At 32.1% G+C, this 72,089-nt stretch overlaps 2 protein-coding genes across 2 annotated transcripts; one reads left to right on the top strand and one right to left on the bottom strand.

Annotated features, from left to right (window-relative positions):
• Positions 1-16,584: 16,584 nt before the first annotated feature.
• Positions 16,585-24,684, bottom strand: LOC147074494 (uncharacterized). The gene is made up of 5 exons (XM_085943868.1): positions 24,539-24,684; positions 22,830-22,965; positions 21,902-21,982; positions 18,488-18,588; positions 16,585-17,467 (listed from the first exon to the last, which is right to left on the bottom strand). The coding sequence occupies exons 2-5, from the start codon at positions 22,887-22,889 to the stop codon at positions 17,230-17,232; spliced, it is 480 nt and encodes a 159-aa protein (XP_085799994.1). The 5' UTR covers positions 22,890-22,965; positions 24,539-24,684; the 3' UTR covers positions 16,585-17,229.
• Positions 24,685-39,954: 15,270 nt separating this feature from the next.
• LOC147074493 (dynein axonemal intermediate chain 1) lies at positions 39,955-70,471 on the top strand. The gene is made up of 15 exons (XM_085943819.1): positions 39,955-40,435; positions 40,944-41,066; positions 44,876-45,080; positions 45,316-45,432; positions 45,828-46,045; positions 50,547-50,678; positions 52,308-52,440; positions 58,480-58,647; positions 59,131-59,274; positions 60,281-60,390; positions 61,574-61,751; positions 63,676-63,904; positions 65,652-65,751; positions 66,147-66,280; positions 68,117-70,471. Exons 1-15 carry the CDS (start codon positions 40,400-40,402, stop codon positions 68,295-68,297), a joined length of 2,208 nt encoding a protein of 735 aa, XP_085799945.1. The 5' UTR covers positions 39,955-40,399; the 3' UTR covers positions 68,298-70,471.
• The last annotated feature ends 1,618 nt before the right edge of the window (positions 70,472-72,089 follow it).

The raw sequence follows: 72,089 nt of genomic DNA, 5'->3' as shown, positions 1-72,089 counted from the left end.
ATATCTCTTGGCGGGTCTTGGCCTCCTTTAAAAATTTCCTCCACTCTAGACGATCCAGCGCCGACACTCTACAGTTGCTTTGTCCGAGTATTCTTAAATCTCCTGTAGCGCGGTCCAGTCATCTCAACTTCGGCCGTCCTGCGGGTCTATTCCATACACAAGGCGACTATCGACCGCTAAAGTGATAAATTGATAGTATGTATTACATATTTGTATTTAGGTATTATATTGCTACAATAAGTTAGCCGTCTAAACAGTCAAAATTGTCTATCTCGCTCGAAATCGAACTGTCTTCAAAATTTATAATACGGAATGCGCATATGAATCATTCTACGAGTATCTACAATCAAAAATCTTTACCTTGAAATTATACGACGTTTTTACTTTTTAAATTTATTGATACGATTTTTAGACCGTTTTCAAAATAAAATATAATTATTTCACCGATATTTTTACCTCTCAATTGTTTCATCATTTTTTTTTGTTATAGCTAACATCCCGTGATATCTCTCTAGCGCCGCGTGTCTTGAATACAGCCCACACGACCCTCAAAAGTCTCTTCCTTTTATTAAAAACTCGATTGACTCAAGCACGCAACTTTTGCCTACAGCTTGAACACTCCGGATAACACATCAAACACTGGCGGAGAATTTTGCATATTTATGAAATGTTTTGCGACTTATTTACGAGAAATATTTTTCTATTTTCATCATATTGTTAACTGTCAATGCTTGCTGGAAAGATATTGTATTAAATAAAATAAAACTTATAATAATATTTATTCCACATAATTTAATAAAGAACAGTACCAGTTGCATCTGCTTACCGTGCCATTCACAACTGATGACAAGGTCCTATTCTGATATTCTGCTATTCTGTCATGAATTGGAAAAATCCTGAAACCAGTCCTGCTGTTTGTTAAATTATGCGTAATAAATAATCCCCACTATGACTGAGCGGCTAGCACGTCGGTTTATAATTTTGTGGGTCCCAAGTTCGAATCCTGGGTCTGGAAAATACACATATTGTTTTTCAATGTGTGTTTGGAGTTTGGAGAGTATGGACCTAATAGGCTGAGCAAGTGGCAAACATCCATTTTTCGTAAAAACAAAAATCTGTCAATACAAACCTCCACCCTGTGGAAGCCCATAATAATCTTCTTAGCCTCGGATATGGTAAAAAAAACTATTTTAGTGTTATATCGTTTACCTTTTATAAAATGTGTTATTTCAGATAGAAGACGGCCGTAGGCCTGCGGGAGACCGTAAAATGTTTCAGTAAAACGACTAATATTGAATTATGAATATATTTTATAATTAATGTGTCTACATTTAAACTCAAGAAGAATTATTGATCAATATTAAATCAGATACTTCGACTATATTGATTTGTTATTTAAAAATATGCAACCACATCCCTGTCATTAAATTGTTTTTGTAATCTTCACGAATACTACATTTTTATCACGTTTTTCTCAGCTCGTATTCTTGTTTGTCCGGTGGTTGTTTATCCAGTACAAATCTTGCAATCAATTTTAACTAACTTCCCAACTAGCTAGACATTTAAAACTTTTAAAATATATCAGAACACGATGCCAATGCATTCTTTTAATACTTTTAGCCATCTTTAAATAGAATTGTATTCATTTTCAGTTAATTTTGTTTTGTAGGAAAAGTTATATCGGAAGAAATCCGTAATCCAATCCACTAAATTTGGTTTCTAAGAGGGTGGTCTTAGCAACTAAATTATTAATATATACGTGCGTTACTATGGAAATCAAATTGACATTTCAGTATTCTATATTTGTTTGCAAAATAGCAAAAAAATGATTTGTTGACAAATGCCTTATTTGTCCTAAATTATTAATACATAGAACTGTCAAGTTTATATGATTCAACAGAAAATTTAAAAACGTTGTACCTATACAAAAAGTTCTTTTTATCTTGTAATTATTCTTATATTATTTTGTTTGTGATACATACTGTAATATATATAATTATGTGTGTGTGTGTGTGTGTGTGTGTGTGTGTGTGTGTGTGTGTGTGTGTGTGTGTGTGTGTGTGTGTGTGTGTGTGTGTGTAATATGTATAGAATCAATCAAATAAAGCTTTTGATAACTAAATTTTTCAAAAAAATCTTCATCGTGATTGCCAGAGAATTATTTTTTTCAGATTTTGGAGGGCACTATATGAAAAAGTTTGGAAAGCACTGAGATAGACCAATTTCAAAATTCACACCACTAACTTCTTCTTCCAATTAGTTATTTTTCACTACTAAATAAGCGATGTTCTCGGACAGTTCCGTTAAACTCAACGATCCCAACATTGGAGATAAAGAAAGTCCGCGACGTCTTTCACTTAGCCACTTCAGCGAGTCGGGATCTGTCCACGTCCCGCGGGCAATATGGCTAAATAAACCGACTAGGTATGCATCTTACACAAAACGCTGAGAGCCTGTTACAACACCTTATGTTTCTTCTTCTTTGTCTTATCCTCAGTCAGATACGGAAGCCACGCGTTACTTTTAATATCTGTCACTCGCCAGACTCATTACGTTTGCCCAGGTGATATCAGCATTCCGTAATTCCGCCGTATACACCCAATGGATGGTGAAATTTTGACATCAACTACGAATTTGAAAAATTCAACAGCTTTCTTTGCTCTTCTAACCAAAAAAAACTAAGAAATTTAAGGAACTTCATTCAGAATCAAAATCAAAAGCTTTTTTTAACGCCAATAGCAAAACTAAAATTTAACCCTAAAAAAACAGAAACTTCTTTCACAATTAAAATTGATGTTTTTTTAGCTATTTTTGTACGCCTCATTTTTTTAAACGAAGATTTTTTTTAAATTCTGTTAGCCTTGTAACAATTTCTCAAATTTTCGATAATATCATTGATGATTTCTTGAGAAATAAGAATTAACGAAATTTAAAAAAAATATCTTAAGATTTGTGATTGATTTTTTTTTGATTATTTCTCAAAAATACTTGAGGCAGGAGACACATCTGAATCAGGGCGGGGTAGGGTTTCTTATCGTTGATTTTTACGTCAATGCGAGACGAATCGTCAACAAAGCCCGCCAATTATATTTTGAATGCCCCCGATAAACTTGCCGATTAGAAGCAAAATAGACTTAATATGTGTTAAGTATATAAAAATTCAAATTTTATATGAAATATTTCTTCTGGTTATTACGTGTTAAATCTGTTTACCGCGGTTTTTTTTTTTGCGAACCTCAGGACGCGCCATTGTGGCAGCAACGTGTACGATGACCCTTGTGTTTGACGAAAATCCCCTTCAAAAAAACGCGCGCCTTCCTTCAGTGGCTTATTTCTGAAACACTCACTTCAAAATCGTCCCAGTATTGCGATAATATCGATTGAATTTAAAGTAAAGGTGCTCCTCAAATCCCCCATTCCTTTATCAGTGATATCCGATGTAGTATTTGGGCATTTTCGCCAAAGTTTGTACATTGCGTTTTTGGCATGTCCCATGACTTTGATTGATTTTTTCATAGTTATTATATTATAAAATGTTGGAAAGTTATGTACTTTTAACATGCAAATTTATTAATTTACTCTATTCAATCAGTTAAATACAACTATCTGACCTGTATATATTTTTAATTGATTATTTAGATCGAAAGGTAGTGCGTTTTTACCATGTCCCACCCATAAATTCAAATAAACAAAGTCTGATTTCGTCATTAATTTTGAGTGTGTAAAATTAAATTCGTAGTGTTTTCAACAGCTTACATTATATATTTTTGGAAAATATATAGTTTTTTCGTAAATTTGTACCAATATTGAAAAAAAATCACGTTTAAAGTGTGTCCCAGGATATTTGAAAAAGTGGAATTCCACATTCCGTTACCACGATTTTAGCATGAAGGCGAAAAATTTTCACTATAAATATGTTTTTTTTTAATGTAGCAACATTTTTGTATAACACTGATCGCCATGTACACTTTAAATTGTTGGTGTGTGTCGGTATCGCTATCGGAACAGGTTGCTTTCTGGGTTGGTCATTTAAGAAGTTCCACTACTGTTACCACGATTTATAAGGTAAGAAAACACATATTTCTATTTCACATACTACACATATGGAGCTTATCTTTCATACTACAGATATAATAAAACATATCGCAGGTTTAACAATAAAACTAAGCTAAATTTTGGCTTCAAACACTTCTGAAACAGAATCCGTTACTTCCACTCCAAAACTATATTGGTGGTAACGTATATGTGGAATGTAAAAGTAACGAAATGGCATGCATAAAGTTGGGTTTACAGTGTGTGTTTAGTTCTTCATAGATTATAAAAAAAATTATTTTGTCTGTTCGTATGAAAAACAAAAATATTTTCATTAAAAAATATAAAAAATAACCTGACTATAATATAATAATATAATAAAGATTAAAAAAGTATGTGATATGTCTGAATACGCAAAAATAGCGCACATAAAAGTATGGAGATAAAAAAAAACAACAGAAGGAAAAGAAAAAACACCAGACTGAAATAATTGCGAGACAGGCACTGGCTCTGTCATACTCTTTCTGTTATACGCCACCAAAATTTTAAAACTTCTCCATACATTTTAGGCATAGAAATTTATAAAAATGTATGAAAAAGTATTTTTTTGTCACGTTTAACAGAAATGTGTACTCGATTAGATTTAATACCTAGAACTGTAGGTATTCACGAAATGTCAGAAAAGTACGTCTTGATTACAATCAACCTGTATAGCTACATTTTATGTTGATGAATACAATTAAATTTCAAGACAACATAAAGTCGAACTTGGTTATTACGAGGAAGATGGGACCGACTGAATTTGCTTGTTATAAGCGTTACTCGTTATATCAGAGAATAGGTATTTTTAAATGAGCATGTCACATTACACAAAAAGCCGAAAATAAAAAATTTGGAAACCATCGTAAAAATCCCCGAAACGAGCATGGCATTCATAAACTACAAAAGAAGTTGTTTATTGTAATTAACGCTGGTAGGTACCTACGGACTTCACAAACCTTGGATTTTTCAACCATATGCGTGGATACTTTTTTATTATTGTCGGTGAAACACCAATAAGGTAGGTACTTAGACACTTTACTAGTGTCATAAACGTAATCCGACCCCGGCGGCATCCTGTCCAATCGGATTTTATTGCTTAGGGTCGAAATGTTTTAAAACGGTCGACACATTAACAGTATTTTAGCTCGGTATATCCGATAAGTTGCTCGTTATAACAGTGAAAGAATTAAATGTATGGCGAAAATCATAAACCAATTGTCAACAAATGTTTCGTTATTACATCCGAGATCTCGCTATGTCAGAGATCGTAATAACCGAGTTTGACTATAATTATTTTCGTAAAAGTTATATACTCCGTGCCGCGCTAGGAACTCGCGTCTGAATCCCTTGCTGATTTTTTTTTTCATATATTGTTAATTTGCTTAAAAATATTTTTTATCTGAGTTACAAATAATATAAATGCCAAATAAAGTTATGGTAATGTATAGTGTGTCAAAATTATTACCTACCTTATTTTACAAGTATTGTGAAATTTATTATAAAATATGTCTATTTTAGTGATTAAGTTTGATTTGTTTTGTTATTTTGACGCACGTTGAATATTTATCTGTCTATCAAAAAATTCAAATAAATTTCATAAAACACAAATTTGTTTTTATGGTAACATGTAACTTAAGCTTTACAAATTACACTCCGTTACCATTTCGTTCCATTCCGAAAATGTCCCCAAAAAAGTTGAACGTTAACTATTTTTCATTTGATTATTAAATAACGAAACTTATTTATTTTTCCAATAAAATTTAGTAAAAGTGATTATTGTCTTTAAAAAAATAGCAGAACGAACATTGATTGGTTTTTTCAAATACTAAAGGAAAAATGCTCTGCCATTATAGACATAGGGTAACGGAGGGGAACGAAATGTGCCCAAGAATTAAAATTCAATAATATTTTTTGACTATTTGTAGTTTTATTTTGAAGTGTATGGTTTTTTTAATCTAATAGAGCTCTTTTAAGTGATAAAAAGTGTTTCATTCATGTTTTAAAAGCTAAGTTTCGTAGTCACGGAACGGAAACTTATTATGCCCAATTTCATAATAAAAATGATATAAATATTGTATTAATCAATATTTTGCTGAAAAATTGCTATCACCAATTCAGCAATAGAACAAGGAATCTGCTAGCTATATAAAAATGGTTAATTTGAGTGAAAAAATAATATTACCCAAATTTCAAACATGTACAAACTTTGGCGAAAATGCCCATTTACATCTAATTGTATGCTTATATCTATTGTCTATAATTGCAGTGTTGCAATTAAGAATGGCAGTCATAGCATAGTGGTAATGCACAGGGAGCGATACCCAAGAGACACAGGTTCGATGCCTGCCGGGTGTCAAAAACAAAAAAGATTTTTTCTATTGGCTATATTATTTTCTCATTTTTATTTATATTGAATCGACTTTTCGTATGGTCATAATACCAAAAATCGATAAAACATAATTAAAAACCGATTTCAAGTTCAGTTAAAAATGATATTTTGAAATAGGTACATTATTCAAAAATGTTTACATGATCATCAGATACCTTACCTACATTTAATGATAAAAAATATAACCATACAATAATATGTTCTCTTAATAAAAATCGGATTATCAATAAACGCATATTAAATAACAGATTTAAAAAAATATCTTCAAATTTAAAAACATGTCTTTAATTATTTTTAAATACAAATTGATAAATATTAATACACATAAAAATGTAAATTAACTAAATTAAAGTGTATTAATTTTAATGGTCCGTAATTTGTCGAAAGAAGCCACTAGCACTGTTGTAGTTCACCTTGATTACACATCAATTATTAATTCTATTATTTTTTGTCGTATGTCTTTTGTTATATAAATATTCTACATTCAAATCGTGTTCATAAATCTGATAGACAATACATTAACTTTATACATTAGATACACATTTATTGCATTGCTAAAAACGGGTAATTAATATTTCATTTTTTTGATAAATATCTTCTCTTCTCGGTGGTTTCCTCATGGCTGAGGATCGTGACCACCTTGGATTTTTTTCATCTCTTGAGCGACCAAGACGTACCACCCCTCTCGATCATCTACTTCTCTCCGGGCAGAGTGAATGCTGCCCTCAGTCAGCTACTTAACTTAGTCGTTGCAGTGCGCTGACTTACTTCTTCTGCTTCGCCTTCCCTGGTGCTATCCAAAACCACCAGTCTCTCCAGGTTATCCGGTCCACGCCGAAAAATATGCCCAAATATGATAAATTTAATATATTTTAATTTTATTTGAGATATTAAAATATGCTTTCATACAGTTTTGTTTATCATTTTACCCTTACATTATAAGATAGGAATATTATATATTATTGTTTTCATTATAAATTTTACAAAACAATATTGAATATGTCGTTATAAAATCAATATGTATAATAGGTATAAAATAAGGAAATGCATTATTATTTTGGTTTTTTTTAAGTCAGTATGGGACCAAATATCAAACGGTAGAAAAAAAATAATTATTAGTTATAATGGACTGGCTCTTACACAATAACTAATATTTTAAATGCAAAATCTTTAGTACCAAAGTACCAAAGAAGTTTCTTTTATCAAATGATTTTTTTGTCTACTTTCCATCTATAAATTTTCTTTACACCAAAGACGTAAAGTAGCATACGCATTCCATGGCATTTTTTAATCGTATTATTAAAATGTGTATCTACCGACAGGTTTATTGGCCAACACCAATATTAATATTGCAGAATGCATTGCCATCTTTTAACGAATTGTTAAACTAATACAGGTTTGAGTCCTAACTATAATAATTAATAAATTATTGTTTTATTTTGAGAACATAGTAGGCACAATAATAATTTATTGATATTTTCATTTTCTTTCGTGACTTTTATAATAATACTAGCTGACCCGGCGAACTTCGTACCGCCTCAGAATCAATAATCTTGTGTTTACTTATTAGCTGAATTAAATTCAGTTTTTTATTAAGTTAAAATGAATACTCAAATGAATTAAGTTCAATAAATGTTCAAAAATCAAATCAAAATGAAATAGATTACATAGTTTTGGTTGGTTCAGATTTCGAAGCATGATGACTACCGAGTACCGAGCAACCTTCAGTTGTAAATTGTGCGGTGGCAAGCCAGGTAGATCCAATGAGTTTAAAAATTCAGTTGGATAGTTGGTTACTTCGTCTTCGTTTATTACACAGTCGATAGATTTGAAGGAATGCAGTGGACCAATGATTTGATTTTGAATTGTGTTAAAAAGTTCAAGTGATCCACATCTTTGTTCTTCGCTGCAAGAATTGCTCGTTCACTCAACCAATTATGATTTTTGTGGTTAGCAATGATGTACGGGAACACTTTTTTGATGAGTTCGTCCTTCACTGAGACGAAATTGCAAAAATTCAGCGGAAACAAAATCAATCCGTTCGATTCGTCGACAGGAACACGGCCGTTACCGATAGTCAGCAATTGCTTAGAGAAATCTTCGGCAGATGGATCGTTTAGCAATGCAACTAGCATGTTTGTCGTCAACTGAAGTTTCTTCACATAGCGCCATAGAGTCTATGATTTGAGGCAAGCGTTTATTCCATCGGCAGCGGTCGATCTTGGAATGACTGGTGGCGGAAATCGCCAGATAGTAGAATCATTGCGCCTCCAAAATATCTTGAGTAATTGCGCAGATCTTTCATAGTTCGATTGAGTGCTTCCAATGCGCGTTTGTGCGCCATTGTGCATTCATCCCAGGTGATGATTTTACTTGCTAACAAAACTTTGGCCATTGCTGAGTGTTTCGCAATATTGCATGTCGGTTTTTTAGTCGTTTGAATGTTTAACGGCAATTTCAACGCTGAATGAGCCGTTCGGCATCCTTGTAGCAACGTGGCCGCTATCCCAGAAGAAGCAACTGCTACAGCAATTTCGGATCTCGCACGAACAGTGGCCAAAATCAATGACATGAGGAATGTCTTCCTAGTTCCACCGGGCGCATCGAGGAAAAATAAGCCACCATTTCCATCATCAATTGCCTTCATTAACGTATCGTACACTTCCTTCTGTTGGGGGTTCAACATTGGTACATTCGTTTGAACTGATTGGTTCAATGCATCTCGATCATATTCACGTTCACGTTCCAATCTAGATTTAAAGCGTCATTCATTCCACGATGTGGCGTTGGCATTCCAAACTTGACTAACAAACTGCCGCACATTAGGTAACACATGTCTTCGATCAAAGGCAAAGCCTGGTTATGTATCACCTCATTCACCCTGAGATCGGGAGTCCCTGAACTGACACGAATTCGATGTAAAATGTCTTCTGACACGTTATCCTTGTACTTGTTCCACAGTTCATGTGGATTCGATGGAAAGCATGTCGAAATAATGATAGCAAATAATGTGCGTATCCTTGGAGATGCAGAAACAATTGATTCAGCGATTGTCATGTCCCAATGTGTATCGTTTTTAAGCAAATTGAGCTGTTGACATACAGCACAAAATGTTGGGCACACTGCACCATTGACAGTTCGAAGTGATTCAAATGATGTCGGCCCACGAACATTTACCAGCAATAACTGCGAGTAGAAGCATTCGTCATTCTTCGGATAAACTATGTAAATGCGACCAAGAGCATTAGTAGAATGCACACCCGGATGATCAGGAACCGCATCACCTTGCTTGAAAGCTTGAAAGTTGAAATTTCTTTGATGAAGCGTTCCAAGTGTAATAACGTGGCATTTCAGAGTAGAGCAACGTTCGTGCAAACGGATCGCTTTGGCAAATCGAAAAGAAACTGGTTAATGTTGTCACTGGAGGTGTTTCAGCACGTTGAGCAACATTCATTGCATTGAAATAAACTCGTTGATCATTCTACAGATGCACCGCCAAATTTACAGCAGTGGGATGACGTTCGTGAATGGGGAATGAGAAAATACGCCAAATCGCTTCATTGCAGCTCACATATCGACCAACTTGATAGTGCGTAATTTCATCGTTGGTATTGGGAGTTGAAGGCCAAAAACCACAATATCGCTGCCTTTGGTGACATATTTGCAGACGTACTTGATGGACTTCACTGAATTGCAAAACGTCACGTTGCAATGTGCCTTAAATTTTTTGGAAAGAAGTGGCGAATACGGAACAATCCAAGCGTTGTCGACCACGATATCGTTTCCCTTCACTTTCGTTGTGATAGTTCTACCATTATCATCGGGTGATCGACGCCGATACAGTGGATAACCATCGTTGTCAGTGATAGTCTTCGCCGTCAAATTTCGTGGATAACGCTTGGAACACTTGCCGTCGACCATGCACGGTGATTGGGGGTTGATGGTGCCACACGGTCCGTGAATCATGTTAGTAATTACAACATTATGCAGGTCTGGATCGGTTTCGGGATCAGGAATCTCGGCACATATGATGTCATCTATTTGGTCTGGTCGAATTCTTTCAACTAACCAAATAAGAATGTGTGCATGCGGCAAGCCTCGTTTTTGCCATTCAATCGAATACATCCAGCATCTAGTATCTCCACAGACGCGATGCTTAACAATGTAGTTCATCAGCGACAGGATTTTTTGTTTGAAGATACGTGCGGTGATGTCATGCCGATCACTTGATGTTTGTCCGGGGAGTAGCATTTGAACAATTTCTATCCATTTCGGATTGCACGTAAATGTGATGAATAGATCTGGACAACCGTAATGACGAACATATTATGTCATTGGATCTTGCGCATATTCATGCATATGACGCGGGCTGCCAATATACATCGCCAGTAGAATAGTCAATCGACCAACATTAGCTGCATCTCCTTCGGTGCTGATTGCATCGCGTAAATTAATATACTCCTCTGAACGTAGTTTATTATTAGCTGTATACTGATATATTAGTTGTATACGGATTGATTTTTTTTGTGATTTTCTGACTTTTCCAAAGCGCGAGGAAACTTCTCGAGGCCAAGACGAACAAAAAAAATTCATCGAGATCAGTCAATCAGTTCTCGAGATATCATTAAAAAAGCCGTTTCATACGAAATGTATGAGAAAATGAATTTTCTTCATTATTTTTTTTCCAATGTTTTAATAGTTTTTCTGCTATTCGGGGTGGAGACAAATCCAACAAATCAAAGATCATAAAAATCGGTCCAGCTGTTCTTGAGTTATAAATGGTGTAACTAACCCGACTTTACATATATAGTATTTTATATATATAGATAAAAGTATCAAAAAATTAAAGGTTCTGTATTGAAAAAAGAAACACATTCTTTGAATAATGTTTATTTATTATTTTCAACACGCAGACATTTCATAAACATTTTTCAATATATTTTTATTGAAAATATAACTCGTCTAAAAATCACACAGGTACAATGACTTAATACACAGAGACGTTATAAAAATAATCATACGATGATAATCACACATTCACATACATATTATCCAATATAAAATATTTTATTAGATATCGCCATACCTACACCTAATATTTTAAAACGTACATAATATTATAAGAGACATCTAGTGATTCCATTAAGAGGCATGCAATTAAATACAAATTTACTGAAAAATTACAATTATTTGGGACCACTACAATTAAAGAAAATATCAAAAATCGATTTTATCAAGCAAAGAGTATTATCTAACAGCAGATTATAATGATAATAAATAACATGTGTTTACAGAAAATATTAATTAAGAATTTCATCAAAATTTATCAAGAAATATATAATAAATAAATATCATTCTCTAGAATAGTCAGTGTTTTTTTTTTTTATAAAATAAACCATTTTATAATATTAATTACCTACATAATTTTATATTTTGTTTGCCGTTCTGTGGTAGTGGTGACAACCTTACTAAGGCGAATCCTCTACCTACCAGAGGCAGTGGCGCACCCAGGGGGGGGGCCAAGGGGCCTTGCCCCCCCCCCCCAAAAACATTGAAATTGAAAGCCAATAGATTAGACAAATAAAAACACGGCAAAAAATGATTTGAAATTCTCCAGCACCATCTTTAGAAAAAATTCTTAGATTTTAATTTCTAACACAACAATTTCGAAACACTAATGTCGGGTTTTTTTAGAAACTCAATCTCTAATGGAAATGTCAAAAAATTCTCGGTGTCCACCCGGAGTGGTGTACACCAGTGGCGCACCCAGGGGGGGGGGGGCAAGGGGCCCTGGCACCCCTCAAACATGAAAATTATCAGAATGATTTTAAACATTGACATCGAAAGCCAATAAAACACGGCAAAAAAATGATTTGCAATAATTCTCCAGCACCCTTTTTAGAAAAATTTCTTAGATTTTAATGTTTTTTTTAAGTTTATTTAGAAACCCAATACCTAAAGGAACTGTCAAAAAATTCTCGGTGTCCACCCGAATTCCGGAGTGGTGTAGGTCATGCCTGGGGAGGGCTAACAGGGCTCTAGCCTGGGGGCCCGGGCTGTGGGGGGCCCGACATGTCGGGTTGACCAGATAAGTGAGATAAACACACATCATAAAGTAGCATTAATCGTAAAAAAGTCGCCTGCGGCGCTATTACACTTCCTGCCCATGAACATTTTCAATTACTTATATAATTGTGCAATATATTTTTTGATTATTATGTGTCGATACTCGACAGCTCCATTATTAAAGTAGATGTATTAAAAATTGCCAATAATTCACTGTACCTATAAGTACCTTAATTTGAACTAAATCACAATTTGAAAAACGTTAATGTAGTGTTTCACACTGCATTCAATCTTAGCGGTAGGTAGGGGGCCCGTCAAATATCCTAGCCTGAGGGCCCGTTTCAGGATGTGGGGACCATGGTATAGGTACACCGAGTGCAATAGACAAAAGACCGATAAACGAGAAATTAAGCTGTGAAGAAGAAAAAGAGTCTATGGGACTAATTTACATTCTCCTCCTTGGGCCCCCCCAATATTAAATCCTGGGTGCGCCACTGACCAGAGGCACCTAGCAGAAAAATACTAATTACCTGAAAACATTAAAAACAAAACTATTTTTTATTTTTAGTCAAAGAAAGATAAAATTCAAAGGGATTGCAAGATATCCATATTAATGTAAAATCGATGTTTTTTAAAATAAACATAAAAAATATTAAAACTACGAATTAGTCAAAAATAATCTCCTCATTACAATATAATTAAAATGTAATAAAAAGATGGGATCCCATTTTATAACATTTTTTTTAATTGTAAGCTTATCTTTGACTTAAAATAAAAAATATTTTTCTTTTTAATGTTTTCAGATATTGAAAAATTGAAAAAAACTGTCTCATATTTCAAGCTTCGTATTTTTCCGCTAGGTGCCTCTGCGGATCTATTCTCTACACAAGCCTGCTTTCAGTCCGCTACGGTAGCTAAATAGGGTAAGAAAGTATCAAATTATTAACACTTATTGAATCAATATTCAAACGCTGCTTCATTAAATTCATTTTGGAAATCGTATTATTAAAAAAAATATTTTGATTTTTTTAAATTCTCTTTCTGGGACCTACATTGAAGTCGTTTTTGAAAGTAATTGTTTTAAAATGCTTGTCTCCTAATCTCTAATGTAACTACTTCCTAAATATTACACTCCCACGAGAAAAACGTTTAATGATAGGTAGCGGAAAACCATTTATTTTTATATAAATTTCCATGGTGAGAAAAACTAAAAAGAAATAGTACATTAAAATATCATAATACTCTAAAAAGCTATTAAATGGATGTATAATATTTTCTTAAATATTTTATCTAGGTTTTTATCGTTTTTTAATAAATTCACACAATGATCGTTTTTAAAATATGGCGTTATCATTTTAATATTGTAACGTTATGTACCTAGTTCAATTGAATTAATTTCATTTGTTTGCTTTCTCAGCAAAAACATATATTTTACGAGCATGTTTTGAAATCTTATAAATGGAAATATTTTATTACGTTTAGAAATTTATAACTAAGTATACAAAATAACTCGTATTCAGAAAATTAATTCACAATATATGTAGGGGTCATTACCCTACCATCTGCACGAGTCAATTTATAATTACAAGTACCTTGTAACATAATATTGTGAAACAGCAAAACAAGCGATTTATGTGAATAAATCAATTTTTAACAGAAAGCTAATTTAGCAAAATAATTATATTAAATAATTATTTATAATTTACAAAACATGATATGCACAAAATTGTTTATATGAAAATCAATCTTGCTAATTATTAAAACTGCTTAATTGACTAAAAATTAAATTCAATTATTTATAATTTACCAATAATCGTGATTATCAAAAATATCCAAATAGTGTATGCAGCATTTTCTATTGTATCGAATCTGTATAAAACACTCAATTACATGACATCAATATGTCAGTCAGTTATCAAAGATTTAACCGTAAGGTTATAGTTCCACTCCGCCCGATCGACTTAGCAATTTCTCATAACGCACACACGTGCTTTAATTCTGCTAAATTATAATCTGTAAGCTTACCTGTAATAATTAAATTGATATTTATTTGGAAGGAGATAATAAAACCAGGGTTCATTTCATTCACGCACCACATTCTGAGTTATTCATTTTGGAGTCAACCTACCCTCCGGTTCCTTATTTCATCTCCTAACAAAATATATAAGCTGTTCTCATAATACATTATTGATGTTATGAGTGAACAAGCAAAAAAATTTGATGAAGCAGTAATAATGTGATCATTTCATTACAATAAATATTAACTGAATATTTAATATTAAATATTTGGCAATATAATTTAAATTGTACGTCCGATTAAAAAAATACATTTTACTATGAAAATGATTATTTATTTAAAAAAATTGAAAAGATTTAAAGCGCTTCAATTATTTTAGTGCTAGATCAATATTATATTATTATTTGGTCATTATAATTGCTCTGAAATTAAATCATAATAACATAAAATATTAATTGAATTGGCGTTTACTTCGTAGAACTCCATCATAGAATGTTTTGAAATATAGAAAATGTATGATGGCAACACTTTTCTAATCGACTACATTTATTATAAATTAGCAGTGACATCTGTGATTAAACACTTTAACTATTACATCAGCATACTTTTTCTACTGCAGAGAACTGAAAATTTCCAAATAAAATATCATTCACACGAAAAGTATTTACAATAATACAGTTTATTGATGAAAGGAAACACCTTGCAATTAAAGGTTAATTCTACGATATTTAAGTTATTTATATTGTTAGCTTTTTCGAGCTATAAAAACATTCATGGAACGAATTACAATAAGATTATCTATGTGGGTAGTTTTATAGCTTGAAATATTAATAACTCAATAATTGCATAATATAGAAAATAAAAAGTCTTCTTATAAAGCATTTTTATATTCGTATACTTAATACATTTCACTTCAATACAAACACTGAATAACTTCAAATCTGACAATTTGAAAAAATTAACTTAGTCTGTAGGTACTGATTTGAATTATTTATTTCTAACTTTACTATTTCAATATTCGGTTATCTTGTAAAATATAAAAAAGCAACCAAATGAAATATAGCTATTTAAAGATCTTTAATTTAACATTATAAAGATAAAATATAATAAAAAGTTTTCAAAGCCTTATATTAGCCATCCCCATTAAATTCTGAGTTATCACCAGAAGAAAATAAATTGTCATGTTCTCTCAAATAAAATCAACTTACATAATAATTGTAGTATCGGGGTAATGGATTATTTATTACGTCCAGAATCAATGATAAAAAAAATCAATTGACCACTCAGAACATTTCCGTAAAACGAAAAAGTTTAAAAACCACTGCATAAACCATTGTATATTCATTAATTATTAATGAGTGAGCAAAATTTGGTAGAATTCAATTTTACAACGGCTTAATAATTATGTATAGTTATTTTATGAATTTGTAGAATTTAATACAGTTTAGTTGCATTCATTCCGTTCTATTAATTTTAAAATAAAATTGTTGAGCCTGAATTTACTTGGTTACAATGATGCATGATAATTAATTAATTAAACGTACGTTAATTTATATCAATGTTTAATTAAAAAATTAACAATGTAATTACCTATCAGAACTGGGTTACACAATTACTGGATTAACGAAGACTCAATAAAACTTACTCAAGGTCGGATTTATCAGGGGTCGATTTTTTATTATGTTTTAAAAATGTTTTAATAAAAAAAAATTATAATACTTTACATGTTTTTGTTGCAAAAATAATCCAAGACCGTGTTTTACTGCATGACAACACTATTACAGGAACAAAATCATTTTTGTTCTCTTTTTAGTGTTCAAAAAATTTGGCACATATTAAGATATGGACAGTTATATAATTTTGTATAACTAATGATTTTACTAAGTACGATTCCTTCGTTTCCGAATAATAATTTTCGTTTTAAAAGCATTCATAAATTTAGATTATTCTACATGGTGAGTCAACAATATTTAACCTTAGCTTAGCATTATAGCTGATACGACCGTCAAAAATAGAATAGCATGATTGTTTTTTTTTTCATTAAAATGTCACTCACAGGGTTCGTCCATACACGATATTTAAGGGGGATGTCATCAAAAGTTTCGATTTCATAGAACCATCTATTCCCCGAATTACAAAGCATATTGGTCAAAATTATATCAGAATCTAATTCCAATTACAATCCAATTTGAATGAATCTTCGAGGCATCGTATCTAGATGTCACTGTAATTATATATTAATAAAAAATCTAAAAACAGATGATATAATTACAGTTATTATTTAAACAATGGTATATATATATTTGAGGTGAGGAGATGGGGGTCTCAAATATTGTGATGATTGATGACCAAATGGGAAGAGGGGTTGTAGAACAGCCAAGAAGACGTTATACTGAAATGGATCATATTCAACGAAATCATTTTTTAATAAATGTATTGGAATTCAATTATTTGACAAAATTTAAACTGTGGAAGGAAATGGGGTGAAACATTTCAAACGTATTCAGATATACCCTTAGAATGTTTTTTTTATATAAAAATACAGAAAACGTATTATTATATGCATGAACTTAAAAATAATATTTGTGAATATTGGGCAGTCGTAAATATTATTTAAATTTAAAAAAAACCTGAAGATATTCTATAGGTCTTCTCATTCGATATAATTATTTCCTTGCATGTTTCAAAGTAAACAACACATCGCATCAACTTGCTTCGGGCAGCATGATATCACAATTGGCGAAGGCTGTCCGGAATTCACGACCAGCTCAAGATCGTCTCCGTCATCCTCATCCTCGTCGGTGGGAGACAGCTCTTCGACTGAGAAACCATCAGCGAGGGCGTCTTGGGGTTGCTCCTTTGGCGTTAGCGCCGTAACACCTTGCTGACGAGCCGGGAAGAAACTGACCACTTCCTCTTCGCTGGAAAAACAAAAAAAACTTTTTAACGCAACCCAAGTTTTCCGCAATGTACCTATGTACAGCTAGATGTGCTTTCTGTAAGGCCTCTTTCATATAGTAGAATGACAATAATACGGTCAATTCCTTTTAACTTACATAATCAATGTTATTTTTACTATCTTTACCCATTCCAACTTTGGTTAATTTAGTAAATAATTTTTAATTGTCTTCAGTCTTCGTCAGTTCTGGACATAGCATTAATATTTAGTAGTGGGATTTAAAAAAAATCAACAACCGGTTCGATATCTACTACCTTTATTACCCCAAAAGAAATATTCAGATTTATTTAAAACCTTCCAAATTTATTTTTAGCTATTATTACATCTTTTAATTTTCCTTTTTTTATCCTAATATCAGTATCTGTATAAACTAACTTTACACTGATGGACCTAAGTCCCATGCATCTATTAGAATAGCATTGAGTATATTTTTAGTTTTTTGAACTCTACTTAAAAACCCATAATTGTGTTAATTTGTCAAAATATTATTTTCCTAGTAGGTAGTTTAATAAATTAATTTTTCGTAGATATCAATATCGTTATGAGAGAGTTATTGAATGCATACAATTTTTCTTAGCGTTTTTCCAATAGACAATTCGGCTAAAAAATTTAGCTGAAAAAAAAATTGTTTTGCTTGATACGGTGACTAAGGTTAGTTAGTATTTATGCGACAAGTGGATTTCAAATATATTGTACTTACTGTTTTAACTAACTGTTCCTTACATAATAAACTGTCGCATCTTACAGGAATATAATAATATGTAAATATACACAATGATTACATCCTAGTATTGTCCATTGACTGTAGGTCCCCAATATACTACCTGGTGATGACTTGAGAGTGTGAAAACATTGAGAACTCGTGTAAACCGGCTGAATCCAACTATCTCAGTTAGTTATAACTATAAGTGATGTTATTGTCACTAAAATTAACTTATATCTATGGAATAGTATGAAACTTTTATCTCTAGAAATTGTCCACCTTTCGTCCGTGTCCCAGGCGACCAAAGCCTGATTTTCTCTCGTTCCTGGAATCGGAAGTCTCTGGAGTGGAAGAAGGGATCCTGATGATTTCTTATATTCCTGGGAAAATAATAGAATAATTATTATTGTAACTTATTTTATTCCATAGGCATGTACTTAATATTATACACAAGAATTGAAAATATAATATTACTAATATTGAAAACTATGCATAGTTTTTAAAAACCTTAGAAACGTCCTTGTAAGAAAAAAATTAGAAAATATTAGATCGAATGGGATTCGAACTCACATCTTTAAAATACTTTTATCCATATTTATTTAGAATTGTCTATGATTTATGAGAATCATTGCTAGTAACTATGCTATCTGAAATATTTCAAATTTCAATAAAGAAGAGTCTTTTACATTTGTAATTTAATAGAATGTTATAATATTGACAATTTTTTTTATTATAGTTGACATTTCGAATAACTCAAATTTAGTGTCATGTTATTTTATAACATAACACACTAAGTCGAGGAAGTCTTTACGAGGGCAACACTACGCAAAAGTACGACCGGATCGCGCCTGCGCACGGGATAGTTTGTACGGAGTTCGTGACACTATTTCCGGCGCTATCGGAGCTAGCGGGCTTTTTACACGAAGGCGAAGCGGGAGTCGATCTCTCAGTCTTGACCTTTCGAAGGAAGCAGACGTCTTGGCCAGTTCCGAGCCTCGGACCCTGGGCACAGGGCTTTCGATTTCCTGACGTTTTGGAGACGAGGACGATGATCATCTGAAGGACGTCCCCCCCACGCCAGGAGATCGGAGGAACTCCACGGTCCCTACACGTTTGAAGACGCACTCCTCGATTCCGTCCTGGAAGGAATCGAGGGCAGCGAAAAGGCTGGAGAGCCTTTTTTGTAATTGGTATTTATTGTTATTTTATGTTACGGTCCACCGGAACTAGTCTTTGTTTCGAATTAGCTTTTGGGTTTTTGTTCTTATTTAATTAAATATTGTATCGCTTTAGGTGCTCGTGATTCACTTAAGTAATTATACATTTTTATACACTGTAGCCCGCAAGTTATCTTATTTATTAATATACAATTGTTGAAATTTCTCTACTTGCTTTTCATTTAATTTTCCTTATCACAATTGTCTCTATGCATCAACATAGAGTGGCGCTCAAACCGAGATATTTATATTTATCCCATTTATTATGCCTTTTTATTAATCTAGGAACCTACACGAATGAGTATAGTAACCGGACAGGTAACTGAGGTCTTAGAGGTAATAAGTCAAACCATCCACGACCCTGCATCCTATTTCCCCGAGTCTCATGCTTATCCCCAACATATCCCTATCCTATCCCTATCCTATATCCCTACATCCCCTATCCCGTTCCTGATCCCATCCTTCCTTAACCCCCATTAAATCCTTTTTCCATGACATTAGTTATGACGTTCTTTCACTTGCTAATAGATATTTTTATTATTATTCAATACTGAATATAAACGTGATCTGAAAATGTAAAATTATTTTTATTGAATAATCTCAAAAAAACATACATACCTATGACAAAATATAAATCCTATAAAAATTGGCCTTGTGAAATATGAACTATATTATTTGTATTTTCAATGTTTTTACAGGTTTCATAATATTTTCATAAATCAGTTCAATATATTCGCATGTGTATTGTTATCGCCTAAACCATGGCATCCTCAGAGGATCCAAGGCCATGATCCCTGAATCATCATTGAGCGGATTCATGCAAACATGAGCGGATCGACTGCGAGACAAATTTCTAGCCCGTAAGCTTAGACGTATGAAAATTTATAGTCACCCTTTAGAAACTTAGCCAAGAAAGTTTAAACTAAATAAGTATTATTTCATGAATACGTGGGTATTAAGAATAATTACTCTCTCAGCATTAATAATTTTATCAGAAGCCTTGCCATTAAATTCGTCCCTAGCATAAAAAAAAATATTGACCTAGCGTAAAAAAAGAACATCCTAAAAGCACTTACCTACTTATATTAAAGTCATGCATAATAATAATTAAATACCTATAAATTCATTCATTCCAAGCCATTCAATGTCTAATGTATTTAGTTTAAAATTACGTATTAATTTTGTGAAAATATGTCTTTGTACCTAGGTAGTTTAGATATTTCAAAATATTATGTACTTATCAAGCAAAGAAATTCAGTAATAATAATCCAAGAAAATACACAGCCCCTTTTCAAAGTATGTACCTAGAAAAGGTCTGTTTCTGTGACCAGAAATTCTCAGAAATATGAGACCCAATGTACATAGGGTGTAAAGGCTGTCTTTTTGTCATTTTTCAGTGATATAATTGTAAATTATTTGTTGTGTATTATTATTACCTACTTTGATACTACCCCAGCCCCTAGAAGATTGCCATTCGGTTTTTGGACTCTCAAGCGAGACGTCAGCCGCGGCGCCGGCGTCTTCTTATTTAAATTTATTTTTTCAAATATTTTTGTTAAATATTTTCTACGCTGTAACTGTATTCCGAACAATAAATCGCCCTGTTTTTGCTTGTAATTCCGCGATGTCAATAAACATAGCATGTCCCCGAAAGAAGAAGCCAGCAGACGATCACCGTGACCTTACATCATCAGGAAGGGGTCTAGCGCATCATTCTACGCCCCCCCCCCCCCCCCCTTTCGGAGGTGACAGTATAACATTTAATTTCAGTAATATCTTTAATTTCATTTATATAATTCTCAATAATATATACATCATAAAAATAATATAATTTTATAAAACCTCAGAAACAAACATATTAGAAAAAAATCTAGACAAAAAACGTTGGACCGAGTGGGATTCGAACCCACGTCTTTGGCTTCTAAGCTATCGATTCGTCTATGATTCATTCGAATTATGTCTTATATTCACATTTAAACTGAGGTACTTCAGATCCCGCCAATCTTCAAAATTATATTATTTCTATAGTTAATAAAAAATCAAACGTTCTTAAAACCTTGTGTATACTCAATATTGAATACAAACAAATAATTCACATAATAATTATATAATTTATAGCATAAATAACGTTATCAAGCATGTTAAATGTGTATATAATTCTAGGTTCTAAACTAACAATCTCCATGTTTAAATTGAAGATATTTTGTATTTCTAGTAGATGTCAACATTTTTTTTTATTACAGCCCATTCCCTTATAGATAATGCATTGAATACACTGTTTTTTTTCAATTTGCATTGACGGAGATTGTGAGTTATTAAACCAGAACCCTCGTATTCCGGATTGAGTTAGTTGCGAAACACACAGGACAAAACGCAGCACAGGGACATGGAAAAAACCTATCTTCAGTAGTGAACATCGACAGGTTGAAGTAATAGACAACGATATTTCAATTTAGAAAACACGTTAAATTTGTACCTGATTTCTATTTCGAGGCCCAAGTCTTCTTTGTAATAGCCTTGAAGATGTAACACCACCGTTTATTTTGGTTGGAGTCAGCTGAAATATTAAAAAAAACTTTAATAAATATGTTGTATATTTCGATCACGACTTGGACCAATCAATGAACTATTTATTCATTATAAACGGATTTTAAGATGAATACTCTACCAACTAGAGGCACCTAGCGGAAAATGCATAGCTTGGAATTTGTGACATTTTTCTGATGATTTACATTATTTAGTATTTTAATTAACTAATTAATACGTATCTAAAAACATAAGAAAGAAATATATTTTCCATTTAAATTCAAGGAGAAACTTTACAACTTACTTTACAAACAAATTAAAAAATCGTTACAGAATTTAATAAAATTCATTGAAGGATCCCATCTTAATGGTTTTGAAGCAAAATTATTTTTATTAATTTCACTTTAATTGAGTCATTTACGTTGACAGATGTTTCGGGCTGTAAACCCATCCTCGAAACGGTTGACTATAAAGTATATAGCCATTTTATTATTACATTTTGTGGTCATGTTTATCAATAAAATTTAGTTTATTAAATTCGCTATAATGCATAAAAAAGATTTTTGACTAATTCATAGTCCTAATAAAAAAAAACATCGATTTTTATTAAAAAATAAAAATTTGTATAACATGAAATTCTTTTTATTAAATATCAAATCGAGCTTCAATATTTTTACCATACTGAAATTAGATTTGATCCAAATAAAAAGGTTTCAAGTTATACACATTTTTTTAAAAACAAATATAAAAAAACCATTATAACTATGAATATCGCAATCGTCACACCTGTGTAATTATTATGATCGTAAAAATGATAGGTACGTAACAATGTTATAAAATTTTATAATAATTCAGTGATTAAATAAAACACCATTTACCGGTAACGAGATATCTCTAATAGGTTTTGCATCTCCACTATCTATTCCGCTATCTTCCATAGCTTTAGTATAAAATATATGCTCCTATAATAATTGGTAACCAGATGCTCACAGCACTACGACTCACGTACACATTCTGAAACAAGACATTGTAATTAGTTAACTATATCATTCCACATGGATATATTTTCAAAACACTGGGATAACATATATTTTTAATGAAGAATGCTACGTTCATAAATAAATATAAATATTATTATGTACATTTAACTATATTGTAAACATTTACAATTAATAACTTATTAAACTGTACTAGTTAGGTATAACAAAACATATATAAACAATTGATATGTACCTACCTAAGTTATAATATAATCTATAATATTTTAAGTCAATAACAGTAAATCATCGGAAGGAAAATTATTGTATAAACTGTTATGGTGAGGGATTAATACGTTAGAGAACGTTTGCGCCAAATCCCTATAAACAAACTTTTTTTCTTTACTTCACAACCGTACAACAATTAATAACACCGGCCCGATTCAGTACAGTGTTACATTCAGTGTCTTAAAAATCGTCGACGAGTATTAGAGTTTTACCTGCCGTTAACGCGACAAGTACCTAGTGCTTAAAACACAATCACTGCTAACCTTTTAATTACCACATTTAAATAACACGTTAATTATATCTAATGGCCAACGACTCCAAACGCGCCAGTCGCGGTGTTAGCACTAAATGAGTAAACCTGCATTCGATAATGCACAATTTTCTACAATAGTGTTCTAACGACTGCATATAGTGGATTTTGACCTTAAACAAACTTTCAACTTTAAAGTTAATGCCAGTAATTCCCCTATTCTGACGTAGACATCCATACAGTCCACTTAAATTACAACCATATTTATATCAATGTAATGTTTTTGAAACAATATATACCTATAATATACCTATTGCTCTTCACTGAAAGAAATTTCAATGTAATTTATTCTCTATAACTTTGTAAAAGTACTTAACTGAAGATAACTGAGTTCTAATATAGTATTAAGATTAAAAGTTTTCAATCAGTATTGATACAATGTCAGGTCTCGAAATGAACCGGAGCCCACCGGAGCACCGTTCCGGTTCGTGGAATCGTTAATATTATCGCACCGTTGAAAAAAATATTTGACCGTCTGAACTAAACAATAGACCATATAACAAAAAATCTAACACACCTATTTTTATAATATATATATATATACAATTTGATAGCTATGTTAATATCTTCAGAAAATTGTCGAGCGCTCCGCTTCGTAAACTTTTTCATTTCGAGCGCTGTACAATGTACTCTAAATCAAATCTGTAGATTATGTCCCAAATATTCCAAAGATGACTGACACTGAAATGTCGTGTTTTTTACTAATTATACCCTCAGGATGCAGTATGATAGATATTATTGTGTGTATACATAACTTCAATTATATTGCATTACTAGTATATATCTTATTATTATAATGCTATTTACGTATAAAAACGCCGTACAGAAGACGTACACATGTTACATTAAATTACAATTTATCATATTGTTAAATGGTTATATCTTTTTGGCATACAATAAATGAAAATGACGTTTTTAATAATATATACAATAAAGACAAGGAAGATACTTACCTCAATGCAAAACAATATATCGTCCGTGTGAAATATAATTACGTTAAAAATATACTCACATTAGATAGTTTGAATACAATCCATTGAATATGTATGTATTTGATTATTTCTGTTTTCTAATCGTAACAGCTGTTGTTTTATTCCCACTGACGTCTAAATATTAGACGCACACAAAATTCTGACGTCTATCTCGTGTCTAAGTCCTGTCAGTTTACAGCGCCCCTTGTGATATTTTCTGGAAGCTTCTCATGACATGGGAAAATTGTTTTAATATCACCCTTAATATTAAATAAAAATATTAAATGAACACTTCACCCAGTAGTAATCAAATAATTAATTATTATGAACTTACCGTATTTAATATGATGAAAGAATTAAATTTCACTATCATTGTCAATCGTGCATATTGCACACCCCTAGTGGTATATTCGCGAACTTTTCCCTTAGCAACGGATATGATAGTCAATAAGCACGCATGCGCATCGCAAGCTTATCAACTTTGTGCTAATAATATTTTTTTTTATCTCTTTAAAGGTGATTTTATATTTTTTTCCAATAATGGCGAAAGCTCTGAAAGGAAATAAAGTTAGTATATATATATATGAACTAATTAAATAGTGTTTTTATTCTACGATATATATCATGGAATGTATTATTTTTAGTTAATTGAACTAGTTTTTTTATAAATCTAATATAACATATTGTATAATTAATATTACCTACCAATAGTTATTATTATTTATTGTAGAGTATCTACAGAGATATTGTAGATAATATTTTTTAAATGGCGTTACATATTTATCACGTTATTATAAAGAAGAAATCAATTTTAAAATAATGTAGGTACTGAATACTTAAAAATAGTATTATTATAACATTATTTTATAGCAAAAAGTGTTTATTGATAGGCAGTTCTTGAATAAACGATATTAATTGCATTTCCTCGTATATAGTTTTCGTAATAATGGCATAACTATTTCTGATATAGACGCATTTTCATTGTTTGGTCAATACATTTGCTATGCAATGTTTCTCAAACTTGTAACAATCTCGTACCTCTTTAGATGCATAGAATATGGTAAAATATGACTATAAAACATGATAGTAATAATAATACATTTATTACAAAATTTAAAGTACAAATATTATATATTTCAAAAAACATATTAGGTACCTACTACGTAGAGATAGAGTAAAATTGTTTAACGACTGGAATGAAACTCTTTGAGAAATTAATGATTAACGTAAACAATTCAAGCATGGTTTGGGGAACACCTTTTTATTATGTGTTTTTATTATTGGATAGTATGAATGGCATAAGCTTAAAATATTTCAATTCCCTTTGAACAAAATTATTACCTTTAATCTTATTTAAAATATTCGCTAAATATTATTGATTTAAATGTTCAGCTTGGGTTTGATTATTGAAATAATTTTCTTTGAGCTTTTATCATTACTTTGATATATTTTAACAAACGTTTAATGAAAAATCCATAAAATAATACACATTGAAATCTCAGAGTTAGTAAGTAATCATACTTTTGGTTTGCAATAGAATTTGTTTTTATTCTAGTAACTCATATAGTTACGAATCTTCTGTTTTTCAGACAGGTCACCATGCAAATAATATACAATTATTTAAATACCTCATAGATTTTTTTAATAATAATAAACATATACATTGAAAAGAAAATGTATTTTGTAGGTATTTTTATTCATACGATAATATGAGAAGACATTCCCTATGGCAATCATATAAATTATTATACACTCGCAACAGATGGGGAAAATATTCATTATGGATATGTAATATAAAAACATGATGTTTTATATTTTTAAAGATAAAATCAAATGAGGTTGTCACATGCGATGATTCAAAGTACTATTTAGAATTCATTTTAATATATAATATGATAGCATAGAGTCCTCTGCAGTAAGAACAGTGGTGTCACTTTTTTTTTTCAATGTCGTTTTTCTACTTATCAAGGGTCTCAATTTCAAATCACCTAATACCTTTTTTACTAACTTTGCGTGTATATATAGAGACATTGAATTCGATACCATGGCCCACACAGGGGGGGCTGATAAGGTTCTAGCCTGGGTACAAAGTTAGGAGGGGCCTAGCGTGGCGGGTCGACTAGTTAACTGAGATAAACATAATTTTATTTTATAATAATTATTTATAGTGTGTTTCCTGACTAAAAAATGGTTATTTATCCATTATGGCGAATGGTTTCATGTTACTTGGCTTCTTTAACGGGGGTAATGATTAGTGCTTTATAATATGATGATGTCGAATGCCGACAACTCAATAATTATTGTGGATTTATTGAAAAATACAAAAAATCGGTAAAAAAAACACGAAATACCATTTTGACAACATTACTGTAGAAAATCAAATTGCTCTTAACGTTGGTGATGGGTAGGGGGGCCGACAAACATCCTGGCCTGAGGGCTCGCTCCAGGATGTGGCCAAGTGTACTTTCAGTAAATAACTCTTATTCAATATAGGTATTACGGTGATTCTAACCAACTAAATTTTAACAGAGAACGAAATAGTAGTGTAATTAAAGTTTGATTATTATAAAAATAATTATTTTTGATAACGTGTCAGTTGTCATAATGATATTTTACTAAAATTATTTTTGTTTATAATTTTCTTATTATTTTTAATAATTTTCTTCCGTACACATTAGCATAAAACGATGCGTACAGATGCCGTTATTGATATCCAGCACCTCAATAATTATCGTCGTGAATTGTCATTATACAATATTTACTCATTTAAGGTGAAGCCCTTACTGAGCCGTTTTTAAAGAGGCACCTAGCGGAAAAATACGAAGCTTGCAATTTGAGATTTTTTTTGATAATTTACAATTTCAACTATATTAATTCAAGCTTCAATATGGAGACCATACATAAACACAATTTGATATAAATAAAAAGGATTTCAATTTATACACATTTATATTTTTTATAAAAATCGATGGTTTTTTTTAAATAGATATAAAACATATTAAAACTATGAATCAGTCAAAAATCTCTTAGGTGATGCTTAGAAAACTTAATAAACTAAATTTCAATAATAAATATGACCATAAAATATATGTAATAATAGAATGCGGTTCGATTCAACAAATTCACATTTCATTACATTTTTTACAGTTGTAAGTTTATCTTTGACTTAAAATTTAAAATATTTTTCTTTTTAATGTTTTTCGATACATATTCATTAATTAATACAGTTGAAATTGTAAATTATCAAAAAAAATCTCAAATTGCAAACTTCGTATTTTTCTAGGTGCCTCTTTAAAAAAGCCTCAGTAAAGGCTTCACCTTAATGTAAATAAAACAATAATAAGCGAACGTACAAATTGTAATATTAAGACATAGGTATACAACCATAGAGGTATTAAATAATATACAATACAACATGTTTAATGTTAATCAACCTTTATTATTTAAATATTTTTTTATTCACGAAACGCCACTGATGTTATTTTTATATCTATACTAACTAAAAAACGAAATGCGTTAATTTATTATCAAGAATCGTATAAAACATACAAGTTGAATTTTATGATATGCGTACTAGTTTTATTCTCAATATATTAACTTAATATAAAATATTGTAACCGCCTGAATAATGTCATGTATATTATTATTTTGCTATATATTATATTATGTATTTATTTTTTATTATTACGTATCCATGACATTATTGTCTATTATAATGTACACATACTCGTATATGAGAGAGTAACTGTATGTCCGTTTCCAAATCCGTGAGTCGCGAGTTCTAATCGTGCTTCTGGAAAATTCAAAATTTATTTTAATACAAAACCACAAGCTTAAAAGATTAAGTGAAGATCAGACAAGCACAAGGTCGTCATATGAGACTTGCAGCACATAATTATAACGTTTTTATTGCAACACTGTAGGATTAAGAACGGTAGGTCACGGGGACTGAATCCCTAAGGCTGTGCCCAAAAGTACAGAGTGTCGCACTTTCTAGTGGCATCCAGAGCACATAAAGACATCCACGTGAAGTCTTGCTTTTATATACTTTTTCAAATATCAACCAAAAGGGAAAAATAATTATTTATCAGTAATCGGGCACTCTTAACTTAAAGTCATGTAAATTCAGTTAAAGCACGCTTGATAAAAATATTCCCAGTCATAAAAAAATACTGATGCTTCACCCCCAAACCTAGGGTTCCGTGATACGTCAGATAAAGAAAGGTGTGGACGGTGTGGTACTGCGCGGATGTAATATGGTGGAGTCATTCATTTCAATAGTTAATAGTAATTCAGGTACATACTAGGGTAGTTACTTATTTTGTCGATTTTCATAAAATTTCTAATTTCCTTTATTAGAATTCGTGTTATACCGTTTTTACAATGCTTTATTATCAACTATTGAAAAAAACCTGCTTATATAGAGTAGTTGGATGCTAAACATGAAAATAGCCCAAAAAGATCTCTAGGACATAGGGAAACCACGCTAAGCTTGGAAAAAGATTTCACATTTTTATAATTATGAAAGGTACCTAATTTCCTCTCCAAATCACATTTTAAATTAGTTATTGACTTTTAATATTTCTTCTTCAACTGGGCACATAATTTATAATCAAGATGCTTTGCTTGTCTTTAATTAAATGTTTTATGCACAGATTTTCCATGTCGTTTGCTTATGTATACTTGCGAAATTTTCCATCGGTAGGCATATTTCAGGCTTGCTAACTGAGATTAGTATTGCGTGCGGAAATAAGTTGGCGGAGGCTATGTCAAATCAGATCCATTAGCATACTAAACCAATTAAAGTAACAACCGCTTTGCAAATATAACAGAACTTAGTTGACAGGGACTCGGAATTGATTAAACCAAAATGTCGTAAAAAAATCATTTATTGCCAATTTCAAAACAACTTACTTAAGCTACATCACTATAATTAAAAAATAACTCTATAAAACATATTTAATACGTGTTAATATTTGACTTATATTATGAACTTTTGCAAAAGTAACATTTATTAATAAATTTGTATACATGATTTCTGGTATTATTAGATGCTTGAATGTAGTGAAAGGCAAAGCTTTTATGTGAGATTATTAAATAAATAGTTTTATGTTTAATTAAATTGACAAACATCAGTAGCGATTAAATTTATTATTTGTCATACATCGAGAATATCTTTAATACTTGATACCTAGATAATACTTAAACAAAATGTTTGTTTTTTGTTGTTTTAAATAATACTAAATATTTATATTATTTCGTTAATGTTTAACCAAATAGATTTTCCAGATTTAAACTAAAACTAACGATACATACACTCATTCAAAACTAATTTTGAAAACCACAATCTGGTGGCTAGATTTTTCAAAACTATGAGTCACTATATTGATCGATTGGAACGTTTTACTCTCTTGCTTCCTTTAAAAGAAATCGCTCCGATGCGAAGTACTTTTCATAAAAACTAAATACCTAACTGTCTATTTTAATAATTTTATGTCATCGTATTTTTTATTATTATTTAGGACCAACCTCCCAAGTGATGGTTTCAATAACAAACGAACACCGAAAGCATTATTCAAACAGTTAAGAGGACTATTAAGAATTGAATACAATAAAAAACCATTTTGCTATATAAACAGATCACGAAAGAATGGAAAAAAAACTACAGACAATATAAAAAAATCAATTAAACTACAGTTATTTTATATGTGATTTTCGTAAAAAAATATTTTAAAAGAGGCAATGGAACAAAACGTTTCTATTCGATCAGTATGATGATTTCGGCGCCTACCCTAGATTCATTTTGTATATTATGTGAATGTGTCAGAAACATGTGAGGTGTAATATTATTTAGCTACTCTAGATACTTTGTTAAAATGCTATTATTTATCATGAATTTCTCATATTGATAGGATTCTATAATATTATTCAAAATAAAATAATAATATGAATTCTATACCTCGTCGCAGGACAGATGTTATATTTCATGATGCTGTGTATCATGCAATTAGCTTATTTGATGGCACCATAAAGGTTGATTTGTTTTGTATTAACTATATAATGTTTGTGGACGTATTAAATAGGTTAAATTTATAATTGTATATATTATCATGTTTCTTTAATATTTACACATGCTGTCTTTTCTACTTTCTTGTTATATTAGTTGTTATTTATAATTAAGATATTTTTATATAGTTGTATGTATTATGGCGCATTGGCCAATCGCTGTAATACCGTAATACTCTTTTTCTAAATAAATACAATAAATAAATAAATTATATCGTTTATACGTATAAGCAAAATCGGTTTTATTTGTTATAAACAAGCTCTTCAATATCAATATCAATTCAAGTCTAATATATTATCAATGAATAAACATTTTCTTATCCTACGATAAATAAATAGCGATATTATTTAAGGAGGTATCCCTATCGAAAGTAAATGCCTCATAACTTCCATTGTCATATTCTATTTTACGTAAGTCTGTCTTCAATGCGACAATTATTGTTTGATATTCAAACATGTCATGACGTCTAACGTAATAAGCCTCGATAATAATATTAGAGTTAATCTAAATTCAGATTTGGCTTCATAGAATTGTTCGACGAAATCTTTACATGTCATCATTTTTTTTGCTATGTTTCCGTGTTTCAAATATTTATAAATTGAGGGTAGTTGCAAAGACCTACATTAACTTTGATTTCTCAGAGCCGACATTATAAGGATTGACTATAGAATATTTTAATATTTAGAAAATTGATATTATTATTATATTATATATACGCGCAGGCATATAATATCGTGAATCCCTTGTTCGAATCATGGGTCTGTAAAATGCATATATTGCTTTTCAATGTGTGTTTGGAGTTAGAGTATGGCCCTAACAGGTTAAGCAAGTGGTTAACATTAATTTATTGTAAAAACAAAATCTGTTAATACAAACTTGTTTGGCCCATATGATCTTCTTAGAATCGGACATGGTTAATAATATGTATTATATTATTTTGTTTTATTTACTATGAATTATTCCCTCGATTTTTCTTACAAAATTACAAGGTGAATTATGATATTACATTCTATATTAATAAAAAATTAAATGTTTGTCAGTATCTGCTAACAGATGTTATCAATTTTGACAATAATTTTAACTCAGTTTACTGGCAGAAAAATATGTACTTATTTAAAAGTTAAAATAAACGTTTTTAAAAAATCAAAATTATCAACAATTTTTAAATATATATATATATATTATCAAAGGTGACTTTGCAATTACGTAATATTTATTCCCGTCAACAGCAAAGTTTTTAAATAACAAAAAACTAATAACCAACATGAAATATAAAATATATGTTATGAAAAAATATTAATTTAAGACATACTACATTAGATTAAATGAAAAGCTTTTTATATTATGGTTTCTTTAAACAAATGTAGGTTTTTGAATACTAACAATAATCAGGACATGGCTGACATCAATAAATAACTTTTACCTAATTTACCACACTGTCCAGATTCAAATAAGCATCTGAATAAAAGTACATTTATTATAATATGTATGCTTTATCCAGAGCAACGGTATACGTGTGATAAATGACTAACAACAATTCCCAGTTTTAAAAAGCTCCCCATAAAAAGTAACTTTCACTCCGTGGATAGAATATATATCTTGATTTTGATATATTATTTTATGCAAGACTTAAAACATTTATACTTATAAGATTTAAGAACGTAGAATTCTTTTTACTGTCTTTATGTCATAAAAATATATTATTAGCTACCGCAAGGATATCAAAAATATAAATTAAAGTAATACTGGCGCCATCGTCAAATCAATTCAGAAATGTAAATAAAAGTACCATCAAGTAAATCATGAGTTATTGTCTAACCTTAAAGCGCCGAATACATTCAAAACTTGTCAAGATCCTAAAATAATATAATAATTATTGAAATTACAAAAAAGTTATTATATTAAAACTCTATTTGCCACGTCAGTGGTTATTCAAATAATAATGCAGTTATTCGATTTAAAACTGGATACTTAATCGATTATCAATTTAGAATTGTTTGTAAAAAGGTACATATTTGAAACAAAATATTCAGTACCGTCATTAGAAATATAGTGTAGGTATATATTTTTTTAATTCTTGGAACACATTCAAATGTATTATCATTCCACTCTATTCATATCCGTAGGCATTATAATTTATAGTTTTGATATCTGCACGCAAGTGTGAAAATATTATTAACAAAGAAATTAGAACTTGCGCGTTGATAAGCTATCTGTAAAGCTCATTATTAACACATCATATAATTTTATTAGCTTTTTACAGTGCGAGATTATAATAAAATTTAGTTTCAAATTAACGATTATAAAATTTTATTTTATTGACGAATCGTGACTTATTCATTGGTTTTATTATTATTTTTAGTTTAGTTTTTTTTTAATAATAACTATTATTAAATTTATTATTCTGGTATTTATAAAAAGGTTATTTTTCGACGAAATAAAATAGTAGGTTGGTATATATTTTTTACGCCGAATAAGTTAAAGGTTTATTGGCTTGGATATTTACTTATTTATTTTACTATTGAAAATACGTGATTTATAAAACTTTTATTTCAACTTTTAAAACTACATTATTGTTCACTTCAAAAGCTTTTCGTTTAATAAAATAATGAATATAAACTATAGCTGACTACAGATTTTTAATCACGTGACATCACGTGATATTATCAACAAAACAAATAGACTTTCCTGTAGTTTATCAAAAATTATTTAAAATCTGTTATTTTTCTCATATTTACAATATTTATATAATACCTCCCCATATTTCAATATTTCTAGCATAAAGGTTTCTAAATTTACAAGTATTTTACGATCAATTAATATATTTTTATTTGTATTTCAGGTATTTTCAATACGTTCAGTGAGCTCAACAATTGCTGCCAATCTTCGAAATTTCGTAAGTATTAATATGTCCCTTTGTTTATATTATACAGTAAACTATTATAAATATAACGCATTCAAATTAAAATTCAATAATATTTTATCCACATGCATTACAAAATTATAAGTTCAATATGTTCTCAACGTAACATGAAGAAACAGTGAGATAATAATTATAGGGTTATCAAATAGGAGTTTTATATTTTTAATTTAAATATCAATAGGTTGATTGTGTCACGAGGTGTATGGCATGTTGCAACATCTTGTTAGTACCACATAATATCGTCCAAATCAAATCAAAATCATCCAATTTATGCCGCAAAAAAATATAAATTATATTTCTATCGCATGCTCCATTTACAGTAACTGCATTGCCATTTTCGCTTTAAAAAATACGGTCCAGTTACACCTCCAGACCATAAGCCACATTAATCTTATTTTGGGAAATCCTAAAACAATATTATTATCTAAACCAGCGATTTCCAAACTGGGAGGCGCGGAGTGTTGCAAAGGGAGGCGCGAAAAGTTAAACACAATTAATGTAGCCACAGGTTTGCAGTTTGCAAATGCATAGTTTATAAAACGGCCGCTAGTTATAAACCTAATAAAAAACAGTCCTATAAAAGTTGTTTGCAAACCTGTCTGAAAATATTGAGACTAATTTTATAATACCTCACTTCTATACTATCGTGAAGCGCGCTGGCTATCTTGTGAAAATGAAATAAAAGGGTCAAATCATGATGTTGAAATTTGAGACAAATTTGTTTAGGAACGATAATTTTGTTGTTAAACATGTCTATTTGGTTGAAATTAAAAAAAAAATGAGTGAATAAATCAATGCATGGACGACTAATGCATTCACTGTTTTAAAAAGACAAAGTGAAGGCATTCTTAAAAAATTGGAGCTTTGGAAATCAAAATCACAAAAAAATAGGTTTGCCATATTTCCACTTTTAAATTTCTGTGCCAGATATATTTAAGCAAACATAAATCTATTTACTGTATTGAATATTTTAAATATGTGGTTGTGCGTTGCAATTTGATGTGATACTTTTTTTATTTTTGTATTAGTACATTGTTGACTATTTAAAAAGGTGTCCGTATTATTTTTTAATGAAATAAAGGGGGGGAGGCGCCACGATTAGATTTTTTTAAAAGGGAGCGTAGTGACACAAAGTTTGAAAACCACTGATCTAAACTCATCTCACACAATTATTGTACTATCCGAATAAATTTGTTTTAATACAGATATTGTATGCCTAATTATTTAATATTACTATCACTCAACATTACTAACACCAATTTCTTAGATACGTAAATTTCAGAGAGATGCAGATTAACACTAGCAAGACAAATTTATTTCACCATCCATAAGTAGGAAAAAATCTTTATGAGTAAAAATATTTACTATTTTTTTTTATTTACAGTATTTAAAGATGCCTGAAAGATAGTCAGTTAAATAATGCGACGAATTGTATCCACTCTCCGTATACCATGAAATAATGGAGTCTCAGTTTTTGTTACAAGCCCACTGAATATAATTTTCTAAAAACAGTAATGCAGTATAATATCGAAGTCGAGAATTAATAGTTTTGCTAACAATACACAACTGAATAATTTACATGAAAATGATTCTAACCATTTCGGAATTCATTTAAGTTTTCTTGCATGTCTAATGCTCATATCATCAAAACGGTGTCGAGGACTTTAAAAATATCTTCATGCTTTCTTTAATCACTCCTTGTAAATCTGTACACGTGTTCTAACTTTAAGGGCACGTGTGATGATAAATGATTGCCTATTTATAAAGTCAAAACTAGTTTTCTTAATCAAGAATAAAGTATATCAGTGTAGTTGTAATATTCATCATTTTTATTCAGGGGCTTTCGTGAAAAATAATTTGCAACCTAGCTGTAACTACTGATAATGATAATGGACAATTTAAGATTCTTAAAGGAAATTGAGACAATAAATACATTTTCACGTCATTAAATAGTTGTATTTTTTAAATTATCTTATGATAGTTTGGAGTGAGGAGTGTATACGGAGATGAGGATTACTAATGATGATGAGCGGAGTATGAAAACTTGTAGTTTCTGGTGGAGATGATTTATCAATATATTCTGGAATAGAAGATTTATTTCCAGAGTGACAAGTATAGTTTACATAGGTACAATGAAGACAATAATATAATATATGAAATTTGGAAAGATAATATGTTAGTAGCCCGAGGCTTGGCGATACTGAGTGATTTATATTGAGTGACTGTTACACGATCAAGATAAAAGCGAAGTGAGGTATGCATTCAATTGTTGTGGTCTATTTATTGAATCCCTCACGATTGAATAATGCTGACACTGAGTATCCCATGCCTTTGCTGAGAAATGCATTTTAACATAATAAATATTAATAAATATTTCTAAGCTAAAAGTTCTTATCTATAATAATTGGTAATTAGATTCGTGTGAAATTTGTATGCTAAAAATGTTTGTACTAAGCAATCTTTTCTCCGTCAACGTTTCTTACTGAGTAAGGACTTCCGATACGCTGACGGCCTGTGATTTTTTTTTTTTTTAATAATCTTTCCGCGATCGATTTGTATGTCACGGATTTTGTTAACAATGCTTATTCTCCAGGGATCACTGATCGCCACAATAGTGATAATGATATAAAATAAATATAAAATATAAAAAGCCTTTTTATTTCTTACAAACAAAAGTAAATGACATTTAAATGACTATATCTAATGAATATATATATAACCTATGAATATATCTATTATTTATATATATCTATCTATGGTTGTATTATCTACTTATTTTCTAGTTTATATAATATTAATTATTATAATTTATTTTATATTTTTGTATAATATATATTAAGATTTTTTATTTTGTATAATATAATACTATTAGATAATGTTTATAAATTAAACAATGATACGTAATTAGTTTGTTTGGTTTGTAAGAACCCCTCTTCGGGTGAAGGCCTCTTCCAAAGAGTCCCACTGGACTCTGATGATAATTATATATAAATGTTAATATAGTGTTCACAATAACGGTGAGAATATTATTAATAACAATAAATATAATACATAAATATAATTAAAGTATTGAAAATTATTGAAAATTAATTAAATATAAATATAATACTTAAATATAAATAACAATATTATGTTCACAATAACGGTGCGTGGTGTACAAAAAAAACAGATTTAAAAATATCGCATTTTAAATCAAACTCAAAATAATTGAGATTATACATAGATCTACATATAAAAATGACTTTTCGTGAATAATTCAGTCATCATTTACTTAGTAAAGTTTCATTTAAAGAATGATAAAATTTTAATTTAATTCTATAGGATATATTGTTTTCAATCGGTAGCTATTTCGGTTATACCGCCATTATCAAGACTACAAAAATAAACCACTTGTCTACGCTTAAGTATAAAACTCCCAGAATGAGACAACATGACCTCTTTCCTCCATTTTGGCACTATTCAAGAATTATATCGACTTAATTCTTTTTTCTTGGTTGATATTTACACTAAAATCATGTTGGTTGAAATACAAAAAAAAATCGATGTGTGTAACTTATCTACGCGCGTTAGATGTTATACTTCTTTGACGTAACAAAACAAAAACAAAACTTGTGATAAACTAGATTCTTTGACTAGCTCTTAATTATCTTGTTAAATTACACAATCAAGAAAAAGGACCACTTTTTGGAACGCCGTTGGTTTATTTCTATACACTTTAACTTATATTACTAAATTATATAATGGTTTCTCGTTGTTTTTATTTTTAAACTACCAATTGTCTGACGTTTAATCGTTTGTTTGTGTAAGGAATTGCAAATAGCCGACGATAATAAATTCGCTGCCTAGGCAACAGAACAATTCTAAACTATAATATTATACTGTATAATCGTCTCGATTGCAGTATCATACTGTGGCGTACAATCTATCAAACAATCTATCGAACAATCAGTGGTTGAATACAATCGAGTGCGTTTTTTTTCGTGTGAAAAAATTAATTATGTGTTACATGTTATACCCCGAAAATACACTCTGATTTTATTTCCCAAATGCGCCAAAAGAAGTATAATTTCAAAAACATGAATCCCTAAAATACTAGGTAGTTTATACTTTTTGAAATAAATTCTGTTTAAAATTTTCACAGAAGGAACATAAATTATTGCAATATCGATTCAACTGTTTTCTGCAGTATTCATGTGTATCAAACGAACATGTCGTGTTCTTATTTCAAAATTAGAATGCGACATCTTTTGTATCGCATTTTGTTTTGGCGCGCATTGCATTGTCTTGCACAGAGTTTGGAATAGTTTTTGAAATTCTTGGTGTAAATCTAGCATGCGCTTTTGTGGAACCGCACTACTTGCGAAAGCCTTAGCGGAAGTGATATGAGACAGTGTATCACCGTGGATTTTCGCCCCGCCATTACATTATTTCTAGGCGACCCAGTTTTATGAAAAGTTAAATGTTCCATGTTTGCGGTCATGTTACAAATTTTAATAATTAAGGGCATTCAATCTGGCTATGGGATCATTCGTCATTGTTTACTAACATTTACCGAGCGATGTATCAAACTTCAGCCAGTTACTCCAACATAATATGAGATATGAAAATTCTAATGGATTTAAGTTTTGTACTATTCCATTTAAGTCGTTTTTTGCGACCTGAGTTTCACCTTTCAGCATCTTCAGGCGCCGTGTACACTCACCAAAGAACGTGTACACTGACAACGAACACTCTTAACTCTAGCTTATATAATTCGGTTGAGGAAGTCCATTTCTCGTAAAAACAAAAATTTCTTAATACAACCTTCACCCTCTGAAGAGCCATAATATGGTCTTCTTAGGATCTAACATGGTTAAAAAAAAAGTTAAATTATTTCAAAACTTTGTAAGCGTCATCGATATACAGTCGAACTTGGTTATTACGAAGAAGATGGGACCGACTGAATTTGATCGTTATAAGCATTACTCATTACATCGTTATACAACATTTTTCGCGTCACGTTCTATTTAAGCATAGAATATAAAACATCTGAAAACCATCGTAAAAATACCCGAAAAAATCATGGCATTCATAAACTACAAAATAAATTGTTTATTGTAATGAAGTTCTGAGCTGCCGGCGCTGGTAGGTACACTGACTTCACAAAGCTTGGATTTTTTACATGCAATTTCAACCATATGCGTGGATACTTTTTGAAGTTATACTTATTTTGGCACGTTTAAGAAAGCAGATCAGAGTGTATTTTTGGCGTGTGACGAAGTTGCGCGCGCCGATGCAACACATAATTTATTATTATGATTATATTCATTTCGGTTTCAAGAGTACATGCGCATGCGTACAGTGTCATTTAGTTAGTCTTTCAATACAACCAAGTAAACAGCATGTCTTATAAACATAACCAATATGTTCACACAATTAATTTATATTCATTAAACTATATTTATATTGGAGAGTATATTTATTTTTCATTGTAAAGATTGTGTATCAAGATTTGAGACTATATTTATGTAAGTATTATTTATGACTAAAATTATATATCAATAAATAAATAAATTTTGTGAATGTTGAGTTGGTAAATAATTCAAAAAATATATTAAAATTTGATTTTTTATTAATTCATCATCGGCACTTCTGAATCGATTATAACCGGTTTATGGCAAAGATAAGTTTTGGTCCAATACAATAATTAAATTATAATTACCATGTGCTATATGAGACACAGATGAATCACTTACGTTTTCATCAACCTAAAGTTTAGTTAACTGCCCGGTCGGATTTTATTACTTACGGTCGAAAATGTTGTTTTTAAACGATCGACACATTAACAGTTTTGCTCGGTATACTCTAAAAGTAGCTCGTTATAAAAGTGAATAAATGTATGGAGAAAATCATAAACTAAAATGTCAGCGAATGTTCCCTCATTACATCCGAGATCTCGCTATTTCCGTGACCGTAATAACCAAGTTCGACTGTATATTTTTAGAAAGGTTGCATACTAATTCTGTAAAATTGTCAATTATTAATGCAGTATTTTAACCGTGTTTTTACTTTACTCAAATGCGATTTGCTATCCAATTGGCATGTGATAAATCAAAGCAATAATAGTCTCGATTCGTGTACTGTGTACGTTCGTAATTCAAAATAATTGTTTACTGTAATAAAATGAGCGATTATAAATGTGTATTGCTTTTAAATATCCATTTCAAGTTCACTGAAACAGAATATAAAAATAAAATTTTAATCCATGAATTATTCATTTTAATGCGACTTATATTTGGATCGTCCCATTGGGAGCAACAAAATTGTTAGCGTTATAATTCTTAAGCATGCAAATAAAACTGTCCGCGAATAGCTTTGAATACGAATTATTAAATTTGCTTTTAGCGACAAAAGAAGGGATTTTACGCTATGTAAACATGCTTGCGTTACCAACCAACTGAAAACTTTACAACTTACTATTATTTGTTAGTCTCAAATCAGAACCGATTCTGATTGGACGCATACCGAAAATGCTATTAAATATACATTTCGTATGAAACTAACGTAAAACATAAAAAATAACGACACATCGTTAGTGTACCTGCAAAACGACTTAATTTTCTTTGATTTAGTTTTAAAATACACTTTAAAAGTTTTAATTAATTTGTGTATACCTAAACACGTAAAATATATTTTTTTGTATTGAGTATTATTTCCGATAATAATACTAGAATCTTTTTCAAATATTCTTAATCAAATCATAATATGATATTGCAACGCAATAATGAATTATTAACGGTCTTCTGGTAATCTAGCTATTTTTCTCAACGTAAAATATAAGTTACGCTTCTTAGTAAAGTGGCAATATATTTACTAAAATATGCTTAATTAATATTGTACGTGAATCGTAGTAATATACATTAGTGAATAAAAATGTCAGTTGCAATACCGCCTATTGACTTGGAAAATGTAATTATTTTAAATATATTATTTTATAAAACAACTATGATTAAATCAAATAATAATGTGAGAATATAATATACTTACACCATTTTGTTTAAATCTACGTAGCTTGTCGTAGAGATTAGTTTCAACATTTTGAATCAAGTTTAGGTAGTTATTTTATAATAAATATGAATCCAAAATAGTGGAATTTCAGGTACTGGTAAATTTTTACAAGACAACTGAAACATACTTTAGTAAAACAAAGTTATACGTTTATACATTACTATGAATAGATAATAGTGTACCAATATATAACTTTTTATTAAAATCACTTAGTGAGAGTAATTGTTCCTAATTAATTATTCATAAAATAATATACGTCATAATAAATATTCAAAGTTCAAAGTGTGCAATATCTCACTTTAAACAATACAATAAAAAAAAACTTCCAATAAACAAAATAATTTATAAATGAAAAGGAAACATAATCTAAGATTCTCGATGTTTCAATTTCTTTTTTATGCATGCATAGGACAACAAATTCAAGAAGACTGCCAGCAAAGCCGGTGGACTTGGTGAAACTGACGAAGTACCTGATGCCTTGAAGGTGAAACCACTTCTAAAACCGGATGATCAAGAAAACCTTACTGAGTCTGTAAGTCAAATAATATTTAAATATCATCTATCTTATCTTGATAAACAAAGTTTTGATGTATTTATTTGTTTCTTATCCTATAATATTACTTGTAAATACAAATTGACACTTAATTTTTTGTAGGAATAATTACAAATATTGAGCCCCTTTGCACCAGTCATGCAAGAGCCCCCTTAGCATACAAAAAAAATATCTAAAATCAATTTGAAGAGTTTTTTAGGTTTCCTTTCAGTTTTTTTTTAAATTTCTTTTTCTTTGATTTATTTTTAAGCTACATTTTTATAAAAGGCGTAATATAATCATTAACAAGTATCAGACTGAGTTTTAAGGTTCCTTTTCGTGCTGGGCTCCAACCTTTTTATACTCGATGCTACGTAATTTTTAAATCATGGTATATTTTTAAAATCATGAGTTATGCATGTACAATTATTGCAATAAAATGATTTTTTACCAGTTTGGGTTATTTTATATATTTTTAAGCATATTTGAATAGAATTTTTACCGTATTATGTGATAAAATGCTGTACTAACAAACATCGTATCCTTAAGAGAAAATTCATTTAAATATAATTTTAAGCGGGGAAAGGGAGCGGCAGTCCAAAAATTTTTGGGAAACTCTCCTATAGACCATGTAAATTTATTACAATCATCACTAAATCGTCTCAAATTTTTACCTTCACAGCATAAGGCATGTTTATTCACTTTTCCATATCGTGCAAGGATGGCCAATAATTTTGAGAGGTCTGGATTAGATCTGAAAACGTGATTTCCCATGTAAATCTAAAAGTCTTGAAAACACCTCTAATATGATACGAGTATTAACTTTTCTTAACAAAGAACGGAAACGTAATAAAAACTTTATTATAATCATGTGACAAAATACTTTCAAAGCATTTAAATTAAATATTGTGTTTGTGATAGTACGATTGTAAAGTTCTAGGTAGCCCACTATTATTTTAATATTTTTCGGATCACTAATTGGATAGATGATTAATTGTAAACGTGTTGCGAAATTCGGTTCGAAGACTATGAAAACTGGGTAATAGTTTTGGATGTTTTCATTAATGTTTTTGATTCACCGAAAAATTCGTAAAATAGATTTTCTACTTTGGTAAATTTGAGATTCACCCAAAATACTCAAATGAAAATAAGGTTTTCATCTGAAACTTCTTTGGTTGGATAACTAGCGTCGTATTGGAAAGCTGAAATTTTACTTTTACACTAGCGTCACGTGAAAAAAAATGGAAACACCGTATAAGCATTAGTGGAATGACTAAAGTTGTATGTTAATGGTACCTAATAATATAGTTCGATAGCACACGATAGGCTTTTTATATTTCAATAAGAAAAAGTAATCTATAATCTATGAAAAGCAATAATCTTTGTGAAAAAAAATATAAATTATACAGCTATGAATATCTAAAATTACGATATAATATTATTTTAGTTTTCATTCGTTATGAGTGTGTGTGAGATATAATTAAAAAGATAACTCAGGATAATCATCACACGTGTATCTGATTATGAAAATTGTAACCATTAAATTCATCATATTCAATTATGCACAATATAATATATCGTCGTGTCTTTTTTAGAACCACGTATCTCAAAAATACAACTTTTCAGGAGAGGCAAAACAAAACTTTTTAATTCAGAAATATTTTTTTTCTATGAAATAGGTACCCCATGTTTTTATGAAAAAATGTTACACGTTGACAGATCAGTCATGTTGTCGAAGATATCATTCCGCAACATTACTGCAGTAAACACGTATCTTAACTTGCGAGAAAAAAATCTTAGTACCTATAATCATTGGTCTGAGTGCGATATTCTGTATACTCACAAACACGTATCTCAAGATACGAGTTTATAATATTTATATACATAATATCGAGGGTATACTGACAGAACGCATTATTTCAGTTTTTGCTGTTTTTCTGTTTTAAATGCCAAAATGTATACAATTTTACGCTCTACGTCCTGGTAAAACGCAAAAAGGCATAGGAAATAATGGTGAGAAAATAGAAACATTATTAAATCATATTGTTATTTTTTTATTCTGATAGAAAGCATGATAATGACCTAATGCGTTCTGCGTATACAAAATACAGGACTTGTAACATGTCGTACATTGTGTTTGCCATAAAGGTTAGTCTTTATAATGTAGAAAAAATGTTTTTAAATCATAAGAAAATCTACGTGGGAGAACGCTTTGAAAAAAAAATTAAAGTCCTTTTTGCGATTGTCTCAGAACTTGTTTTAATGAGTTAATGCTTTCTGTCAGTATACCCTCGATATAGTCTTTTATTGTGATATGAGTTTTTTGTAATTGCTTAAATCTATTATATTATTAAGTATATTTTATATATATTAGTGGAATGTGTATATTCTGCATTTTTAACCAAATTACTCAAAATTGACAAAAAAATGAGACACGTGTTTGAGGAAAAGACGCAACGATATGGAATATTAAATACTAATGTGTCCAAACATTGAAAATTTTAAAGCTTAACAGCTTCAGCACTCACCCGGAAAGTGAAAGATAATAGTTGTAATCTCATTTGATAGAGTAGGAGCAGCTCTCGTGATTCCAGAAGTAGGAATCAACAATAGCTGGAACTTAAGCCCAGCAATACCGATAATGACTGCGGAGCTGATCGCGATAAACGAGGCAATGAATTAATATAAATTGATCGATTGTTTCTCTGCGCAACCCACTGTCATATTTAGAGACTTCTAAAACGCCTTACAACACCTTACCGCAGCTACTCGCTCACATAACTGTAAAAGCATAGCATACCACATCCTTGACCAGATCGAAGCCAAGAGGAATAAAGGGGGAGAGCTATGCCTTCAATGGATCCAATCGCACATGGGTATTGAGAGCAATGAAAGAGCGGATGATCTGGCAAATAAAGCTGGTCAATCAGGGATGCCCTATCAATGAGTACCAGAAAACCTGGACTTGAATGAGGCCATAAAGAAAATGTGTCAAAGCATGTGGATAGATTTTTACCACAGGGCATCCCTAGAAAAGGGGAAATGGAATAAGTCCATTCTACCATCCCCACGTTTGTTGCCCTAGTTTGTAGTCTTCTTTGAAGAGAAATGAGCTTACGCTGATACTGAGGCTAAGAAGAGAGCGCACAATGGGTAAAAGATTTGATGTCCTCATGGGAAGAAGCGATTCGCAGTTCTGCGATGAATGTGGTAAATTTGTACATATAGTAGTACAATGCCCTAAATAGGAACGAGACAGAGTACAGCTGCGAATTGCGGATATCTTTGAGAATGTCAACAAATTGAAAGGTGCCCTGGCGGTGGGTAAGATGGACGAGCTTGGCAAAATTATAAATTCTTTAACAGAATTGGAGTGAGGACCTGATCGGCGGATTCTCTTCTAATGAGAAGAGGCGATATGATAGCGAGTCACAGTCAAAGCCTCGGTAAATCATAAAAATAAAAAAAATCTCATTTGATTCAATTTTTTATGATTTTATATAATTTTTCAAAATTATGTTTTTTTCTATAATAAAGAATATAACATTATTCAAATCTAGTATGTATTCGAATTAAAAATAGTTACTAAAAACACTGACAAATATAAAATATTTTACGTTTTTTTCATGTAATTGGTGGATCTTTTGTTGAGAAAACAGTTATTTAGAATTATTTAAAATCGTATATTACTCTCGGATCGTTTTTATTCTAAATTCTTAAATATTTAAATACTTATAGAAGAGTCGCAGTAAATAGGTACTTGAAATACGTTGATTAATAATATTAGGTAATATTATTATGTTTTGTAGGAGTTACAGGAGGAAATATGTCGCGTATTGACAACTATCGACCCGATGAACATGGCCAACGAAGTGATCTACAGCTTTTCGTGCGGAGAATTCGTACCGAAGCCACCAGAATCATCTGGAAGGACTTACGTCTTGTACAATCTCCCGGGCACGGCCATCAAGAGGGATTCCCAAGAAGCTAAAGCTCAGATAGCGGCTGGATATGGTAAGAATGTTCGATAATCAGTAGTTAGTCGAAACAAATAGACTACTATATATTTTATGTTATTTTTTATGTTATTTTTTATGCTTTTATTTTAAGCATTTTTTTTCAAGGAAATTAATTTTAAAAATATGTTAGAAAATTACGAGTAATATCCATAAAATATATTGTTATTTTCATTTAACATTATGTGTTAAAGAATTATTTTGTCAGTATTGTAATGTTTTGTTTCTTAAAGGTTGCGTAAACTTGGACGAATCTGGTCCAAAGAAGACTAAGGCAAAGAAAAGTTCAGAAGAAGAAGAGGAGGAAGAGGAAGAAGAAGGAGCTGGTGATGAGGAACAAGCTACTGAAGGTCAAAAAAATTTACATAATTTTTATTATAAACGAAAATAATTACTTTTAGGTTAAATTATCTCAAAGAATTTAATCATTTAATTTTTAATTATACATTATTCGGAAATGCCTCAGTAATTTTGAAAATCTGAGGTGTTTCCGAATTATGTATGTCCAAGAAATAATAGTAAGTACCTACTTTGATAAATCTTGTCGATTATTCGTTGAATAAAAAAAAAGTTTATCCATCGCTTATAGCCTCGTGCATGGATTTACTGGCGGTATCTAAGCACGTATTATCCTGCATGTTGCAAGACTGCACAGACTGGTATTTGACAAAACAAAATGCGGTGTATTTATTTTGACACTAATAGTACTTATTAATTATTAACAATGAATGGTAATTCTGTTCAGAAGAGGCCGATGATGATGACGGTCGCGACCAAGAAGAAAAGGAGACATCAGGCGAGGAAGCGACGGTGGGTGGCGGAGGATCTGGCGAAGAGGTGGACGACGGTGGGGGCGCTCATGAAGCAGAGGATCCCGTTATCATCCTGCCTAAGGAGAGAAAGTTGGCGAATCAATTCAACTTTTGCGAAAGGGCTGCTCTAACGGCGAGCTTTACTAGCAGAGTATGTACTTACTTATTTACATGTTAACATTGAATAAATGAGTAAAATCCCTTGTAGTAAATGTCATTTGGATAATGTGATGCAAGTCATAACGAGTATCCTCTTGCTTGACGATATTCAAAATTATTAAATAACAATATTTGCTGATAGAATCGGTGAGAAACATGTATCAGTTAGGTACGTACTTAAATAGCACAATATGTTGACATTGCGTTACATAGGGCGCGCTACCTGAGGGGTTCGTAGAGACCAACCCGACATTCCTATCATACGAGTAACAAAAATACACGTCTAAAAATTTATTATTGGTCTATACATAATATTTCATTACATGATTAAATTTACTACTTAATTAATTTTATACATAATATCAACCCGTCGCTATTTTATATACCTAGATAATATATATATTATTATTATGAAATAAAGCAATTGTTGTAAATTATGTAATAACATAATGTTGGTTACGCGGTAATAAAACAACTACAGTACACTCTTAGTAATCCGCCGCTCGATTATCCGACAACTACTATAATCCGCCGTTAAGCCTCAAAGACATTGAGCTACTTTACAAGCTGTGAATTTAAAAGCGGGCGAGTCAGTTAGTGCGATTGTTATGATGACACACAAAACTTTCCACTCGCTCAGAAGCCAACAAGCTAGCGAGTTGAAACCGTCATTTTTGGTACTATTTTGAAAAACAACCATATTATTGTAAGTATCTTGGTAGATGGTGTATAATATGATAAAGTAAGTAGGAATAATTGAATAGTGAATGATTAAGCCCCACCACCTTAAACATGATAGAGCCGCCACTGATTGCATAGGTACTCAATCTATAAACGAGATAAATTTCTAACGCATCTATTGACTTATTTTATTTAAGTAGTATTATATTTTACTCTCCCTAATCACCCTCGTGACCGAGGACTGGGATGATTCCGAAATAGATAATATGGAATGCTGAATCAGCTTTCTCAAACTTTGCTATCCTTTGCAAGTTTCGTGATGGATATTATAGATTTACCTGACACATTCTCCAAAACATCAACGGCAAGAGTGTATTCCGAAAATCGCATAATTCGATGCAGACACACGGGAGATGTTATGCAAATCTCACTTTATTAAGGCATTCGTTCTGTATTCCATTCAGAACACCCTAAGCAACTATCACTAGCAGCACATTTCAAATATATATACATATAAATCTACATTAACTTGACTCATAATATCTAGGATTCCACCCCATAAATAAAAATGATTAGTAAATTTTACATAAATATTTTTTTCCATATTTATTCACTCCGTAAATTAATATAGCATGGTGGCGCTATTAGCGGTAGACTGTAATTTGAGGGTAATGCTGATTTGGTGGATTACGGATCTAGGGGGGGTTTACATAGGATGGCAGACACTGACCGTTATGTTGAGAGGGCTGGCGCGCGCTGGGACCGGTTTGGCGTTCACGCACTCACGCACTGGCAAACGGACAGTACACTTTTGATGGATGATATATTATAAGGTTGATCAATGATGCTAATAGGTTCAGGATGGGTGATATAGACGTGACGTTTACTCAAACCCCAACAGATTTAGTGCAACGAAAGTCGAATAGATACGTTTTCTATTAGTCACGCTGTAGTTAGCGACGGTAAAGCTATACAAGCTTGCCCACACCCGCTTTCTGGATATGACAATATCAGAATCATGGTCGCCTGATGACCAGTAAATGCTCGTCGCTCGGTCTTGTGATAATAAGAAATAAGGGATTTGGAAGTAGGTGGGAAGAAAAGAATGTGGTCTAGCATATTTGGCCCTTAATAGGTCAATAATTATTATAAAGCAATCATTATTCGTAGGATGTTTATTACACTTGAATGGTCAAAGACATAGCTTATAATGAGTATCTTTAGAATTATCTTCAAATGTGTTAATCTTACCCATTTTTTGAATAATAAAATTCCTAAGTCTTGTCAAATTTGGGATCACAGACATTATTAATATAATTTTTTATCGTAAATATTTCACTATAATAATGTCGATATAAATTATACTAATGGTTTTATAAATACGTTTAAAAATTAATAAATGTAAAGAATCTTAACACCACTGCACATTAATGTACTGAAATATGACTATATTCTAATACATTAGTGAGACAGGTTTAAAAGAATACTATTTTATGTAATAAAAATACTTTATGCAGTCATCAAATGTTTAAAATAAATATAAAGGATAATAAGACTTCAAAATTATATAAATTGATTATCTACAACGTTTAAGGTATGTCCAGGATCATGCTTTGAAAATAGAAAAAAAGCTCCATTTTGACCTACGCTGAGCATATCCCCCCTTAAAGAAGGCACGATTCTGTTCGGCCTGAAGAAGATATTTACTGGGTTAAAACTCATTTGACACAGATCTGTACAACCTACAACTCAATTATAGAGAAATTTAGACAATATTAAAAAATACACCTCTAAAATGTACCCTTGATGACAATATAAACCATAATACTAATTTACTTTTATGACAACACAAATAATAATTAATTTGTCCTTAATATTTTTTGACAGACGTTTCGAATCATTGCCCTTTGTACATTAAAATGTTTGTTTCGTTATTTATTTTCAAAGGCAAATCCTTCTGATGGCTTTAAAATGCTTTTGACAGATCGCGTGACATTTAGAAGTTATCTATTCATAATAAAATAGTAATAAATAAACAATATGTAGGTAAACAAACAATATATCGATTGAAAATAAACCAAAGACTATTTTTAGCTTAATTATTTTTTAACTGTCCATACTTTATTTTTATGTTATTTTTCGTTTTTGTGTCGAACCTATCTCGATTTAATTAATTTGGCTATTAATGGTCTATAAACCTGTGTCATGGGTATTTCGGGTATTGAAAATGAGATTGGCACTTTAAAATAAATATTCGTCTGTGAATGGTTAGTGTAATAAGTATTAAATATATCTAGTATATTCACACAACATAATTTAATGAAATAATATGTATATTATATACATTGCTATAATCACTTTATTAAATTTCAACACACGTTTAACATTAATTCCACATTATTACAAAAATATCAAGATAGGTTTCACCCAAAGAACAGATTAATAAAGAGAATTCCGAGAGGCTATACCCCAATACACTACATTTTGACGCAGGGTTTTGAATGTGTGAGTGTTCTACGAAAATGAACCACACATTATACACGTGCAATAGTGTGTGTTGCAACCTTCAAATACACCAGTATTGAATGAGTGTCAGTGCATAAATCAAGAGCAGTTGTCAGAATTAGGGATTGCAATACCGAATGAAAATGTCAATACCGGTTTTTCGGTATTTCTTATTGAAAGCCGGTATTACTTAAACAGAAGTAGGTGCTTATCAATAAATATAGCTATTAAAATATTTTTAAAATATTATTTTATAGCAAAAACCTACATACTTACATAATTATTGTAGAACTAGTGATTTTTACGAATACTTTGAATATATTGATAATTTTAACTAAAGCCCTCAAAAGTTCATCAAGTGTAAATAAGTCCCGGCTGCATGAAAAGCTTCTTAAATTCGACGCTTGTACAGTCATCAATAATCATAGAATAATTGACCATTTTTGTCACGAATGTTTTCTATTTTGAAATAATATTATGATAATTCATAGCGACAATTACTTATATAAATATATTTGATGAAATTAGTTTTATTATTTTTTCACCTCTGTTGGATTCACTCAATATATTTGCATTTTAGCAGCACATAACTTATAATTCATTTTCAAAAACATAAACGAGTGTGCTTTCTTAATACCTAAAATTCCGGTATTTTGGATTTTTAAAACCGGTATTTCGGCATTGATTAATACCGAAATACCGGTATTGCAATCCCTAGTCAGAATGAACGACATGCATATTCTTAACACGTGTTGTGTTTATGTTTATCCCATATTTTTCCACACTCGAGATCGGTTGCCTGTTACTCCACACCCGTTAGGTATTTCAGTCTCCATTATTTCTGTGTTCCCTGGTTTCACCCGCTTGGCAAAAGATTCTACAGAACATAACAAATAAAACATAATATGGCGTAGTACTTATTCTATATAATTTATATAACTAATGTATTTTTAATTTTGAAATTATCTCTGATATGTAATTACTATATATCTATCTACTCGCAGTAGAAAAATCTTAGGCAGATAGGACGCATATGACTCAATTATTGGAAAAGCACATTGGCGCGAATTTCGTGAATGCAGGATTGTGTCCTGCTGGGCTTCTATTCTTTTCCAAAACGATTTTTTAACGTTATTATGTTTTAATTGTTTTAGTTTAAATAGCCGTAAGGTCGTTTCTTTTGTATGTTGAAAATGTTAATTTATTGAAGCGAAAAAATGGGCAAGGGTAATTTATTAACTTATGTAGAAAAGTACCTACTACAAATCACATTTTATTGTAATTGATATAATATTTTATATTTTTAGTGTGTAGAAACTCAAACTGTCCCACCACCTAGAGCAACATTCTCAGCAACTGCTCTCCAGTCAATTATTTACGACTACTACATCGAAGACAATGAACAGAGAGAAAAGGAAAAAGAGGGTGACAAAAGAAAGGTTTGTATTGAATGATATTATTCAAATATTATAATTCTTTTATAAAGAGTAATATTCGTAGAAGAAGAGAATTATTCGTAGAATTAAAAAACAGTAAATAAATTATATGCTATAACAAAAATCTAAATTGAAAATGCGCAGTTAGTAATTAAGGTAAATTGTAATACTTACTTTGATTTAAATGCAAAAGCCGATTGCCAAAAAGTAACGCGATTCACTAAGTATTATAAAAACTAATAGTTAACTTCGTCGCAATTAGATAGAACACGTGTGGTTTAGTGGTCATGTACATAGACGCGAATCATGCAGGGAGTTGTATATATATATAAATATTATTTTTTTTAGTGGTTATTTGTTTCTCAGAAGTGTTATCAAATTATTTAAATAACAAAAGACGCTAAAAAACCTTTGGCTATTTATATGGAGCATAAAATTATGAAAGAGCAACTAGAAAATAAGTTTTGGAGACTAATTAAAACTAACCACAATTCAGTTTGTATAGTAGATTCTTTGTAGCAAATTTTTCACTATCATCACCGGCATCTGTCAAAAAACCCTAAACATTTCAACCAAATTTTAGAATGACTCATTCGGTAAATTTCAGAACTCATGACTTGAACTTGAATTTGTTAGGAATAATAGAGTTTTAATAACTATTATTTATATCTATACATTAAGGGCCCACAATCGCCACGTAGGTCAAAATGGAGATTTTATGCTATTTTCAGAGTATTAGCCTAGACATTCCTTAAACGTTGTAGATAATCTATTTATATAATTTTGAAGCTTTATTATCCTTTATATTTATTTTAAACATTTTATGACTACATAAAGTATTTTCATTAGATAATATAGTATTCTTTTAAACCTCTCGATCTAATGTTTTAGAATATAGTCATATTTCAGTACATCCATGTGCAGTGGTGTTAAGATTTTTTAGTTTTATTAATTTTTAAACGCATTTATAAAACCATTAGTAAAATTAATGTTAACATTATTATAGTGAAATATTTACGATAAAAAAATATATTTATAATATCTGTGATCCCAAATTTGACAAGGCATTTTATTATTCACAAAATGGGCACGATTAACACATTTGAAGATAATTTTAAATATACTGATTATAGGCTATGCCTTTGACCATTCAAATTTGATAAAACATCCTACGAATAATGATTGTTTTATAATAAATTATTGACCTAAGAATAAGGTAGTATTTTTTTCAAATACGCCATTTCTATTGGCATTTCCCAGTGGTTAAGCTACTACGGCCGTAGCCATAAATTGACAAACGATAACTGAAGTAGGGAGTAAGATCATGTTAACGCGCGTATTTGAACATGTACCGAACCGGAAAAAATATCGTTTTTCCAGGTACCTATAGTCGATTTTTTATTTTATCGGGTAGCAATTCTGCACAATAGCAATCTAATAATATGTGAAATATATATCTAGAATTTTAAATTCAGTATATAGAAATTTGCATAAAGTTATCTTTCTTTTTCATATTCTACACTTTATAGAGAACTAGGATGGGTAAATATGAATATAGGTATAGAAATAAAATGTAGTTTTTATTATTATTTTTAATACTTAACATATTTTTATAATAATCATTTTCAACAGTTGAAGAAACAAATTCCACAACTTAAGGAAAAAACAGATAAAGAAATTCACGAAGAAAAAGTTCAAAACCGATCTCGAGAAGGGTGGAATATTTTGGAAAGACTAGTCAATCAGAACATTTATGACGATATCGGTAAGTAATAATATATATGTTGTTGTTTATAGAGATTAATAATATTGTTATAGACTATATATTCAGAATAATGAACCAGTGAAATTAATAATTGTATGTGTATGATGTATTATTCTGAAAATACTCAAATTAAAAATCTACTATTGAGTCATACGAGGGTGGGTCAATAATTCCTTAGAAAAAAGCATTAAAACAGTTTTTTTTTTTTTTTTTTTTTATTTCTCAACATAATCTCCTTGGAGCTCAATACACTTGGTTAGACGTTTCTCAATTTTTTTTAAACCGTTAGAAAAATAAGTTTTCGGAAGGTCCTCAAAATAAGCATTTGTCCGATCGATGACTTCTTCATTTGAAAAAAAACGTTGTCCACTTAGCCATTTTTTTCAGTTTGGGAAAAGGAAAAAGTCACTGGGGGCTAAATCTGGCGAATACGGTGGGTGGTCGACCAATTCGAACTTCAATTCTTCAATTTTAGCCATTGATCGTAAACATGTGTGAACACGGGCATTGTCCTGATGAAAGAGGATTTTTTTCCTGTTTAAATGAGGCCGTTTTTCTTCAATTTCGTTTTTTAGCTGGTCCAATAAAGATGCATAATAATCCCCTGTTATTGTTTTTCCTTTTTCCAAATAGTCAACGAAAATAATTTCACGTGCATCCCAAAATACAGTAGCCATAACCTTACCGGCTGATTTTACGGTTTTCGCCTTCTTTGGACATGGTTCGCCTTCCGCAATCCACTGCTTTGACTGTTCTTTCGTCTCGGGAGTATAGTGGTGTATCCATGTTTCATCTACAGTCACAAAGCGACGAAAAAATTCATCCGGATTGCGTTGCATGAGCGACAACAGGGCTTTAGAGGCCACCACCCTATTGCGTTTATTGTCGACTGTGAGCAAACGCGGCACCCATCTTGTAGAATTTTTTTTCATGCCCAATTTGTCATGTAAAATAGAAATGACGCTACCTTTTGAGATCCCTGCAACCTCAATTATCTCACTCAACTTTAATCTTCGGTCACTTAGCACCATATCGTGGATTTTATTGATCATTTCTGGTGTAGTCACCTCTACAGGACGTCCTGAGCGTGGTTCATCCTTTGTTGATGTACGACCACGTTTAAATTCATTTAACCAGTTATAAATAGTTGCAAGTGAAGGAGCAGATGTGCCGTGAACTAAATCCAACTCATTTTTTATTTCCTTTGCTGTTAACCCTTTTATATTAAAATGTTTAATAACAGCTCTAAACTCAATTTTTTCCATTTTTGTAAACAAGCAATTTTTTTTTTTAAATGTACGAGAAACACACAACAACCCGACCAATCTGATTGAAACTTCGCAGCATACTGAATCGGTAGTGCCGCTGCATGAAAACAAACCGCTTACAGTACTAGTCGCGCCACCTGTCGGCTTTTCTAAGGACTTATTGACCCACCCTCGTATCATGCGTCACCTGAGTTTCGAGATATTTGGTCCCTAGGGACGGTGGCCGAGATCAGTCGTCGCATGGCTGACAAAACATAATATATTATGTACCGCCCAACTGAGTACTTGAGACAGCGTATAAGTACAGACACTTCCAATGAGGTAATGCAGTCGTTGTTTTGGACTCTTTAAGTACATATTCAAGGGATTAGAAAGTACGCGTTATGATAAATAGCAATGGACATAATCCTGGCCCCCACTAGGGGGGGCTGACAGGGCCCTAGCCTAGGAGCTCGGGCTTAGGAGGGGCCCGGCGTGGCGGGTCAATCACTTAAGCGAGATAAACACACTAAAATTCGCGCTAATAGTAAAAAAGTCGCCTGCGGCGCTATTTCGCGAGTAGAATTTTATTTTATTATTTTTTTTAGTCTGTTTTCTGACTAATAAAAACGACTATTAATCCAATACGGCGAAAGGCCGCAAGTTACTTGTCTATCACAACAGGGGATTGCGATCATTACTTCATAATATGATACATAATATATGATTTATTTAAAAATGCCAAAAATCTCGGAAAACCCTTTACTTTACACAGGATCCTGCGGTTCCGCAGAATATCATTTGGGGATCACTATTGTAGAACATTACACGGCTCTTAACCTTAGCGATAAGTAGGGGGCCGCCAAACATCTTGGCCTGGGGCCCGCTTCAGGATATGGGTGCATGGGCCTAATAAATCGCCAGACCGCTAGATAAATGCAATTAAAAAGTGGTACTCTAGAAGCGCTAAACGATCACACGTCCGCTGGATTTTCGTGGCTATATATAACTAGAGACCAAGAAGAGTTGGGCTAGTGATGATGAATAACGATCAGAGCTGGTTGCGTCCACTTAGACTTACATTTTGAATTCAATTATGCTTATCATCATCATCATCAGCCTGAATCTATCCACTGCTGGATGAAGGCCTCTTCAAGTTGCTTCCACTTCTCTCGGTCCTGTGCATTGCGTTGCCACGTACTTCCGCAGAACTTTATCATTTCATCGATCCAGCGGCCTCTAGGTCTACCTTGTGGACGTTTTGTACTTCTTGGATACCACTGGATGACTAGATTTGTCCAACGATTGTCTCTTCTTCGAGCTATGTGTCCAGCCCATCTCCATTTAAGGCTTTTAATAAACTCTATTACATCGCAAACCCTTGTCTGCTTCCTTATCCACTCATTCCTCTTTTTGTCCTTTCGCGTTATGCCCAGCATGCACCTCTCCATACCACGTTGTGCTACTCTAAGTTTCTGGATCTCTCTTTTACTTAGGGTCCATGTTTCACACGCATATGTCATCACGGGAAGCACACACTGGTTGAACACTTTGCGCTTTAGGCACAGTGGAAGGTCACTTTTGAAGACATTATTCAGGCGGCCAAAAGCACTCCAGCCTAGCTTTACTCTGTGAACAATTTCATCAAATATACATCCATCTATAGATACTTGTTGTCCCAGATAGATGTAGCTTTTCACCTGTTCGAGCTGAGTGCCATTGATGAGGATCTCTTTTTGGCCTGCAAAGCAGTTGAACATGACTTTCGTCTTTGTTACATTTATTTTCAAACCTACTTTGTTGCTTACTTCAGCGAGTTCCTGCATTCTGCTTTGGAGGTCTTCTGAGTCTTGCGAGAAAATTACTATGTCATCGGCAAAGCGCAGATGACTCAGGTATTCTCCATTTATGGGGATCCCTTTGTCATTCCAGTCAAGTTGCCTGAATAAGTCTTCAAGGGTAGCTGTAAATAGTTTAGGTGAGATTGTATCACCTTGTCGGACTCCTTTGCTGATAGGAAATCTGCGCGATGGTTTATGGAGATTTACAGATGCTGTTGCGCTACTGTATATATTATTGAAAATATTTATATAGCGTCCAGGGATTCCTTGTTTTCTGAGTGCGTCAAGTATTGAACATTTCTTTATCGAATCAAACGCCTTCTCATAGTCTATAAAACCCATGCATAGTGGCAGTTTGTATTCCTGGTACCGCTCTATGATTTCTCTGACGACTTGGATATGGTCCATAGTGCTGTATCCTCCTCTAAATCCGGCTTGTTCTCTCGGTTGGTTCTCGTCTAGTACATTTTGCAGACGGTTTGAGAGAATTTTTGTGAACGTCTTGTAGAGAATATGGAGTAGACTTATTGGACGATAATTTGCTAGGACTTCTCTGTCACCTTTTTTGTGAAGAATGACAATGCTGGCATTTTTCCATACCTCTGGGACATCCTCTTTGCATATGCAGGCTGTGAACAATTGTGCAAGTACTTCATTTGCATCCTTTCCTGCTTTTTTGAGGATATCTATCGTTAAACCGTCTTCCCCGGGGGCTTTCCCACTTTTCATGTAATTTAAAGCATGGGTTACTTCCCAGGATGTAATTTCGGGAGTATGGTCTTCCGAATTTCTATGTATACTGATGCCAATAGGTATACTTCTAAAAAATGTTGAGACGCCACTGTCCAAGAAAGTCAGCAAATCCCTATCTCTAGCCTCCGCGTGGCGTCCCCCGGGCAATGCAGATAATGTGCTGTATAACGCAACATAATATCTGTAGCTAATAGAGAAGGGTGCAAGGCGAAACTCTGGCGCCTTAAAACGAGAGACCTTTGGCTACGGGAAGGATCACCCAGACAGAAAAACCACACACCAACCCGTCTGGACAGCGTGGTGTGTTACGTCCAAAACCTTCATATGAAAACAAAAACTTCTAGAACCCGGCCCTCATTCTCCGGAGGCCAACTTGATACTGATCACGGCAGCGATCAGCGAAGGAAGGCAGAGGGTGCTAACAATCCCCGGAGACCAGGAAAAGGATGCCAACAGATGACCATTGCTACATATAACGCAAGAACATTGTCCAGCGATGCCAAACTTGTAGAGTTTCAAGAAGAGCTCCGGAATATCCACTGGGATGTTGTCGGACTCAGCGAAGTAAGGCGTAAAGGTGAGAGTATTATTACTTTACAAAGCGGACATGTGCTGTACTCCAAAGGAACCGATGAAGGACGCACGAGCGGTGTTGGATTTGTTGTCAACAAAGCCTGGAGGGACCGCATAGTCGAGTTCAACTGCATTTCTGACAGGGTCGCAAGCGTGATACTTAAAATCAATGCTAGGTACCGGATTCAGATTTTGCAAGTATATGCTCCGACACAGAGCTATCCTGATGAAAAAGTGGAAGAGTTTTACGAGGAAATAACATCCTTGAAAAATAAAAGTAAATGCCACTTCAACATCATAATGGGAGATTTCAATGCACGTATTGGATCATACCAAAGAGATGACGTAGCGGTCGGACATTTCGGACATGGCTCAAGGGATGGTAGAGGGGACATGCTTGTGGAGTTTGCTGAAACCAACAATCTTCACATCATGAATTCCTTTTTTCAACATAAACCTACACGTAAATGGACGTGGAGAAGCCCGACAGGAAGAACCAGCGAAATCGATTACATCCTCACTGACAGAAAATATACATTTTTAAACTGTAAGGTGATCAATCAGTTTAACACCGGCAGTGATCACCGGATGGTGAGATGTAAGATAAGATTGAACGTCAAATCAGAAAGATCCAAACTGCAGAAGAAGTCAAATGCTCGCGTATACCTGCAGAACAATACTGAATTCCAAAATGAACTCAAAAATGCACTATCGGCTTTCTTAGATAAGAACGAAACCGTTTCCCTATCCAACGCGGAGGATATAACGAATATTATTCTACCAATGTGCAGAAAAAACAGGCGTAAAAAGCTCAGAAGTTACACCTTCCACCAAGCTTTCGAAGGCAACATTGAATCTTATGGAGCAGAGAAGGAAAATCAAGAGCAATAGACAGGCACAAAACGATATGGAGTTTTCATCACTTTGCAAAACCTTCCGAAGGAAGATTAGAGAAGACCTTCGTAAATTCAATGTAAACCTCATACAAGCAATTGTGAAAGCAGGCAGAAGTTTAAACAAAAACAAGCAATGCTCTTCGATAGGAAAACGTCAAATCACAGCACTAAAAGCAAAAGATGGTTCTATCGTCAGAAATCGGGAACACTTGTTAAGCCGAGTTGAAGAGTTCTACAGCGATCTCTACAGTGATGACACTGACAATACGATTATGCTTATAAAGAACTTTATTATATTGTTTTATTTTTAATATAAGTAATTTATTTTCTACACTATTAACACTATTAAACTATTCAAGTAGGTAATACTTTTACATCATTTTAAGGTTTCTGCATTATTCAAGATTATTTGAAGAGAAAAAATTAGTGATGTGCCTCAGTTATTTAGCTATCCTCTAAATATATTCAACAATCTAAATATTTTAAATAAACACTGCAATTAAAAAAAAAATACGTTGCAATCTGTTTATCAAACATTATTCGTGGTAAAATTTAGTCAATAGAAAATTATTATTTTTTATATGAGTTGTGGTGAGTGGTGGCTATGTTTTTTTTCAATATGGCTATGAGTTTTGAGTAGGTAGGTAATAGCTACAAATCTGTCAGCGCGCTCAACTGCCTGGGGACATTTATACATAATATTATGTTCTAATATTTTATTTTGTTTAGCTCAAGACTACAGATATTGGGAAGACCCATCTGATGAATTTCGTGAAGGTGACGGTTCCCTTCTACCGCTTTGGAAATTTTCATATGAAAAAATGCGGACGAGCGCCGTGACTTCTGTCATGTGGAATCCTCACTATTATGACCTATTTGCAGTGGCATATGGTTCACGTAAGTTAAAACCATAATACTCATGTTTCCTGGCATATTTAAATAATACAGTTAATTAGTATACGAATGGAATAGTACAAAACTTAAATCTATTAGAGTTTAAAATCTTTTTCTATAAAGATGCAGTTCATATCGACTGTGGAAAATAAAAAGGGCGTAATCCACACAAATCAAATTTTACAGGAGGCATAAAAACATATTTGTAATGTTTTTTGGTCAAAGTTATTATAGGATATATATATATATATATATATATATATATATATATATATATATATATATATATATATATATATCATAAGTTATTGTAGTCGTTATCAATTTCTCAGAAGTGTTTTCAAAGTATATATGTTTTATATTAATATTGTTCTTGTCTTTGAAGTACAACATATGTATTTATCTTGTATATCGTTTTGAAATTCAGAAGAAATAGACTATTTACTTTTATAATATTAAGTATCAATTTCATAACATTTATTTTAGTTGATTTTATGAGTAATCAAAAGGAAGGATGTCTCTGCCTATTTACTTCCAAGAATCCATCTTATCCTGAGTATGCCGTGATGACAAGTTCGCCTGTAATTACATTGGATATTCACAAAAAATATCCTTACCTCGTTGTTGTTGGTGAGTGACTAACTTAATGCTTTCAAAACAGCAACGTATTGTATCCACTTCCATATTATGTATATAAACAATGATAATATAATATTCAATAATTAGAAGTTATCATCATTGGCTCTAAAATCATGTATGTAACTTGGCTGCCTCCAGGATATTTCACCACTATAGTTCTTCAGTTTTAAGGACACAATGTGGTGGCATCATTATTAACGCAGAAAAGCCATCTCAACCAGGGTCTTTCATTTTATTCTTTCTATCAGGTTTATTATCATTGGATTTTTCATTCTTTTGGCGTAACAAGCTTGCTCTATTTACAAATATATTATTATGTTGTAGTGACAGTTGATTAAATTCTTGATATGCATGCATTTTTCAATATATATATTTATATTAAATCATAGTTACAACATTTGATGAATATGACATTAGTGCATATTGTGCAAAGATAGAATGAATAATAACACTACATAATTATATTAATAATATATGCCAGTACTTCTCAAACTGGTGGATGTGGCTCCCTAGGGGGCCCTGGAGCTACAGAGCCGCGAAATATTTCAGTTTTTGAAAAAACAACAAAAACGTGACCACTGGACGATACCTGATATAAATCAGTCAAAATCTCGATGTCGAATTTTCACATTTACGTAAAAATATGCAATCACACCCCTCTCATTAAATTGATTTTGTAAGTACTAAAGTACTGTTGGTCACTAAAGACTAAAATTTTTGCGGAGCCTTGGATTTTTTCTGATTTTGGGGGCCGTGGTATGAAAAAGTTTGAGAAGCACTATATATTATATGCTACGTCGTAGATCCTAGCTGTAGAAGATCTACGCTGTACGACGTAACTACTCTACGTCGTAGATCGAATCAGAAGATAGTCTACGCTTTAAAATGTGACCAATCTACGACGCAGACAAGCTCCGCAGAGGACCTTCGTTTTAAGACGTTGCTGTACCCTTATGCGACAAATAATTAGCGATTATTCAATTTGGTTGATTCTCAGGTCTTTATGATGGAAACGTCTGTGTATATAACACACAGCTAGTTCTGGAGAAAAGCTACCAATACAAAAGCGATTCAGTTGCTTCGAAGCACGGCAGTCTGGTTTGGGAGGTATGTATTTGGATTAGTACGTAATTAAACCAAAACTTTGGTCTGGTTGTCGGTATAGTTGAAGTAGAATAAAAAAAAATAACATGCGGCTTTAAAATTTACCTTGCAAATGCCATTTGACCTCTATTAGTGTCTCATTTTTTTGTAATAAGCGGTTTTTTGTCTAAATATATTAACAATAATGATGGTTCGGTGTATTTAGCCGCCTGTACAATATGTAGAATAATAAAATTGACGCGGTCTGTCCCTTTCCAGGAAATTATGACAATACATAATATTATATAACAAATTGAAAATTCAGGGATTGATATAGAGGTGTAATTCATAACCATGTAGCACGCAAAGTTTTAAACGTCTCACACTCAGTGACGTTCCTAGACAAAATGCCGCCCCTAGGCAGTGGCAAAATGCCGCCACATAGTTTTATACAGTATTTTTGATCATCCTTTCATGACACTGATAACAAAAAAATGTGTTGTATGGATATATACCACTAAATCTAATTAAAATGCCATCTCTGCTTCAATAGACAATATTTCGAGTCCACGGTTTCAGATACATTTAATAATACACCCGACAACTTCCAAAACTCGCGAGTGACAGGTAAACATACCTATTTCGATAAATTTTGAATTAGATAAGTATGTACCTACCTACAATTCAAATATAATTCGCAAATCGGCACGTGTCATTGCTGGACGTGACGTCCAAGAACAACGGAAGTATACTAGACATCGCGAACCTGACAAAAAAATATAGTACTGTTAAAACTTTTATAGTGATTCATAGATACATTTTGTTTCCAACCTGTGAGCTGAATTTTTTAATATCTGTATATTTCAAATGATTCTCTTCGATTTGCCGCCCATAACCGACGCTCAATCTGCCTACCCCCACGGGACGTCACTGCTCACACTGTGAACGTATTTAACTTGTGCAATATTGTGTTAGGTATTCATTTATTCATCACTGGCAGTATTTTATCAATTTTAAAATAATAAAAATAATATCATATAAGACGGAATTCAACATCGTCAATACCAGCTGCTTCAATGCGCTGATGTGCGTCAAAATGATAAAATGTACAACTTATTTATTTATCAGTCGACCTATATTAATTTTTAATACCTTCTTTTGATTTTTGTTTTAGTTTCAACGTTGAATATAATAAATGTACTTACAGGTTCGTTGGGGTCCAGATCTCGCCGATGGAGAATGCAGCTTTTGCTCAGTGTCTGGTGATGGAAGAGTGACGATGTGGGCTGTACTTCCAAGCGAGCTTTTGGCTGCACCGGCAATCACACTAGAACTACCTCGCCCTCCTTGTCCAGGGCCTACGGGAACACTCATACCAATCAAAGGTGGGTATTTATCCAGCATTCACAAAGAATATTATAAACTTCTCGTAAATATATTTACTTTGTTTGGCTCATTACATTTGTGTCGACATTTATATTCAATTTGTCTTTAAATTTCAGTACAATGCAATGTCAATATAATATATTATTATTAATATTATTAACCCATATGTAGGTATGTAGTAACAAATAAATTCATGTATCTGGATATATACGAAAAAGGCGAAACAAACGTTAGAAGTTTAAATACAGATAATACAACATAATAGGTAGGTACCTAATAACACCGTGTTTGTTGTTTGCTGATGACTTGAAACTCTTCATGGAAGTTGTCACCTTGGAGGATTGTCGTCAACTCCATCTTGATATAGATAATATATTAGATTGGGGTAGGCGTAACAAACTGGACTTTTCCAGTATTCGATGCATGGCAGAGTTCTCTCGCGAATATCATCTGTGAGTGATCTTGGCATTACGTTTGACAGTAAACTGACGTTTAGTGGTCATATATACCATTTGTAAAAAGGCGCTAAAGATGTTGGGCTTTGTCTTGCGTACTTCCAGGGTCTTTTCAGATGTTACGGTACTAAAAGTTCTCTATAACTCCTTAGTAGACTTGAGAGTGGGTCTATCGTTTGGGCCCCGCATCAGTTGAAGTACGGCCTTATGGTGGAGAGTCCAAAAGAAATTTTTGAGACTCCTTTACTTTCGGCTGTATGGATATTATCCGTGGCTCTATCCGACTGACTTTCTCTTAGGTATGCTTACATACTGTAGCTTAAAATTTAGAAGGGATCTTTATTGAGCTACATATTTTTTCAGACTTATACGCGGCGTAAATGTTAACTCTGCCATTCTTGGTGGTGTTGGCGTGTGTGTCTCTGACATTTACTTTAGGAATCGAGGGCATCCATTGTTTGTTCTCCCAAGGTGCAGAACTAACCTACCATTAGTAATACCAATTGGGAGGGCAATAACCATGTTTAATGAAATCGCTTCGGATATTGATATATTCCACTTACGTGAGGTGAATTTAGGTGGACGTTGTTTTATAAGTTTTTAAGATAGGGTCTATCAAAGTTCACTCTATGCTTCCATCTACTTTTTTTTTTTTTTTTTTCTTATTTTATTACATATTATTGTATTATTAACTCACATTTCTCTGTACTTTTATTATAAAAATTGTTAACACTTATTTTATGTCATGTCTTGAACGCTTTAAATTTATAATTTGTTATGTTCTTTATATGTAAAATAAATAAATTTGAATTTAAATTTAAAAATGAATTAAAATAAGCATAGTGACTGCGCTTTTGTGAACTGCATGGAGGGGGTTGAGGATTTGGATGTTGATGAGGGACAGCGGAAGCAGGGGTGTGTCCAGACACTGACCTTTGATGTTAAGCTAGTCTGGACTGCTGGCTCTTGGGGCTCCCGGGTCCTGCACGCACACACTTTGTGCTGATTGTTATATATAGCACTCTCACTTTCACATGAATTAATCGGAATCTTTTTTATACGGATGGTGACATTTAGTGGGTAATGAATTTGTGGTGACGCGTGGTGGTCTTTATGCAACACGGTTGAACCTCCACTTGTAAGTCACTCTATATGGAGCTAGTAATGAGACTCGCGAATTGAATTACAGCGAATTACAACTGTAACAAGTCTTGACCCGCACGTTGTCTTAATGTAACTAACTGTTTATGAATCACGGTCGACTGATGAATTCGTAATTTGAGTCGATTGCCTGGACAGCGAAAATAATATGGATTAGAGGTAGGAGGAAAATAATGGGACGAGGGCGACCATAATTTCCAATAAATCTCATTTGAATGTTTTTACAGGTGTTTATAATTAATTATAGGTTGATCTACAATAGCTACGAATATAACAATGTAATGATAATAATTCGTTTATCTTTTAGGTTGTGGCACCTGCATCACATTCCACCCCGACAAAGAAGAGGTTTATATGGTTGGAACGGAGGAAGGCTTAATTCACAAATGCAGCAAAGCCTACTCTAGAAATTACCTGAGCACGTTGAAAGCTCACCATATGCCAGTTTACCGGATAGATTACAATAAGTATGATAGCAACGTGTTCGCGTCTTGTGGAGGAGATTGGCGTGTAATTATTTGGGAGGATGGCAGAAGGTAACCATATTTATTTATTTATAATCATAATTACATATTACAAACTGGGTTGGGGTATACCTACTTGTATATGTTTGGCACAGAGGCGTATATTTCAATGTTTTTTACAATTTTTCTATACCTACTCGGAATTTGAGCCCGCAACACACGGTTTCCATAGTACCTCTTGCTATTATTGCATCGTGGGAGTGGCGGCTCGACGACTTTCTAGGTGGTAGAGTTCAGCCATTAATTATTAAATATACATACCTACCTATTTTCTCATTTTATACATTATGTAAGAAGCTACTTATAATAATAATATGATTTTATTAATGAGTAAATGAGTAATTTTTCAGAATAAATAATATGATTATCTGAGTTGTTACTTAATCAGATCTAAAAAGCGTGCTTAAAAATATTAACAAATAATAATAAATAACTATTATAAACTTACCATTATCAATTTTTTAAACAGCGAGCATTTTTAATTCACCATGGGGTTATTTGATTCGTTCTACATTATGCGTATACTAACGCTAATGCATTCACATACTTAGTAAAACGAGATTTGTACCGCGGCACCGGGATGGGACTGAGTGATCCCAGTCAGCAAAAATTAGACGCCATAGCTTTCTTAATTTGTACATAGGTGTCACCGTGAAAGAGGGCATTTAATTTAATTAATTACTTTAATACCGCGTAATCATCATTATGTTATTATATAATTTACAATCATTGCTGTATTTATTTGTATAATAATAATAAATACCTCTATAAAATTGCGAGGGGTTTAGATGGATAAAATAAATTAAATAGTTCATTTAATCATGTAATTAAGTAGGTAGGTATATTATGACAATGATAAAAATATCGGACGTGTATTTTTGACTTGATAACGATGTGGGGATGGTCCCTGCGAACCCTTAAGTAGACCCACCCCTGATCGTGGGTATGAATAACGAGGCCATCGCATATTAACTCAATATGTGGGCGTATTTGAAAGACATCGGCGACTCGATTTCGAGCTTTGTAATGTAAGCTATCCATATTATTTTCTTTAAGCTTATATAAGTCTGTAACATGTACTCATTAATAGCACTTTATCATATTATTTTTGTACAACTTTACTTTCCAAATAATATATAGTACTTAGGTATATACTATTCCTTTAGATTACAAATCATGTACCTCTCTCTAGCTTGCAATATACACATAACTACATAAGATAATTTATATATAAGTAGTTATCATTAAATGTATATTTAACCACTATTAGCAAGTTCAAATACGTATAACAAAAATTTGAAACAATCCTGACAACGGTTAGTAATTAAGTTTTGTAAAAACAATAGTTAACTTCGTCGCAATTAGATAGGACACGTATGGCTTAGACCGCTCAAGGTGTCGTATATATTTTTTTTTAAGTTTTTTTCTAGTGGTTATGTATTTAGTTCTAGAGTTCGCTAAAGGCCTCAATAGGAAATGGGCTGGACATATAGCTCAAAGAAGGGATAATCGTTGGACAAATCTAATCATCCAGTGGTATCCAAGAGGTACAAAACGTCCGCAAGGTAGACCTAGAGGTCGCTGGATCGATGAAATGATAAAGTTCTGCGGAAGTACGTGACAACGCAATGCACAGGACTGAGAGAAGTGGAATCGGCTTGGAGAGGCCTTCATCCAGAAGTGGATACTGACTGATGATGATAATATATTTCTCAGAAGTGTTTTCAAATTATGTACCTACGTATATTTTATCTTCCAGCGAACCTCTTTTCATGTTTGACCTGGGTTCGAGTGTTGGAGATGTAAAATGGGCCCCATATTCGAGCACTGTCTTTGCAGCAGCAACTTCCGATGGAAAGGTAAACTGATATACAGTGTGTATAATAAATCACCAATGTTCAAACGTCTTATATTATTATACTTATGCATATTTCAGTTGGATAATTCCAAAAGATATTGTGATACTTAGTTTACCATATATGTCGCTGTCTCTTTCAAAATCCGCTACGATTAACTGTCATTAATGAAACAAAATCAATGTGTCTATCAAATCCCGCTATAACACTACTGAAACATTCAAAAACCTTTTTAGTTCAAAAAGTTTTTGTTGATTTTCTCAACATAATGAAAAATTGTTATAGCGGGTTTTGAAACGACACATATTATTATGACGACTGTGTACCGTGAAAACAAAAAACTTTTGACTTATGTATTGGCTTTATTTTATTAACTCGATTTTTTATTATGGTTTCAGGTATTTGTATTCGACTTGAATGTGAATAAATACAAGCCGATCTGCATTCAAAATGTCGTGTCGAAGAAAAATAAAAAGCTAACAAGAATCGACTTTAACTACAAACTGCCAATACTCATCTGTGGAGATTCAAAGTAATTAGTTATGTTTCAATAAAGTAATCAAAATTTTACCGCGGATCTTAAGCTTCGGCAGGTTTGAATCCTGGGCCTGACAAGTACACATATTGTTTTTCAAATTTGTGTATGAGTCAGAGTATGGACCTAATAGGTTGAGCAAGTGGATGACATCCATTTCTCGTTAAAACAAAATCTGTTAATACAAACTTCCACGCTGTGGAGGCCCATATGAACTTTTAGGATCGGACATGGTCGGGAAATTAATAGAAGAGAGACCTAAGTAAAAAGACAGTTTCAGAAAATTGTTTCGATTTGACAACTATAGGTGCCATTTATTAGTAGTCTAAGTGTAAACATGCTGAGACACGTTAGCTACACTTAATATTTTTAAAATGTCATGTTTAATTTCGAATTAGTATTCAGCAATATAAAATACATGGCATCCAAACTGAAAAACAACCAGATCAAATAAATGATAATAGATATTTTAAAAATTTACCACCATCTTGGTATTTTATAGGCTTTCAATTGCAAAATGTGTAACTTCAAATTAGTATTCAACATCATAAAACACATGTTGAAACTGAAAATCAATAGTAGAAAATTTTAATTCTCTCTGTCATCTTGGAATTTAAGGGCTGCTCCTTGATAATTTTTGAAGCAACTTAATATTTTTAAAATTATTCTTACATTATCCCTAATCATCATGATAAAGTTCATGCTCTTACAAAAGCGCACAATTATTTAACTATGCATCTTACGGTCTTATACTTAAATTTTTCTAAAATTTGTTACCTAACGAAATTAGGGAAGAAAACATTATACTTATCATATCGTCTCTGTTATGGCAGAACACACTAACTGGAGAATACTAGTTTTGAGTAATTTGACTTTGAAGTTGTTAAAAAGTTTGAAATAATGGTCTACCATGTGAGTTTATTAAGTAATCGTAAAAAGGATGACTTTAAAATAAAGACTGTTTATTTATTAATAAGGTTTCCAGACTGTAAAGTTTGAAATAAGGAACATTTTGGTACTAACTCAATATGTCATTTTTTCGAATTAGTGTCTTCTGCCAGAACAGTGATGATATATTATATTTAGCATCGATAGATGCCTCCGATTTGATGATAACTTATTAATTAAAAATAGTAAGAATTAAGTTCATTAAGTAACGTGCCAAAATTTCCCAAATATTATTTTTTGACTGTCTGACGTGCTGAGCAGTTTTTCGAGTTAAAAAAGCTAACAGTCGGCTCGTTTTTTAGGGAAAAATTTCGCGGTAGGTAGTTAATGTCTCTTTTTTTTTTAGACAACTTGTGAAAGTTCAAAAATAATCATCAGTTTACTTACAAATTTTATGGAACGAAGAAATATCAGTAGATTTCATAAAAAATCATAAATCCACTATATTGGCAACAAATATCAGTAATTCTACTGAAAATTCAACATAAAACATTTGCGTGCTATAGGTTCGCCATCCCTGGTATAGTACATTTATCTTAAAAGGCTCACCCCCACCCTGTTAGAAAACATTAATGCAGTAGCAAAATTAAAGTGAAAAACTGGTCTGCGCATGATGTCAGTAACGTAAGGATACTCCTTCATGAGATAGATACACTATATTTTATAATATACTGCGAGCCAACTGCTAAAAGTCAACAAATAAAATATACGGGCCATAATATGTTTTACAGTTACACGGATAATACATGGAAAAAAGTATATTATATTATTATGAATTTTAATTGTGAGGACTTATTAACCTCCGACTCATATTAACTTTACATAATATTATTATGTCAGATAAATTTCACCACAGTCTAAAAAATATGTTTTTTTTAATTACAGGGGCACAGTTCATTTACTGAAGCTCTCCCCAAACCTCCGTGTTATGTGTAAGCCCCCCAAGAAACAACAAGGGATGGACCAAAGAACTTTGCAAGAAATGAAATTGGCAAAATTATTAAGTCTAGTGAGAGATCCGCCAACGATGCCAGAAGTTATTGATGAAAAAATTGAGGAGGATTAGTATTAACATTTTCTGCTAAGAAATATTTGGCAACAACCGACTTGTTTGGTAATATTATGTATTCATTTTTTTATGAAAATGTATGGGCATGGTGAACCTCTGAGGTAGGGAGCTGAAATTTGGTAAGAATATAGCTGCTAACCTTTGATCAAAAAAAGTTTTCGATGATCCGAGGCGTGGGATCTTTAATAGGGACAGGTCCTTATAATCTTGCCTGGTTCGGTTTTAAATTATCCTATATTTGTATAAGGTATTAGGGTAATAAGTTAGTATACAAGCTAACAGATGCGAGATTTCATATATATCCAAATAAGGACATGTGCCTTTATTCCATTGTGCCTACCACAAGTGGAATGTATCGTGTCGGGATTGTTGAATTGTTTTCACCTTTGTTACAATAGGCAATTGCATAGAGTAACCTAGGTAATAACAACTCAATAATCCTGGCACGATGCTTTCCATCCATAGTGAGCACAATGGAATAAAGGCGCTAGATCATCCCATAAAAGGTCCAGTACCACTTGGATCACTGGGGACTTTTTTTTATTAATAAGGGATTTTAAGGGCTAAATTCCTGTCAAATTTCAGGTCCCTACCTGAGAGGTCCACCACGTGTACAAACAGGACTAAATTATTAATGTATTTATTTTGTAATAAAAAAAAATAGCTGAATTTTCATTGAGCATTCAGGCGTATTATGTGCAGTCCATAGCTGTCGAGTGATTTCATATATTATTTACTAAGTCTGATATTGATGATATCATTGCCATGTCAGAATTGGCTCTGAAAATGGCATCCACAACACTGAAAGCCTCGGCTTAAAGAATGGGCTTACAGATGAACGAGATATATATGCCTGTCTTTGCCACACCACAAGAAACTTGTACAAATTGTACAAGTTTTATACAGTCAACAGTTTTGTCTACCGTGGGTACGGAGGTCAAAAAAAGTGTCGATACTTTTTCTTTTGATATGATGTCCCTAACCGTGAGTCTCTCGTGAACCGACATAATAATCACACATGAAATTAAATACGGAATCAAATCAGAAAATAAATATTAATTTGGTCCATCGAGACATTTTAACCGGTTCTATGCCTTCAGCAAGTTTTCATGATCTATGAGGCCGTGATCGACAGACCGCACATACAAATTTCGCACGTTTTCTCGTCTAACAACTGTCAATTTATTTACATAATCTAATAAATTAAACATGCAGTGACATCTGTTTGGATAATTATGAAATACTAAGCGACAAATTAACAGTATTACAGCGATTTTAGTATAGCTTCACTCCACATTCAACGTGTCGTTAAAAATCTGCAGTCTGTCAGATACTGCCTTAATAATTATTATAGAGGCATAGAAAAGGTTAAGTAATAAAAAAAACGCTTCACAAGACACATGTAAAGCCTGTGATTACCTACGCCTTATAAACCTAAACATAAACTGTGCAAAATTAATGAATCCTGGGCATTTTGTAGCACAATTTAATCAATCATGATTGGGCAGTGACGTCCCTAGACAAAATGCCGCCCCTGGGCAGCGCCATAATACCGCCCCATTTATTGAACAATATTTTTATAAACCGTGCTCGAGTCGTGTTTGGTCACCAAGGACGTCAAAGAGCAACATAAATAGACTAGATATCGCAAACCCGACAAAAAATTAATGTCCTATTAAACCTTTTGTGCTAAGTAATACATTTTTTTTCGAACTAGTGAGCTGAATTTTTGAAAGGAAAGATATTTTCGTTATTAAGTATTCGGTTTAGGTAGTTATTTCTATATATACGAAATGATTCTCCTCGGTTTGCCGCCCTTCAAGTAACTGCCGCCCCCAAGCAACGCTCAATCTGCCTACCCCCACGGGACGTCACTGTGATTGGGTAACCACATTGGCTAGAAAGTGGCCGTGATGAATAAAAATAGGTGGAGAGAGTTGTTGAGGAAGCCAGGATCTACGCCGTGTTGTTCTGCTTCTCCTGATGACGATGATGTGGACAAATAGTATAAATTAATTTGAATGAATAAATTCATTTAATTTATTTACCTTTTTAATATTGATCTGAAATATATAGGTACATAACTACAATTATATTTTTTATGTTTGAACATGAAAATCTATTGGCACTAAGTATGTTTAAATTGAAATACAAGATAAACTTCACTTCTCAAACACAGCATAAATCTCTACTTGTACCTACAATAAGTTCCCAAATAGATGTGTGAAATAACATTCTCATTATTTCAGGAACTGAATACACATCATAGAATACCTTACAATATATTAACTAATAATATATAGTCTTAAGAACACACAAATTTTAATCTAAATATTTATCTGAGATCATGTGTCAAATATATGTTACATTTTACAATACATCATAATAACACCAAAATAATATTAAAATATTAGTTATTAGAACGTTAAATAGTTACACAGATTATTCATTTAAGTGGCATAATTATTAATCAATTGAGGGGCTATAAACAAACCAAGTGATACACATTGATAACTAAATTTAAAATGACATGTTCAGTTTTTACATCTTCACATACTCATTTTAAATGTGAAAAAAAGATGTACATTTGCAAGTACACCCGATTCTCTTTTTGCACGGGGGATACGTTCCAAAGACTAAGGTGCAAAACAAAACCGTGTAAAAAAAGATAAGGTGCCCATACAAAAATGGTAGATAGGTTCCATTACAATCAACTCAAAATACGAAATTCTTGAACTCAAAAATATTATTTATACATAAAAATATTTATACTAACATAAAAATACATATTTTTCGATTAAATTAAATTTAGCATAGAGAAATATATTCATTCAGTGTCGCTACTTGACAATAGACGTGCCCGTTTACTGTTGTTTTTCGCTGGCGAAAAATCACACATCGCTGGGAATATTTAATGACGCTGACGCTGAAGCACGCGGCACGTATCTCATATCGATCCCGAAGTGACTACTGACTAGTGGCGCCATGTATGTCTAGGCGGCATCCAGTGGAGTGCGGTCCATTGCAACACAATTTTTTGATAAAATATGTAGGTACATGCATACGTATTTTTATTCTTTTTAGTTTTTTTAAACCATGTTAAAGCAAAAAAATTAGTGTAAATAAAAATAATCGGTAATTTTTTTAAACTGTGCAAAAAAAAGCAGTGCAAAAAGAAGATCGGGTGTACTAGCTACTTTTAATGCAATGTTATAAGGATACCTAAAAACTAAAGTGAACTTATTAATTGGATCTACATCCAATTTAGTGTTAGCACTCTATTACAAATGATTTGAAAACAGAGTAAAGGTATTAAAAACTTTGTTTTAAAACCATTAGTGTCAACTTTATTTGTTTTTGACCATGTTGATCTTAAGAAGATCATATGGGCCGCTACAGAGTGGAGGTTCATATTAACAGATATTTGTTTTTAAGAGAAATGGATGTTAGCCACTTGCTCAACCTATTAGGTCAATACTCTGACTCCAAACACACATTGAAAAACAATATGTGTATTTACCAGACCCAGGATTCGAACCTGAGACCCACGATATTATAAGCCAATGTTAGTTAGAATTATTATTTGAAAATAATCGGGAGAAACGCAATATTTGCTCTTATGATTTTAACTTTTATTTCTTTTTAAACAAGCTTAAAAACACTACAAAGAAATATCATTATTTTATCTCGACATAAAAATAGTGTCTTGAGGTCACAACCATATTCATAGTTTGTTCAAAACAGTGTCTATAATTTACAACACACATATTAACAACAACTTTAAAGTTA

This window comes from Rhyacophila brunnea, unplaced genomic scaffold (genome assembly GCF_057557595.1).
Source record: "Rhyacophila brunnea isolate RB1 unplaced genomic scaffold, BYU_Rbru_1.0 scaffold_16, whole genome shotgun sequence".
NCBI classification, from domain to species: domain Eukaryota; kingdom Metazoa; phylum Arthropoda; class Insecta; order Trichoptera; family Rhyacophilidae; genus Rhyacophila; species Rhyacophila brunnea.
The sequence above is the reverse complement of the archived record's forward strand: the minus strand, read 5'-3'. Positions and strand labels throughout refer to the sequence as shown.

Coding starts and splice junctions, on each gene's coding strand:
- LOC147074494 (XM_085943868.1), bottom strand. CDS start 22,889: ATGGAAGATAGCGGAATAGATAGTGGAGATGCAAAACCTATTAGAGAT. Junction 21,983..22,829: donor TTAGAGATATCTCGTTACCG/GTAAATGGTGTT, acceptor TTAATATTTCAG/CTGACTCCAACCAAAATAAA. Junction 18,589..21,901: donor GGCCTCGAAATAGAAATCAG/GTACAAATTTAA, acceptor TTATTTTCCCAG/GAATATAAGAAATCATCAGG.
- LOC147074493 (XM_085943819.1), top strand. CDS start 40,400: ATGTCAGTTGCAATACCGCCTATTGACTTGGAAAAT. Junction 41,067..44,875: donor AAGAAAACCTTACTGAGTCT/GTAAGTCAAATA, acceptor TATGTTTTGTAG/GAGTTACAGGAGGAAATATG. Junction 45,433..45,827: donor TGAGGAACAAGCTACTGAAG/GTCAAAAAAATT, acceptor AATTCTGTTCAG/AAGAGGCCGATGATGATGAC.